Consider the following 72,089-nt stretch of genomic DNA (forward strand, 5'->3'; position numbering starts at 1 on the left):
TTGCTGAAATTTACATTTGTAGATGTTTAAAAATGAGGAGATGTCACATAAAAATCTGGGTTCCTGGGTTTTCTTTCAAAATGTGAAGATAGCTCAAGCAACTTCATTTGCCTACTTGGCAACAACAAGCTGGATCTGAACTTCAGCTGTTGCATTTAGGATGGCATAATAATTAGGATAATGTGAGCTGCTGTAACAAATCGCCTCTCATATTTCAGTGACATAGCACAAAAGAAGTTGATTTCTCACTTACATATGACAAGTCTGGTGCAGGTGATTCAGGGACCTGGGGCTCCCTCTTTGCTGTGTCTCCACTGTCCTTAGGGGCCAGGGAATTTTTTGTTTTCAGCCTGTGGAATGGGAACAAGGAAGTGGAGAAGCACACTCATTTCTCAACTGCCCTGGCCTGAAAGTGACACACATCCACTTGGCCCACATTCCACTGGGGGGACCCAGTCATGTGTCTCACCTAGATGCAAAGGGAGCTGAGAAACATGAAGCCGGTCTGAGCAGCCACTTCCTGCCACCAACCCTATCCCATGGATGGGGGAATCATAAATGTGCAGTGGCCGAGTGCACCTCTGCCACAAATGGACAGATGAACTCAATTTGCCACAGTTCCCACTACTTGTTTCATATCCCTGAGTGGCCCCTGGAGGCATTTGAGTTTGTGGCTCTGGTTTAAGGTGTTTGTGGGCACAGTGTGAGGAAGAAACATGGAAAAGACAGATTTTCTCTAGACTGAAAAGGAGATTGCCCAGGGGTGGGAGGAAGACAAACAGAGGTCCTGAGGCTGAGGGTATGTGTGACTTGTGTCCCTGAAATACCATCTTGGAAACTGCAGGATCCCCGGGAGGAATAGCTGCAGGGGATGTCTTAGCAGATGAGACAATAGCCACCGCCACCCCACCCCAAATTCCTGTGCCCCTAGTGGGATACAGAAGTAGTAGGGAACTCATCAACCCAAGCAGCCACATCAGCTTGGGCAGTGGAAACAACTCAGCCATATCTTTTGGGAACCGAGGACCAAACGGATGTGCCGTCCCTTCTCCCAACCCACTACATGGGACTGTGTATATCCCTGGTGTTAGGAACTAACTCCAGGAAGGATGAAGGCTGACTCCCTTAGTCTCCAGTAGATTAGCTGCTAGGGGCAGCTACTAATATATAATAACAGAGTTATTTACATAAAATAATGGATATGTGACGCTTCTTGCATGCCTGAGTTTCTAGGCTGAGATTTATTCTGTCTTCAATGTTGCGGTTTTCTTAATGAAGTTGCTGAGGAACGCAGGGGCCTTGTTCATTTTGCCTTTTTCTGGAAACTTTGTCCTCCAATTCCCAGATCCACAGCAGTGCCTCTGCTCTCAGCCCCACACCGCCCACATTCTCATTAGGAAAAGCAAACAAAAGCCAAAGCCCTGTCCAGTTACAAGCCTTCTCTAAACGGGGCAGTTGGACTGTATATATTCCTGGCGCATCAGTTTTACTCAGACAGGGAAAATATTTTTACATTAAAAGAAACTAGGTTAAATTATGGCAGAGAATGCAAAATTCACAGTTTAAAAATGATGAAATTCCAGACTTCAGAGGAACTTCTTTCTTGCAGGGTAGGGGGAGGGTTTTCTGTTTCAGAACCCCATGCGGGTCTCCACTGGAGTTCTTTTAAGAAGGACACTTCTGTGGAAAAGTTTGAGCAGCTCTGGCCCTGCGCCTGGCCTGGCTAGGGGCCACCTTCTTCTGGTTTGGGCTGCAGCGCCCTATGGGTATCGCGTTCTTGTTAATATCTCCTCACGTTTCTAAACTCACAGCTTGTCAGCGCGGGCGCAACCTGAGAGCTGTCGCAGGGTTCCAGCTCACTCGTTTCACAAAGGAGGAAATGGAGAATCAGCGACTTTAAAGGACTTGCCTGGGGGGCATCCACGCTTCCCAGGCTATCGCTCCTCCCTGCGTCCTCGGCCACCTCCGTTCTTTAATCCTGCAGGAACTCGGGACCCACGTGCAAATACAAAGAACCGTATCCACCCACCCCCGGCCCTTCTTCATCCTGCGCTTCCAACCTTGGGGGGTCCTCTCTCTCCACTGGGGTATCTGACGCCTGTGGGGGTGCTTAGAAAAGTTTGGTAGATTAGTGACAGCTGGTTCTGGAACAAATACATCACAGCCCAAACTGGGGGCTGGTGGTGGAGAGGTGGGTGGATGGGGGCTACAAATCTGCTCGGCAACTGCCCTTTCGGCCAAGAGAGAGGAGCTGAGGTCCTCTGGGGTTGGAGGACTGGAACCGGCCAGATTGAGGGCTCAAGGGGCAAAGGCAGGTTGGCAGGGGCAGCCTCTTCCCGCCGCCCACAATCCTCGGGCGGGCGCGCAGCCGAGCCGGCTCGGCTGGCTGGCGCAATCTCGCGCTCTCCTTGCATTGATCAAAAATGGGGGTTGAAACAGTAAACACGAGGAGGAGCAACTGCTCCGACTCGGCTCAGAAGCGCGACCAATGGGGATGCCAGCTCCTTCGCGCGAACCAATTAGCGCAGGGCCTGCGACAGCACGGGCCAATGGGGCGCCGACTCGGCGCTGTAACAAGGCGGGGGTTCGGAGCCGGCTGCAGACTCTCACCGCAGCGTCCAGGAACGCCAGCCGTTCACGCGTTCGGTCCTCCTTGGCTGACTCACCGCCCTCGCCGCCGCACCATGGACGCCCCCAGGCAGGTGGTCAACTTTGGGCCTGGTCCCGCCAAGCTGCCCCACTCAGTAAGTCCCCGCGAGCGGGCGCCGGGAGTGAGGTTCAGGCGGGAGCACGCACGCGGGTGGGTTTGCATCCCTGCGTGTGGCACTCGGATTCCCGCTCCCTGCCTTGAGTCCCGTAGGCGCTTTGCATCAGCGTGCACAGCGGGATCAGCAGCTCTGGCAAGCGGGCTTCGGGAAGAATGCAGTTGGTGAGGAAGCTCGGCGAGGCGTGCCCGTGCAGCTGCCCCTGGCCCTGACTGCTGGTGCGAGGCAGTGCACGACTCAGCTGGCCGGGGCCTGCTGTCCCGCCGGTGCCACGCACCTGCAGACGCCCGGGCTGTGCCGTCTCCTGGGCCGGTCCGGGGGCTGGGGCGGGGCGAAAAAGAAAAAGCTCTGATCTCTGCGTTCGCCTCGCGCAGCTGTGCGGCGAGCCCGGGCAGTGAGGAGCGGATGCATGAATGGACATAGTGTGAATGAGTGATGAATGGGAATGAACCGATGACAGGTTTTGCATATTGCAGTGGATCACGTTAGCTGAAAGGGATTGCAAACTTAAAGGTCCGCGTGTGGGTGCCCCCCTACGCCTTACACCAGTGTTTGCTTTAGCCAGCACTTAGGAACACTGCTTTTCAGAAATGTAAATTTGAACCTTCAGTCCAACTTTCCCCTCCTTGTCCCCTATAGAACCTACCCTTTCCTAAAGCCTTTCTCCCCACCCCCCTCCTTTTTTTAACCTGCTTGTCCCCTAAAGGCGTTCGAGTATTCGAACTCTGGTAGACTTTGGGCTGCTTAACCCAATTCCTTGTTCATTTCGTTCTGGAGTAAACCGAGTGATTGAATTCTCTCCCGGGCCACAATCAGATCTTGCTGGTGGAACTCACTCTCTGCCTTCCCAGGCCCCAGCCCGGCTCCTCCCCTCCGCCGCCAAACCCACCGTCCCCAGCCCCACCCGCAGTGAAGAAGGCAAAGTCTCCGATGTGCCTTGAGCCCATTGTCAGGCGGCTGCTGCTGCTGTTAAATTTTTATTTTTCTAACCAGGATAGAGCTGATAATACGTTGGAGCAGCATGAGGCATAGCCAAGTATTTTACAATTATCAATTGTTGAGCAGAGTAGAAATCTCCCTGGGACAGAGCCTCCTCTGTGTTGTGGTAAGAATAGAGAATCCAATTTTAAAGGGGAAAGGACTTCTTACTTTTCTAGGGGTAGCGCTCACAGTAGCTGAGAGGACAGGGCTTATTTTTTCTCAGTCGTTACAGTTCATTTTAGACGAGATTCCCTGCTCCAGCTGTGGAGATGTTTCCTGTAGCCTCCTCCTCCACCCTCCATGTTTTGGAGTGTTCCCAACGTTTGTTCCCTACGTAATTCTTTATTAATTTATTACTATAATTGTAATGGCAATTGTCATCAGTAATACAGTTATTTATTATTAATTTTTCTGGGAGGATTTTTGCCCTTGGATTGCATGTAACCTGGGGGGCAGGAGGGTGATGGGGCAGGCAGATGTTGCTTTTTATGTGTTTCCTTGATTTAGTTGAATTGTAAAGATAAGAGAAGCTTTCAAACTTCTTTTGACTGTAACCTACAGTGAAAAGCATGTTTACAAAATGACAAAGTATACACATTCAATTGTAACAAAAAGAAATGCCTTATGAAATGATGTGTAGCCTAATTACCTGTGACATACACTATTTTGTATTCTATCCTGCTCTAGTCTGTTCTGTTTCATTAAAAAAATTAGTCGTGAGCTGGGTGTGGTGGCGCACACCTGTAATCCAAGCAACTCAGGGGGCTAAGGTGGGAGGATCTCTTGAGCCCAGGAGTTTGAGGCTGTAGTGAACTGTGATTGTCCCACTGCATTCCAGGCTGGGTGACAGAGCAAGACCCTGTCTCTTAACAACAACAACAAAAAATTGGTTATGATCCACAAAAGCAATGCATTCTTCAACTGGAAAAAAAAAACCTACTGGATTAGGGAGGTGTGATTTTTCAGTAGGAGTCTTTAAAACTCTTTGTAATTATTTTGTTTATAAACTTTTATAGAACTATTTTCAACGAATGCTGTCTATAAGAAAGATACAGTCTCAGGAGCGAGTTCAAAGAGTATTCACAGATGAATGTTTCTCTTTACTAAAAGAAAAGATTCACCCTATTTTATTTGATCAGCTAGTGCTAACAAGCGTCCAACATTTCAGAAAACAATAACACATTCTTAGACCCAGTCGTCAAGGCAGTCTTTTTTTTAACCTAATTCTTTTTTTTTTTTTTTTTTTTTTTAAGAGGAGTCTTGCTCTGTCACGAGGCTGGAGTGCAGTGGCTTGATCTTGGCTCACTGAAACCTCTGCCTCCCGGGTTCCAGCAATTCTTCTGCCTCCACCTCCCGAGTAGCTGGGATTACAGGCACCCACCACCAAGCCCAGCTAATTTTTGTATTTTTAGTAGAGACGGGGTTTCACCATGTTGGCCAAGATGGTCTCAATCTCTTGACCTCATGATCTGCCCGCCTTGGCCTCCCAAAGTGCTGGGATTACAGGCGTGAGCCGCCGCGCCAGGCCTTGTCTAATTCTTTATTGTTAAAATACTGTTTTTTGAGACAAGTTGCAATCCAGTTTAGGTTATAGCTGTGTTTTAATGATGCCCTCCTTAGCAAGCACCTTAAAAAAAAGTGCCTCCTATTTGTAGACCTTCTCTGGCTGGTTGCTTTTGCACTTATTTTATGTTCATTTTTAAAGCCTTTCTTTTTCTCTTTATTTTTTATTATGGGAATCCTCACATACACAAAGATAAAAGTAGTGTAATGAACCTCCAAGGGCCCGTCTCCGAGACTCAACAACTATCAACATTGTGCCAGTCTTGTTGCAGCACCCCGGGATAAATCTTATTCACAGCAGGCTCTTCCTTCTTCCTGCTCACCCCACGCTTCCCAGTCTAGCACCTTAGACCAAAAGAGATCGGAAAATTGAGTTACCTGCATAATCTGGGCATAATTTTTTTATTGTTGTCCCTTTAACCCAGAACTTTATGCATTCTTTACTTTAGCTTTAGGAGAGTGGTGAATGAGATTTGTGAAGGGGACATTTTCTAGGGAATCGGTAAATTCAGGCCTTTGGAAAAAGTGTATCAACATCAGTCACATTGCCTAATTTCATGCTTACCTTGTGTGTAAGTTGCATAATCGCTGGCTTTGTGGACATGGGAAGGAAGGAGACTGGCTGTGGGTGGGGATGGATGCCTGGGGACCTCACTGTAGACCCTTCCTTGTCCTCTCGTCAGGTTTGTATGTGCGGACGGAAAGCAGTGCAGAGCATATTTAAATAACCCTATTTTCCTTTATTGTTTTCTAGGTGTTGTTAGAGATACAAAAGGAATTATTAGACTACAAAGGAGTTGGCATTAGTGTTCTTGGTAAGATTTACTTTTGAATTCTGTGAATGTCCATGTTTCAAAGGAAGCTTTTTTTTTTTTTTTAGAGGCAGGGTCCTGCTCTGTCACCCAGGCTGCAGTACAGTGGCATGATCATAGTTCACTGCAGCCTCCAACTCCTGGGCTCAAGTGACCCTCCTGCCTCAGCCTCCTGAGTAGCTAGGACTATAGGTACACATCACCACACCTGGCTAATTTTTTTTAAATGTTTAAAACATTTTTTAAAGATCCCATGAGATGGAATCTCACTTTGTTGCCCAGGCTGATCTGAAACTCGTGGCCTCAAGCCATCCTCCCACATTGGCCTCTCAAAGTTTTGGGATTACAGGCTTGAGCCACTGAGCCCTGGCCCAAAGGGAACTAATTTAAATGCATCAAATATAGAATTACAGGGCCTATAGGGTCTTCCTATAGGCCTTTATAGATACATTTTTAAACTTTAATAGCTTGGGTTGCATGTCTGATAGAAACCATTTTGAAAATAGCATAAATGCTGGTGAGAGGTTCTGACATCTCAGCTTACCCTGTCATAATTGGTTTTTGCTAATCATAGGATTTAGGATCAGAAGATACTATATATTTGCATAACAGTGCCTCCAAACATTTATAATATTGCTTTACATTCAATTTACAGTTTTTATTGTACTTAAATACAACCTCATTAAAGTTTAAAAGTACATAAGCCTTTTATGAAGACCTCGCACATTGATAATCTTATCAAGTTTCCCCTATATTTTTTGGGAAGAGGACCTCTGCATTCTAAAACTTATTTTCTTTTATTTTTGGTGGTTCTGAAGACTGCATGGTATTAAGAGACCATAAGGTTAACTGTATTGCTTATTTCTGTTAAATTTTGTTCCTGTTGGTTTGGGACATATACTTAGATTTCTGTGAAGTCAGATCACAGCATGGAATTTTGTGCTCTAGACCTAAAGGGCAACTGTTGCACATAGATTCCTGTTTGTGAGAAAGAGATGGTAAGAAGAATCACAGAGAGCATCACGGAGTGACGAATTAATAAATAGCTTGCTCAATGAATGTACCACTTGAAAAATCCTTCTGCCATGACTATAAAGCTAAAATGTTTGCAATTTGAAAATCAGTTTGGATGGTCCCCTAAACTAAGTGAGCCTTGGCCCACAATTTGAATGCAGAATAACTCAAAATTTCCCTGTATTATTGTTTACTTGCAAATTTCATAGGTATTTCCGTTCATTTGGTTCTGAGCTGGAATTTTTGTTATTGTTGTTTATCTTTCCTTTCACAGAAATGAGTCACAGGTCATCAGATTTTGCCAAGATTATTAACAATACAGAGAATCTTGTGCGGGAATTGCTGTAAGTTTAAAAAAGATCAAATCATGTTACTTTTGTTAGATACTTCCTAAACCTGGATGTCTTCCATTATTTTCTACACTCTATTGTTTGTTCAGAATATTTCATAATTTAAAATAATCCTTTTAAGATTCTCTCCAATTCACTATTAGTACCTAATGCTTTTTATTTGTTCCCCATCCTGTGTTTGTATGTTTTTGTTTTTATTTTATGTGATATTTCCAAAGATTTGAAATCATTGTATCTAGGAAAGATTTTTCAGCACTGTGGCAGTTAAACTGGCATGAAAGAGGTGTAAATGACAAAGAAATGGTCATCTTTGTCAGCATAATTGACTATAAACTGGTTCAGGTGTTCTCGAAGTTTGAGTCTCATACGATCTGTCAGAGTCACCTGGTTAGGGGGAATATTAAAAAATTCAAGTGGGGCCAGGCAAGGTGGCTCATGCCTGTAATCCCAGCACTTTGGGAGGCCGAGGCGGGTGAATCGTGAGATCAGGAGATCAAGACCATGCTGGCTACCACGATGAAACCCCATCTACTAAAAATACAAAAAAAGAAAAAATTAGCTGGGCATGGTGGCGCATACCTGTATTCCCAGCTATTCGGGAGGCTGAGGCAGGAGAATCGCTTGAACCAGGGAGGCGGAGTTTGCAGTGAGCCCAGACCGTGCCACTGCACTCCAGCTTAGGTGACAAAGCGATACTCCGTCTCAAAAAAAAAAAAAAAAATCAAGTGGCGGGCACCACTTAGTCCTGCTGAATCAGAATCTCTGGAGAGACTTTATTTTTAACAGGCTCTTTGGGTAATTGTAAGAGTTCTGAACTGTAGGAACTGCTGCTTAGACGAAATCTCGTGGGTTATCTGTACTGCCTTTCCTATCCAGAGAATACCTTATTCTTAAATAGATTGCTATTTAAAGGAGAGATTTTTATATATTATATAAACATGTTCACATAAACCTACGAATATAGCAAGTTTGAAAGCATACCATTTTTTTTTTCCTGCTCACAGAAATAATGCACATTTATGGTAGGAAAAACACTGTAACTCACAACTAAACTGAAATTAACTTTACCCCCACTAATCAGGGATAATCACTAATATGTTAGGACCCATTCTTGCATTATTACATTAACAAAATTGGAATTATACTGATTATTTCAAGTTTTCTTTTTCGAATTGCTTGATAAAATGATTCAGATGGGGCAGGCTTGGTGATATTTCTGTGAGGAGCCATAGACGCTAATTGCAATGTGAATGTTCAGAGCTGGTAGCCATCTGCTTGGCTTCTCTTGTTCATTGGCCTGCTGAGTATCATGTCACATTCATACGACAATCCTGTCCTTCATGGAGTGGGTATTTGGAACATTAGCCTGGGAGAGATGGCATTTGACCACATGGCTATGAACTTCCTCTGACTGGGGTCCCAGTTCAATTGAAGGGCCTATCTTTTCTTCTCCTAACCTGGTTCCTACCTTGTATACCTGTACCTAGACCTCGGCCTGGTTTCTTTCCATCTAATTCTTGGCCTTGTTAACTGCCCTGCATCTGAATAATGTGAACCTGGAACTCTGTCTTGGGTTATCAGTCTTCCCAGCTGCTAAGAACCTCATGGCTAGAGTCTCCTAAGACCTGCTGGTTGCTTGCTATCCTGCTAAGCACTGAATTTAGGTCATGCATCTTTCAGGACAAGATATTTACACTCCTACCACCCCATTCCCCAAGACTCTGCCACATTGCCCTGTCCTTTATTAATTTACCTCTATATCTTTGCTGGAGGTCTGTTCCCTGGCCATCTGCCTTCCGTACACCTATTCCCAGGCTCTGACCTTACTCAAAGGCTTGGGTCCAGTTTCCATGGCCTTGTCCTTTTGGAGCTGGGCTTATTTCTACCGCCTGTAGCCATTCTCATCATTATCTTAATTTTTCATCCTGGAGTCAAAGAGTTTTGCTTTTTATTTTGATGTATAATAGATACATGATTTCATGGGTAGGCCTAAAACATTATCAAAACCCCCTGCCCAACATCCACCTGGTTCATAGCATGGTGCATAACACAGGATTATTGGGTGCAAGTTATAGGACCCCCAACTCACTGGCTTAAGTGAAAAAGAAATGTATTATCTCACCTAACAGATAAATGCAGGAGAATTTAGGTGCTTCTAAATGATTGCAGGAAGGTGATTTTCCCCCATCTTCTGGCTCTGCTTTCTTATGTGTTCTCTTCACTGGGTGGCCACCATTGGTTGCAGGATTAGCTCCTACAAGTTTCTTCTTTCCCTCAATAGAAACAGCTTTCCTTACCTAGAAGTTTGAGTAAAGGTCTCAGTACCAAATTCCATTGGCTAGCCTGGGGCAGGTGCTCATCCCCTTGAGCCAGGGTTGACCACAGTTGAACCATGTCGACTGAGAGTGGCAGAGGGGTAATTTCCTAAAGGAACATCAGGCTGTTGTCACTAGGAAGAGGAGGAAGAGCTTCAGGTCAAACAGTAACCCTAGGCTTTCAACGCAGTCTCCAGTAAATAGTTGTCCAAGGATTGCATAAATAAATGAGTGAATTAGGGAAGACAAAGTAGTATTGGAACATTACCATATTTCTTGTAGTAAATCCACCCAAGGTAAAGCACTTGGTAGAGCATCAGTTGTTCTCAATCTTTGACCACATGAGTTTATGTATTTACTGTTACCTGTGCTTCTGCCCAGAGCTGTTCCAGACAACTATAAGGTGATTTTTTTGCAAGGAGGTGGGTCCGGCCAGTTCAGTGCTGTCCCCTTAAACCTGATTGGCTTGAAAGCAGGAAGGTGTGCGGACTATGTGGTGACAGGAGCTTGGTCAGCTAAGGCCGCAGAAGAAGCCAAGAAGTTTGGGACTATAAATATCGTTCACCCTAAACTTGGGAGTTATACAAGTAAGTTCTGGGAGCTGAGCTGGGTGGTGACATGCTGAATGGTGGCGACCCAGGGCAATCTGTAGTTTTCAATTATTTTCTTCCCTTGACAGTTGCTAGTTCATTACCATTTAGATTGGATGGCTGTACTAGCTAAGACTAGAGCCTATGCATACTCTTACTTTATTTTATTTTCTATTTTTTTCTAGACAGAGTTTTGCTCTGTCATCCAGGGCTGGAGTGCAGTGGCACAATCTCAGCTCACTGCAACCTCCGCCTCCCAGGTTCAGGTGATTCTCCTGCCTCAGCCTCCCGAGTAGCTGGGATTACAGGTGCCGGCCACCATGCCTGGCTAATTTTTGTATTTTTAGTAGAGACAGAGTTTAACCATGTTGGCCAGGCTGCTTTTGAACTCCTGACCTCAGGTGATCCGCCTGCCTCGGCCTCCCAGAGTGCTGGGATTACAGACAGAGCCACTGTGCCTGGCCTATGCATACTCTTCTTGCAGAAGCTAGTCAGTAGTTAGTAGTAGTTTTTCAGCTAATTAGCTGAAAAAGTCCAGGGGCTGCTTTGGCTTTAGATATGGCTTGATCAGGGGCCCCAACAATGTCTCCAGGACCTGGTGGCTCCACAGGCAGAAAAAGCTGTCTCTTTCTTGAAAGGTGGCTGCAGCTGCTCCTGACCTTATATTCTCCCAAGTTTCAATGCCTTTATGGAGCATTCCCAGTAACGGTCTCATGTCCTGTGCCCCATTCTGAATCAGTCCCTGTGGCCATGCCTGAGTTGCATTCTACCTCTGGGCTGTGGGTTTCATTGGCTCGCCTGGAACTACATGGGCTGAGAGTGGGTGAGGGCTGGGGTTCCAAGAAGAAGCTACTAGTCCATCAATGGATGTAGGATAGATGGATATTGGGTGCCAAGTAAAAACTCAGATATCTCCCATGCCTTTTGAAAAAATTTACTTTATTTTATTTTGTTGAGACAGAGTCTATGTTGCCCAGGTTGGAGTACAGTGGCTCTTCACAGGCAGGATCATAGCACATTGTAGCCTCCAGCTCGTGGGCTCAAGTGATCCTCCCACCTTAGCCTCCTAAATATCTGGGACTATGGGCATATGCCACCATGCCCACCTTCCCATGCCATTTTTGAAGATGATTTGTTCCCAGTAAAAGTCGAAAGGTTGGATCGCTCATCCTCTCAGGATGTTGGTAACGATGGTAACAAAGGATGAGGCTGGGAGGGTGCTTTCACCCGTGCAATGCTTTGGAGTCAGTTAGTCTTTCCCTGCTAGGGGAGGCCTGTCAGTCTCCTGGTTGACTCCCATCTATGTAAGGAAAGAGGAGAATGAAAAGTGCAAAGTCTCAAACTTGTCTTCTGTGATAGAAATTCCAGATCCAAGCACCTGGAACCTCAACCCAGATGCCTCCTACGTGTATTATTGCGCAAATGAGACGGTGCATGGTGTGGAGTTTGACTTTATACCCGATGTCAAGGGAGCAGTACTGGTTTGTGACATGTCCTCAAACTTCCTGTCCAAGCCAGTGGATGTTTCCAAGGTAGAGTATAAAAGGCAGGGTGGGGGGAACCCACTGACTCGGTTTCTGCAGGGACATTTTAATATATACAAGAGCGGGAAGAACCATGGGTGTCTGAGGCCTGCAGAACCCCTGAGCCAGTGCAGCTGCCAGTGAGCAGGCTGCCAGGTGCGAATTCCCAGCTGTTGCAGTGCCTGAGTCCTGCTGTTCCCAGCCTTGTGGTGATGTTTGCCTCACAGGGTCCCACTCGAATCCTTGGGGAACTACCTGCTTTTGAGAGTGGTTCTTAGAAACTTGTTTGGTCAACAGATGAGGAGAGACTTGTCTTCAAGAGCAGATGCAGATTATCCCGAGCCCAGGGGACCTATGAGAGGGAGCTTCCCCTTGCCTGGTACCCACCTCCAAAAGCATCAACAGGATACCGTTTTATGAGTGGCTCGCCAAGGCAGGGCAGTGGGACCGGCGCTCTAGGTAGATGCCCCAGGGGGCGATGCGGGTAAAGAATCTAAGAACAACAGTTGAACTGACTGAGTGGTATTCTGCCTTTTTAATTGGGATAAAATATACTTATAATAAATTTTACCATTTAATATAAAAAGTACCATTTTAACCATTTTTAAGTATACTGGTCAGTGGCATTGAGAGCATTCACATTGTTGTGCAGGCATCACCACCATCCATCTCCAGAACTTTTACATCTTCCCAAATGAAAGTCTGTACATTAAACACTAACCCCCTCTCTCCCGACCCTCCAGCCCCTGGCAGCCTCCATTCTAGTTTCTGTCTCTGTGAATTTGACTGCTCTAGGTACCTCCTAGAAGTGAATCATGTACTATTTGTCCTTTTGTGTCTGGCTTATTGCACTTAGCAGAATGTCTTCAAGGTTCATCCATGTTGTAGTGTGTGTCAGAACTTCCTTTCTTTTTAAAGGCTGAATAATAATTGTTTAGATATACCGTATTTGGTTTATGGTCTGCTTTTTATTATCGCCAGGCACTGGCAATTTTAAATAACTATAAATTACTTTCCCCCACCCCCAACTTCCTGCCAACGCTCAATTTTCCTAAGGGTTTCATGGAGAGAGGCATGGGAGAGGGTTCTGTATCTTGCGCAACAGAATTACCTAAAGTACCTTTAATCCTCTGTTTTCTATAATTTCTTCTCCCTCAGGCAGCTTGTCCCATCCCTTCTCTTTGTCATAGCAGTCCCTTTCTCAGCACCTTCTGACTGTTCTTTTATACAGATGTAAATAGATTAAAAAATCTGTTTTGGCCAGGCGCAGTGGCTCAGGCCTGTAATCCCAGCACTTTGGGAGGCCGAGGAGGGCGGATCATGAGATCAGGAGTTCAAGACCAGCCTGGCCAACATGGTGAAACCCCGTCTTTACTAAAAATACAAAGATTCGCTGGGCATGGTGGCACACGCTGTAATCCCAGCTACTCGGCAGGCTGAGGCAGGAAAATCGCTTGAACCCGGGAGGCAGAGGTTGCAGTGAGCCGAGATTGCGCCACTGCACTCCAGTCTGGGTGCCAGAGCAAGACTCCGTCTCAAAAAAAAAAAAAATAGTTCTTCTCTTGGTAACCAGGGAGAGTTAGAGGCCCCACTTTAAAGACTGATTTGGGGGTAGAAAGGAGGTGTGCAGAGCGAATGTGAGTATGTGCCAGGACTTTGCAGTGATGGGCTTGGGTTAGCCCCATCCAGGTGAGGACCAGGCTGACGGATCATCCTCAGGCTTTGGAACTCTGCGTATGGGTTTGCTGTCCACATGGAGATTGCTTTAGAGCATGAACTGCTCCCTACACAGGATAGAGTCATTTCCTTAAAAAAATTGTGCTTTGGGAAGAGTTGGGAAGTTTGCATACATGTATGAAAAATGGCCAAATCCTTCTTAAGCAGCATGTCTTTCTCTTTTTAAGTTTGGTGTGATTTTTGCTGGTGCCCAGAAGAATGTTGGCTCTGCTGGGGTCACCGTGGTGATTGTCCGTGATGACCTGCTGGGGTTTGCCCTCCGAGAGTGCCCCTCGGTCCTGGAATACAAGGTGCAGGCTGGAAACAGCTCCTTGTACAACACGCCTCCATGTTTCAGGTAACTCTGGGAGTCAGTCTTATGGACCCAGGGAGGGGTCTCACTATTTTTCATCAAAGCAGAGGTTACATTTTAAAATAAAACATGTAAGCCTGGGCGCAGTGGCTCACGCCTGTAATCTTAGCAATTTGGGAGGCCAAGGTGGATGGACCACTTGAGGTCAGGAGCTAGAGACCAGCCTGACCAACATGGTGAAACCCTGTCTCTACCAAAAATACAAAATTATCCAGGTGTGGTGGCACATGCCTATAATCCCAGCTACTAAGGATGCTGAGGCAGGAGAATCGCTTGAACCGGGGAGGCGGAGGTTGCAGTGAGCTGAGATGGCACCATTGCACTCCAGCCTGGGTGACAGAGGGAGACTCCATCTCAAAATAAATAAATAAAGCAAACAAACAAACAAATGATAACTAAAATAAAGTAAAGCATGTTTCCAGGAGCCAGTGACCAAATGCCCCAGATATCCTATCAGATTCTCTGCCCAGCTCACCTCTCCCTCTGCACCCTCTCTTTACCATTTGATCAGCTTTTCCTCTCGCTCTTTTCTGGGCACGTTGTTTTTTGTTTGGTCTTGGTAATCCAGGTTCCGGTGGTTCACCATTAACCCAAAAGCTCTCTATACATGAGGTGCTGTGGCCTGCATTTCAAACAGCCAGTGCAGCTTTGGAGAAGAACTTTCAAAGGCTGGGCCACCCCTGCCTTCATTTCTTTCTCTGTTGGGCCTGCGGGAAGCTGGCTGCCTGACAGAGAACATACTGGCTTAAATACCTTTCTGGGTTTTGTTGTTGTTGTTTTTTGAGACGGAGTCTCGCTCTGTTGCCAGGCTGGAGTGCAGTGGCACGATCACGGCTCACTGCAACCTCCACCTCCCAGGTTCAAGCGATTCTCCTGCCTCAGCCTCCTGAGTAGCTGGGATTACAGGTGCGTGCCACCACGCCCAACTAATTTTTGTATTTTTAGTAGAGACGGAGTTTCACCATGTTGGTCAGGCTGCTCTTGAACTCCTGACCTCAGGTGATCCGCCGGCTTTGGCCTCCTAAAGCGTTGGGATTACAGGCATGAGCCACCACAACCGGCCAACATCTTTCTGTATTTTAGCCTAATCTGAAGGGGTCCTTTTAGCCTGGCTCTCATTCACTGAGTGGGGGCTGCGTTGCATCACTTCAGGAAGAGCAAGGTTGCCCTGCCTCAGGATCCTATAACTCCCAAACTTGGGTATTTTGAGAAAATCTTCATGATTCCTAAGATTTGCAATTGCCTAAGAGAGTCTAGTATTTACTAGCTGTGTGACCTTAGGCAAGTCACTTAACATGTCTGTGTAGTAGGTTCTAGAAGTAATAATAGTACCCCTTTCATTGGGTTGCTGTGAAGATTAACATACATATAAATAAATATGTGTATATATATAAAAATTTTTAATTTTGCACTGAGTACCTGGCACTTGGTGATTGATAAATATTAGCTGCTATATTATTATTGTTATTGTGAGTTCTCAGAGCCTCAGCAGGAGCAGACACAAGGGAAGAGCTGGAGTTTGTAGATTTATCTTTCCAGGGCCACTGTGATGCAGAATGGTGATGCTTTATGTGTTTGACCGTTTAATCCTCCCAGCCACCCTAGTAGGTAGCCAGTGTTATGATCACGATTCCCATTTTGCAAGTGAGGAAGCCGAGGTCATATTTTAGGAAGTGGCCTGGCTGGGGTGTGAACCCAGGCCGTCTGACTCTAGATCCTGGGTATGTGCATTCTGCCATTAGTGCTTTCTCTTCACCAGCAAAAGGATGAGTGTGGATTTGCGTGTGTTTGCGGGATTCTGCCTTAGGAGAATAGGTCACTGTTGGAGTCCAGCTCTTCCCTCAACAGGATTTTCCTGTCTTGGTGCAAGTTTTCTTAAAGGAGCATAGGAAAGAGGGGGCTCAGGCTGGTGCAGTTAGTGGTTCCATCTGGGCCAGGATTTTGTCAGAGCTTCCCCTCCTCCAGGTGCTGCTTAGGGAAAATGTCTTCTACATAATTTACTACGGAAAAGAAAGATTTTTTTTTTTTTTTTTTTTTTTTTTTACAGAATCTAGCTCTGTTGCCCAGGCTGGAGTGAAGTGGCGTGATCTCGGCTCGCTGCAACCTCCGCCTCCCGGGTTCAAGCAATTCTGTCTCAGCCTCCCGAGTAGCTGGGACTACAGGTGCCCACCACCATGCCTGGCTACTTTTCATATTTTTAGTAGAGACGGGGTTCCACCATGTTGGCCAGGCTGCTCTCAAACTCCTGACCTCAGGTGATCCACCTGCCTCGGCCTCCCAGAGTGTTGGAATTACAGGCGTGAGCCACCGCCGGAATTTTTTTCAATGTTAGAATTCTGGTGAAAATTCCGCTGGGTTTCTGCTTGGTCATACGATGCAGAGCAGCAGCTCCTCACATTGTGTCTCCCACTTTCCTCAGGGGAGTGTTCTGGGATGCACTCTCCTGGTCACCTCTAAACCCTACTGTCTTTCACCTTGGTTGAAATGTTTCTAAAATGCATAGTAGGGATGGGAGTGGGGCTGAGTCTTACCTCCCACTTGCCCGTCTTACCTCTGGGGAAGCACCAGTGGTCACTGGCCAACTGGGACACAAGAACTGGGCAGGCTGAGCGGTGAGGATGCAGCTGGAGACCTCAAGTGCTGGCCTCCTGGAGAAGGGGCCGAGATGCCAGGCTGCACATGGCAGGTAGAGGTAGAGGAGGCTGTCCTTAGCTGTTTGGAGATGGGGCCAGGGCCTGCCTTGCAGCTAGAGGAGGCTTTCAGAGGAGCCCAAGACCATCACCCATTTCAGAAGTGAGAAGGTGGGAGGGAGCAGGGAAAGAGTACTGTTCCTGAACTGTCCCACAGCCTGTAGGCAGCAAGTTGTGATCAGGGTACAGCTTGGGGCAGGGCAGACAGTCACCCTCTGGTACCTTCTCCAAGAGTTACCTTGAAGAGCATTTTTTAAAAAAGGAATGAACACGGCCGGGCACGGTGGCTCACACCTGTAATCCCAGCACTTTGGGAGGCCGAGGCGGGTGGATCACAAGGTCAGGAAATCGAGACCAGCCGGACCAACATGGTGAAACCCCGTCTCTACTAAAAATATAAGAATTAGCTGGGCATGGTGGCGGGTGCCTGTAGTCCCAGCTACTCAGGAGGCTGAGGCAGGAGAATCCCTTGAACCTGGGGGGCAGAATTGCAGTGAGCCGAGATCACGCCAGTGCACTCCAGCCTGGGTGACAGAGTAAGACTCTGTCAAAACAAAACAAAACAAAACAAAACAAAAACCATGCAAGGTTAGAAAATCATTGCTCACCCAATGAGAACAAGCTGCAAATGGAGACATCAAGATGTGTGCAAAATCCCCTCCCCAGTCCGTGATGTGAGGCTGATGGGGTACCTGGAGCCCTTCAGAACTTTGTATCACATAGTAGAGTTCTTGAAAAGGCCTCACTTTTGAAAAGATGCCTTTTTTTTTTTTTTTTTTTTTCCCCACAGAGTCTAATGACCATAGGCCCTGGGAACTTTGATTTAATTGTGCTGGATAAAACTGCCTTCAAATCGTTGCTCCGTAGCCCTGAGTGATGAACTAGAGTGGAATAAAGAACACACTGCTGTTCTCTTTAACCCTTCAGTAGAACACACTAACCCCAATTAGTGGATAGAGAAAAAGATCCCTAAACTTCCCTTCTGACTGCACAAAATATTTTTTACTTACCATGACTAACTGAATACACAAGCATACATTTGTTTTAGCTGCAGTATGAGGTGAAGTAACTAATAAAAATACAAAACAAATAGACCATTAATCTTAGGCCATTTGTTAAAAGAATGGGAACAGGCTGGGCGCAGTGGCTCACGTCTGTAATCCCAGCACTTTGGGAGGTGGAGGTGGGTTGATCACCGGAGGTCGGGAGTTCGAGACCACCCTGACCAACATGGAGAAACCCTGTCTCTACTAAAAATACAAAAATTAGCCAGGCATGGTGGCACATGCCTGTAATCCAAGCTACTCAGGAGGCTGAGGCAGGAGAATCGCTTGAATCCAGGGGGCAGAAGTTGCAGTGAGCCAAGATTGTGCCATTGCACTCCAGCCTGGGCAACAAGAGCAAAACTCCATCTAAAAAAAAATAATAATAATAAATAAATAAAAGAATGGGAGCATGCAAATTAAGTCTGTGGGCCTGTTTGGAAGGCTTCACTGGTCCCAGATTACGTCTTCCAGTGGGATGGGGATGCCTGGAACCCTGGAATTCACAGAGGGGTGTGTAGTGGAGCCAGTTTTGGGAGCTTTCCTCTGGGAAAAGTGCTCAACTCTGGCTACATTCACCGATTCCTGAGAAAACTGTGCCATAACATCAACTTCAGAACCTCATCTGCAGGGCTGGAGTCTTAGAATAGCCAGGGAGAGTTTTCCAGGGGACTTTCTGGTGTCCTTTTCTAAGCCCTGGTGCACAGGGACTATTTTGTATTGCTTTAAAAAATTTGTAACAGTAATATACTCTTAGGCTGGGTGTGGTGGCTCACACCTGTAATCCCAGCACTTCAGGAGGCTGAGGCGGGCAGATCACCTGAGATCAGGAGTTCTAGACCAGCCTGGCCAACATGGTGAAACCCTGTGTCTACTAAAAATACAAAAATTAGCCGGGTGTGGTGGCGTGCACCTGTAATCCCAGCTACTCTGGAAGCTGAGGTGGGAGATCACTTGAACCTGGGAGGCGGAGGTTGCAGTGAGCTGAGATCATGCCACTGCACTCCAGCCGGGATGACAGCAAAACTCTGCCTCAAAAAACAAACAAACAAACAAAGAAACAAACAAACAGTAACATACTCTTAGCAAAGACTTGCAAATGGGCAGAGTCACCAGGGTAGCCACTGTTCACTGCTTGCTTTGTATCCTAACAGACCCTTAACTGGGCATATGCAAATATACAGAGTCATATATTTAATCATGCAAATGGAACTTGAACTTTACCATACAAATTGTTCTGTGAATTCTATTTTTCCACTCCACAATATACCATGGGCATTCTGCTATGTCAGCTCAAATGCCTATTTTTATTTTTTACTTTTAAATTTTATTTTTGTTAGAGACAGGGTCTTGCTCTGTTGCCCAGGCTGCAGTGCAGCAGTGTGATGATAGCTCTCAGAAACCGCAAACTCCTGGGCTCAAGTGATCCTCCCACCTCAGCCTCCTAAGTAGCTAGGACTACAGGCAAGTGCCACCATGCCTGGCTACATTAAAAAAAAAATTTATGGCGACAGGGTCTCAATATGTTGTCCAGGCTGGTCTCAAACTCCTGGCCTCAAGCTCTCCTCCCACACTGGCCTCCCAAAGTGTTGGGATTACAGGCATGAGCCACCACACCTGGCCCTTTTTTGTTTTAAAATATATATGGTGTCCTGTAGAATGGACATACCTCGATTTATTTAATCATTTAATAGGCAGAGTTAGGAACCCTATCCTGTGTGTTTGCAGGTGGCATTTTAGAAATGAAGGCATAAATCTGTTAAAAATGTCACACTGGTAGTGGGAAGAATTGAGACCACGCTATAAGCTGTGTAAGCATTTTAGAGCCCTTGTGTTTTCAAGATTTTAGGTGGTATGGGAGTTGAAACATGAGTTAATAAAGAACTGGAAGCCACGAGGGTCTTGTGTTAAGTAGAGTCACAGGGGCTAGACATCAGTGCTCTGCAGAGGGCTGGGTGGGAGGGGAGGCAGGACCTCCTACCCCAGGGATGTCTTCAGTCTTCAGGACAGCTTGCTTGCTTCTGAGTTGTCTGCCTCTTGTTGAGGCTTCATAGAGCCAAGTTATGGGTGCTGGCTCCAGGCAGCCCCTAAAAGTGGGTGAGCTTTCTGCTGGCCTTGCCTCCTCAGATCCCATTAAGAAAGCCAGAGAGCATGGGCGGCGAGTGTGAGCACAGTCAGCTAGGGGTTCAGGCGTTGGTACTGAGGTCTGGCTAGGACGGTGGACCTGACATGGGCCCTTGCTGCACTTTGGATTTAGAGAAACCAAATCTACAGTGCAGCAAGGGCCTATGTCAGCTTTGAAACCCTGGGCTAACACAGAGCTGCAGGCAAAAGGGAAGCTTGGTCACCTGGAAGTATTGTTGGTGACCTGGGCTCTGCTTGGATTCAGTCACATGGCAGGGTGTGTTTCTGTGGTTCTGTGTGGAGGTGGGGGGTGAGCAGGCTGCAGGTGTGGGAGAGGAGCAGTTGGAAGTGAAGTGGGAATTGCAGAGCATCGGATGAACAGAGGGCTGGGCAGCCTCGTGTCTGGAATGCACACCCACGTGCATGTGTGCTGTGTGCTGGACTTGGCCACTGTGACTGGTGTGTGGTGATAGCTCTGCAGTCCCACTCGCAGGGGAGCTAGTGGCTGGAGCCCTGCAGCCCCTGGCAAAGCAGAGGGCCTGGATACTTGTGGGAAGAGCTTGCATTCTTGGAGTCAGACAGGCTAGAGTTGGAGTCCTGGCTTTAAGCTGCTTGCCGGATGACTTGAGGCAAATTAAGCTCTTTGAGCCTCAGTTTCCTCATCTGGAAAATGGGATGATGGGGGCTCTAACCCGAGGATTATTGTGATCAATAAAGATAGGCTGAGGCCACAGTAGACTTCAGGAAGTACTCATTCCCTTCTCTTACTTTCTCTCTTCTTTCTCTTTTGTCCCTCTGACTTCTTGGACGTTAGCCAGAGAGCTACCGCTGAGGCTGTGGATTTCTCAGGGGCTGTTTCCTCTTCCTCCCTGCCTTCCCTTTCTGTCAGCAGCCATTCTTGCTCTTTCTTCCCAGTGCTGTCTGGGGAGGTAGGCTGGGGAAGCTTCAGGAGAGGTTGTTGGATGTTTGTGGGTGCTGGCTGCTCCCTGCCTAAGGCCCCTCTGGGCAGCCCGGTGTTGGCTTTTGCCAACATGAGCTGGCATAAGCCACTGCACCCAGGCCTTGGGTCCCACTTGGGACAGTGAATGAGCCAGTTGGTATAGGGGGCTTCCCTGTGACAAGCTGCTGGCTGTTAGCGCATTTTCCAGACCCCATAATGTCCCCTCCTGTTAATAAAGGAGGAAGCAGCTGGGTATCCCCACCCTAGATCTTAGCTGAGCATTGACTCCCAGTAAATTTTTGCACAATTCCCATAGGGGATCTTTGATTCACACCACTGGAGAGGGCATAGTTGGCAGCTGACCTCCAGACTCCCAGCTCAAAAGAGATGGTGTCTTCCCTGGGCGACCTCTCCTCCTGTGCCCTGGGCTTTTACTGAGTACACGTGGAGCCTTTAGCACCTTCTTAAGGAGAGGGGCTTTCAGACTGGGGAAAACCATGCACCGCTCCTCAGTGTTTCATATTTTCAGCTTAAGTTTGAAGGGACTACTGACTGCCATTTGTGTGGCCCACCTGCCACGTGCCAGGCCCTGTGCTAAGCATTGGTCTGGCAGGAAGAAGTTGAAATACTTGGTTCAGAAAGGGATGGTCCTGAGCTGCAGGAAGGGCCCAGTTGCAGCTGGACTTCCTGGAACCAGGGACACAAATCCTCCTCCATCTGCTCTCCACTTCTCATCCTGGCTTCTCTCAGCGGGAATGTTGGCTTCATTTTCAGATGGGCCTTCTTCAGATGTTTCCTAGAAACATGATCCCCTAGGGCTCTCATCTCCTGTCTCGCAGTTGCACTAATATTCTGCCTCTTTTTCTGCTCTCCCCACTCTTTCTCCCCACACCCAGTTCAGAAAATCTCAGGGAAGGCCCTGATTGGCCTAGTTAGGTCCTATGCCAAACTCTGAGACCAGGGAGCCTGGGGCCTTGCTGGACCTGCATACTGGCTGGAGGGTGGAGTTGGGAAGAGCAGGGTGGATAAAATGCCAGGTGTCTACCACAGGTAGGTGGATCTCCCGGTTCCAGATGGGAAGGCCGAGGTGACTAATTCTGGGTAGTCTGTTAGTGAGTGGCTGCCCTGCAATGGGAGTCAGGACTGGGAGGGGGAGCCCGTCCTTTTAACCACTCTGCCACAGTGCTCTCTGCTGGCTGGAAGGCACTGTGCTAAGGCTGTGGGTAGAAAAGATGAACAGTGTGGGCATCTAGCCTTCCAAGACCACAGAGGCCAAACCACAGGCACACAGAAACTTAAAATAAAACAGCAAGTGGAAAAAAACTGTGCAGGTAATATGGGCAAGGCGCTCTGGGAGTTCAGGAAGTGAAGAGCTCGCTCTGGGTAGGGGCGGGATTGGGGTCTGCTGATGCCTTCTGGTGGAGATAAGGAAGTGTGTTCTGGCTGTCAAGAAGAGTTTACATTAGGGCTTGAGCTGGACAAGGAGGGACTGATATGACGTTTAGTGAAAAATCTGATTAAACCTTTTTCTGAATGGCCCTCAGGGGTCTAGAATTGGATTGACCCTAGTTTTTGCTTGATGACATGCTCTTGTTCACATGGGCCCTGCTTTTGTTTTGTGAATTTTCTTCCTTTATTTTTTTTGGAGACAGGGTCTCGCTCTGTCACCCAGGCTAGAGTGCATTGGTGTGATCATAGCTCACTGCAGCCTCGAACCCCTCGGCTCAAGCATTCCTCCCTGCTCTGCCTCCCAAGTAGCTGGGACTATAGGCACATGCTATCACACCCGACTAATTTTTCAATTTTTATGGAAACGGGTCTTGCTATGTTGCCTAAGCTGGTTTCCAACTCCTGGCTTCAAGCGAGACTTCCGCCTCGGCCCTCCAAAGTGTTGGGATTACGGGCGTGAGCCACTGCACTTGACTATCTTGTCTGTTTCAAATAACGTTTTTAAGTCTGTTTTAATGCACCTTAAACAGCAGTTTGCTTGAATATAGTTCTACTTTTGCAAAGATGAGCTAAATGGATTTTTTAAAAATCTTCATTTTAGCATCTACGTCATGGGCTTGGTTCTGGAGTGGATTAAAAACAATGGAGGTGCCGCGGCCATGGAGAAGCTTAGCTCCACCAAATCTCAAACGATTTATGAGATTATTGATAATTCTCAAGGATTCTATGTGTAAGTCAATGGATTTTATCTCCTGTTTTGCCTCTTGTGAATTTAAAACTGTGTATATACTGTGTACCTTTGAAAAGTGGACATATTCACCTTTCTCTGAGACATTAAAATACTGGTGAGTGTGGGTGGTCCTGGGCCCCATGAGCAGGGGAGTGGGTGGTGAGTTCTTCCCTCCTGTACCCCACCCCGGGGCTCTCAGGCTTTGGGACCTGTGTCCCAGTGGGTGGTGATGTTTCTCACACCAAAGACATCGCCCTGGGGAAGAATCTCAGTTCACCCTCTGGAGTAGGTCCCGTCTACTCCCTCCTTTGTATATCTTCTGGGAAAAAAACAAATGTACTTTCTGAAATGTGTCAATTTAAGGACTCCTGTTAGTGATCTTTGGGATAAATACTCACTCCTGGACTCCTCTTCTGCGTTATTTCCCTTTTTAAGAAAATTCACTCCTTTCCTTATTATGAGACAGATGCTGTTATCTGGAGTCTGTGAATGGAATTGGCTTTGGCATGGGCTGACTCCAGTTTAAGTATTCCCATGAACAAATGATTAATGAGTACGTCTTAACCACTGCCCCTGCACCTGGGAATTCTGCAGAAAATGTCTGGGTCTTGTATTAGTTTCCTGGGGCTGGTGTAACAAAGTACTACAGACTTAGTGGCTCAAAACATCAGAAAACTTATTCTCACTCTTCTGGGGCCAGAAGTTCAAAATCAAAGTGTCAGCAGGGTTTTGCTCCCTCCAGAGAGCCATGCCTTGCCTCCTTCAGATTCTAGTGGCTCTGGGTGGTCCTTGGTTTGTGGCTGCCTCCTCCAGCCTCCACATCTGTCTTCACATGGCCTTCTCCTTTCTGCCGTGTCTTCCCTTCTGTCTCTTAAAAAGAGAGGTCTTTGGATTTAGGGCCTGTCCAGATAATCCAGGATCATTTCATCTCGAGATCCTTCACATAATGACATCTGCAAAGGCCTTTTTTTCCAAATAGGTCATATTCACAGATTCTGGGGGTTAGGACATGCGCATACCTTTTCAGGGTCACCATTCAATCCACAACAATAGGCCCTTCACCAAAATGCCAGATGGGAAGTACCTAGTGCGGTGCCTTGGATGCAGAGAAGTGTAACAGGTGGTATCTTCATTTGCTTTTTCCTTTCCCTTAAGGTGGATACAGGTATACAAAGACCAGACTTTCTGCTGTGTACACGTATGTGCACCTACACATATACATAAATGCTTAAACTCACCAAACTGAGAACCCCCTTCTTAGTGGCCATTGCTCTTTGGGGTTCAGTCTATTGCAACAAAAATATCTGCTTGATGGTAAGTTGGAAATTTGCCCTCTCTCAGATAATTCAGTGGCCACATGGGACCGACAAAACGATGCCTCAATCCTAACTTGGAATTGTACTTTTTAGCCAAGACTTAACTAACACATCTCCATAACCACTCATGGGCGGGCAGTGCTGGTGCACTTTTTGGATGGCATGCTGCTGCCACCTTTGTTCTTGCAATGCTTGTTGCCTGCTTCTGTGAGCTCTTGACATGCAGTGGCCCTCCTCTAGCTGCAAGCCCAGGGGGAGTTAGGCTTGGCAGGATGCCTTGGCCTTTGGGCTCCTTTCCCAGGCACCATCTCAGGGAAGGGGTACACACTCTGCATTACTGCCTGTTCTCTGCTTCTGTGCAACAGAGAAGCAAGTGCAGGCTGGGGGCTCAGTGCTGGGGAAGCTTCCACACTAGACCTTGATGTGTGAGTTGGGAGGCCAGGATACCCTGTCTGTGCTCACTGAAGCCATTTAACGTGCACGATTAGCAGTAGGTATCCAAAGATTTCATAGCCAAGGGCTAAAGAATGTGGCATGAGCCTGGAAAAGGGGGATGCTCTTTGGTTGGAGGTGAAGAGAGGGCTTTTGCATGAGCTTATTATGAGCCCTGGTCATGAGTGGAATTAGGCAGAGAAGAGGGCAGAAGTACTTTTAGAAAGGTTAGAATCATCCACACAAAGGCACAGAGGGAAGAGTGTACAGTGTGTTTGGGGAGCAGAGCATGGGCTGCTTGAAGGGGATGGTTTATGCTGGGATTGGGAAGAAGGTCTGTGGAAGTGTGTGAGGGCATGTTTAGTCCACTTGTTTATTCATTCATTCGTCTACTCACCCACCCATCCACCCACCTACCCATCTATCCATCCACTCATTCACTCATTCATTCATTCATCCGTCTACCCATTCACCTCTATATTCATCCACTCATCCACTCATCCATCCACCATTGACCCACCCTTCCATCTATTCATCTACCACCTGCCTACCTATCCATCCATCTACCCACCCACTCATCCATCTATCCATCCATTACCCACCTGTCCTTCCACGCACCTATTCACCCATCTACCCATTCACCCATCCACCCATCTATCCACCTGCCCATTCATTCACCCATCCACTCATCCATACATCCATCTGTCCACCCATTCATCCATCCATCCATTCATCCATCCACTCATCTACCCATCCACTCATCCATCAATCATCCATCCATTCATCTATGCATCTATCCATCCATCCATCCATCCATCTACCCACCCATCCATCCATTCACCAACCCATCCACACACCCACCTATCTATCCATCTACCTACCCACCCACCCATCCATCTATCCGTCCATCACCCACCCATCTATTCATTCACCCTTCCACCTATCTACCCATCTATCTATCCATCCATCCATCCATCCACCCACTCATTCATCCACCCACCCACCCACTCATCTGTCCATTCACCCTTCCACCTATCCGCCCATCTATCTACCCACTTGTCCATCCATCCATCCATCCATCCATCCATCCATCCATCCATCCATCCACTCATCCATTCTCCCACCCACCCATCCACCCACCCACCCATCCATCCATCCATCCATCCAACCGTCCATGCATCCATAAAATGGCTCCTGAGGAACTGCTCTGTAGACTAGCCCTGTTCTAGTCTAGGCTCCTGGAAGACCGAGAAGAATAAATCATCTTCCCTGGCTCCCTAAAAAGTGCTGAGAACCTGAATGTAAGTAAAAGCACTTGGTGGGTATAGTGGATGGGAGACCAATTTTTCTATTAACTTTTAGCTCTATATATTTCTCAGGAGATGTGTAGACATGATGTTAGAGGACAGAAAGAACGGTGATACCACTGGGAAAAAAATTAAGGGCATCAGGAACAAAATAAGAAAGCATAAAAGGAATTCTGGGATTCTCCTGAATCCCCCCCACCACCCCTAGGTCCTTTAACTCCAAGCACTAAACCTGGGCCTCTCTCAGAAGGCAGCCTGCCAAACTAATGTGGCAGACGGGTCATCTCCTGGGGAATCTGGTCACCCTTCACACCCAGAGCTCTTCAGTCACTTATGAACTGCCTTGACCCAGGACTTCCAGTCCTTTTAAGAATAAACCTCTTTCTAGGAACTCCCACCACCCCCTCGTTGCCTGCCTGGAAAGCGTCATCCCAGGTGCTTGGTGTCCTGTGGGACCTTGTTACTGGAGTAGAGAGGAGGCTGTACTCTGTCTCTCCTCTGTTTACAGCTGGAGACTCCCAGGCTGTGCCTGAACTCACTTAGATTTTCAGGAAATTCTTCTTTTCTTTGGAACTATGGAAATAGTTGAGCAACATGGCCCCATGGGAGGCGGGCACTTTTAAAGAGGAATACTTAGAATTAGAATTTGCAATTTACCACCACCTTTGCTCCTCATTTTTGTCTCTGAGAAGATGCACTCCCTCCCCACTTCCATGCCCCTGACTCGTAAGCCAGCTCCTTTACTTAACATAGTTTCCAGGCTGTTTGCTGGGGGTTTCACCAGCTCTGCCAGTGACCTTGGCAGGGAATTCTGGGACTAGATAAGACAACCATCGAAGCCTCTGAGTTGTTCCATAGCCCAGTCACCCACACTGTGCTAAGTGACCCCGTGTTGAGCCCACGTGGGCAGTTTAGCACCTTGGGCTTAGAAGCCCCATTTTGCCACTGTGGTGCGTGTGACCTCACGCAAATGACCTAACTGCTCTAAGCCACAGTTTTCTCATCTGTACAATGGAGGTAATGATACATACTTCTTAAAATTGTCAAGAGAATTAAAAGGAAATGCTTCTGAATCAAGAGTATATAATATAAGGATTGAGAGCATTTTTACATTAAGGATTGAGGACTCTTGTGCTGGTTAATTTGTATAAAGTGCTAGAAATAGTGGTTGGCGCATAGGAAGCATTCCTTGCATGTTAGCTCTTAATATCATTATTTGTGGTTATTGTTATATAAAGCAATTATGATATTCCTGACACACAGTGCTTATATAATATAAGCTTATGTAATATAATTAATTATATAAGTATATAATAGATATTAATTTTATTATATAAGGATGTCCAAGTGACAGAGTCCATGTCTGGATCTGAGGTCACCTTTATCACCTTTTGTGGGTACCAGGCCTTAGGAAAGAGAAGGAGGCACGTGATGGGTCTAGCGAAGACCCTAAAATAAAATGAAGCAGGCAGAGTCCTAGGCACCTTACACATGTGAATGCATTTTGTTGTCATCACAACCCTGTGAAGTAGACATTGAGCCTAGGCAGCAGAAGCACAGTTAGGACAAGGATGCAGCTGGGAAGTGGGACCAGCCAGGCTATGAACATAGGGGTGGAAGGCTCATTCCAGAACCTCTGCTGCTGTCTATGTCCAGGAGTGCAGAAGGCCTTAAAGACACCATACAACTCAAGCTATAAAGTAAAAGAATGACATATTTAATTACATGAAAATTTTAAAATTTTATATGGCTTAAGACATCATAAACAGGATTAAAAATGACAGAATGAGAAAGATTTTGTAGTATATTAAACATAAAGGTTACTATCCTTAAATTAGGCAAGAACCCACAGATGAATGAAAAGGATAAGGAAATAAAAGTGGGGGTGTGGTGGTTGCTAACAGTATGAGGTAACAACTCAGAAGAAATGCAAGCTGCCTCATAGACAAATGGAAAGATGCCACCTTCATTAGTTCCTTAGGAAATGCAGATTAAACCCATGAGATATGTTTTGCCTTTGATCTGCAGACATTAAAAGGATTGATAACATCTGGTGCCAGCAAGGGCATGCACTTTTGGTGAGAGTATGAATCTGGACAAATTTGGAGCAAAGATTGCAGCACTCATTATAATTCAAAACTTACATGGGCTTTGACCAAGGATTTTTGTGCCTACAGATTTACCCTTCCCCAGCACTCTGCCTGGGTACAGTGGTGTGTACAAAATTAGGGACCAACAAGTCCAATGTAAGATGTAATGGTGAAAATATGGAGATGTGCCCATCAGTAGGGGTCTGATGAAAAAAATTAGGATCTGTGGGTAATATGGAATAACTGCATTGAGAAGGATGAAGCGGGTCTCTTAGCAGACATGGGAAGATGACTGTGTTATGTCATCAGACCAAAAGGAGCAAGAGCAAGTGTAGAAAAAGACAAATCTATTAGTCTTTAAAAACTACAACAAGGCCAGGCACAGTGGCTGATGCTTGTAATCCTAGCACTTTGGGAGGCCAAGGTGGGAGAATCGTTTGGCCCCAAGGAGTTTGAGACCAGCCTGGGCAACATAGTGAGACCTCGTCTCTACAAATAATAATAAGAATAATAATAAATTAGCCAGGTGTGGTGGTGCGCACCTATAGTGCCAGCTACTTGGGAAGCTGAGGCGGGAGGATCGCTTGATCCCAGGAGGTCAAGGCTGCAGTAAGCTGAGATTGGACCACTGCACTCCAGCCTGTGTGACAGAGTGAGACCCTGTCTCAAACAAAAACAAAAACAAAAAACCTACAACAGTTACATATACATACATATATACACATAGACACACATACCTGTATACATGCATATACACACAGACGTACATGTGTATATCTAAAACGATCTTGAGGAATGCACAGCAGACCATTAGGGTAGCCACCTCTTGTGGGAAGAGGGGTGGCAGATCTTCACATTTTTATTCTAGATTTTCATAATCATGTACAAATTTAAAATTAATTTTTTGTTGACAAAACCAGGCAGTAAGGAGAGACCTACATACGGTTGCATTTGGTAGGCTTCTCTTCACGTAGACTTCTTTCGCGTTCCCTGTGTATCTGACACATCCTTTCAGAGGGTCCTGACCGTGGAGTGATGTTTCTTCACCGCCTGCTCATCTCCTGTGACTTTCTTGCGTTCCCTTCTGAGCCTTACCACCTTCGCGGGATGGGTGTCCCTGGCTGATGGTGTACCTCCGCCATGTTCCCCTCCTCCAGTACCTTGGGAAGTCCCGGTGTGTCCCTGAGCAGCGTGTCTCCCAGGGGACTGTCTGGAACTCTCATCCCCATAATAGGAAGGGTTTTTCAGTCATGGGGGAACACTGCGTTCCTGTCTGACCTCCTGGAGTTCCTCATTTACGTGGTCGGCGAGCTGTTGAGAGGCTTCAGGAAGTCAGGAATGAGGAGGCCTGCCTAGCTCCGTGAATGCAGCTTTCCTAAGTTTCTCTGGCCATGGAACCACTTTCCCAGAATGCCTGTTGACATCTTCTCCGTGCTCCACCAAGACGTTGGGAAGCGCGGCTCTTTCCCTGGTTCCCACTTGGACTTTCCCCTTAAATCTTTGCAGCCCTGGGATTACCAGCTGGTTGCATGCTCATCCATAGCCCACATAGCCTCTCAGTCTGCCTTGGCCCCTTCTCCTACCTCGCCCCTCAACCCATTCAAACAACAGACCTGGTCACCTCTGAAATTTGGTGTTAACTCCAGGGATTGATTGCTCACTGGGGAGCAGGGGCTAGATCCAGCCCACAGTGGTGCTTGACGGGGGTCGCCCATGTTTAAAAACACAGCTTGAGCCAATATTGGGCTCTTGGAAGATACTTAGAGATCTGGTTTCTTATTCCATAATCCATGTGCCTGTGAAAATGGGAAAAAGAAACTTTGACAGGGACAGCCATATGTTTTAGGAAAAAAAAAAAGGGAGAGCCTCTTTTTCAGACTAGTCCGCCACGTTTAAAATGTGAGAGAGCTTGTTTGCACCTTCCACACTGGCCCGTCCTACTCGTTTATGTGAGTGGTGCGCGGACCTGCTGGCTTAGAGTTTGCCGCCCATGCTTGAAGCTCCTCAGTGCCGGCACCTTGGTACAGGCCCTAGCTCTTTTGACCTAGAAAGTTTTTTGTTTGTTTGTTTCCAGCCATTTCCTTTTTTTAATTTACAGTTTGCGTGCAATGCAAACCCATAGCATGAGACGTTACTATGAATCAAAGTGTAAATACATGAACGCAATATACAATCTAAAATAGATGTGCAGCATTCAGGAATGAAGCAGAAGACAGGTTCATTCACATGCACAGTAGCTTCAGGGCTGTGTGATCTGGTTGTTCCCATGTAGCTTCCTAAAGATGGAAAAAAATGACTTTGGTCATCAACACTACTGTGGCCAATTAGATACTGGAACCCTAGAAAGTTCTTCATAAGAGCTTTCCAGCAGGTCGTGGGTTCCCAGTTTCTTCACCCCCAAGTCTCTCCTCTGTGTGCTGTAATTGTTTTTCCAAAACACAGACCACATTTTGTTGTACAAACTGGATTACTCCTCATTGCTCAAGGATCCAGTCCAGTTCCCAGCAGGGCACTCCACAGCCCCGGCCCTGTAGGTCTTCCAGCCACCCCAGCCAGGAAGCCAGTGTTCCAGTTAAGTCAGCAGACTTGCTGGAAGCCTTTGTGCCTTTGCAGATGCAGCTGTCTGCCAGATGCCCTTCCTTCTCATCTGTTGTAACCACGCCTCGTCCCCTCCCCTGAAACCTGTCAACCTTGCCTCTGCAGAATTCCTTATCTGGCTTCTCTGCCTTTGCAGCCCTTGGCTGTTACAGTACTTTTTACGAGTAATTATGATTCCCTCCGGAGCCATCTCTCTGTAGATTGGGAACAGTTAATTTCCCTTAATCTTTTTTTCTCCCCCCAGCCCCATACTAGAGACACTCTCCCATGGGTAGTGCATAAATATTTGTTGCATGACAATTTAGTCTTTAATTTCTCACTTTTATGACATTATTGCTTTGTGATATCTTCTACTTTCATGATAGGATGGGTAAATTGGAGGGAGAGGAACTGTAAATACAGATGCTTAATTCTTCCTGCTTTCAATTTTTTTCTCTTAAGTTAAATGTGCTTTTTGTTGCTCCACCTCTCTGATTGGAGCCTCACATTGGGAGCCTGAGGCAGTGGAATATCAAAAGAGGGTAGCCATTGAATGTTTAATTTCAATGTCAGCCATGAAACCTACCACTTCGAATAATGGGGCCTGGAATTCAGGCTCAAAGTCTTTTCCCCATATTTGTTTCCCCCTTTGGCCTCTCTTTTGCTTGAAGCTGTGTACTAGACTCTCATTAACTTTAACAAGAATTACGGATGTGCCCTCAAGGGGCCTCTCACACTGCCTTTATTTCCTGTAATTTTAATGAATTCCACCCTTAGAAGTGTAAGAATAAAAGAGGATATACTTGAGCGAAGGGAAAGAGAGGGTTATTACACATTGTACCTTTTTTAAAAAAAATTGCAGAGTAATGTCAGCTTTTCTTCCATTTGTCTCCTTTGGTTGCCAGTGAAAAATAATTTTGGCTGCTTATTTTCCAAAGCAGAAACTGAAGTCAAACACGAAACTTTCCTAGACAAAAATTCACTCATAATCATTTTTGAGAGTCGATATGTACCTTATGCAAGGTGCTGGGAGTAAAAAGATGAATTTATTCCCATAAATACATACACCTACTATGTACCCAGAAAAATTTAAAATAAAAATTTTTAAAAAGATAGATGTATTGACAGGTACTTATATAGCATTTAATATGTTGCAGACATAGTTTTAAATTGTGTCAGTTATTTATTTCTGCATCATAGAACACCTTAAAACTTAAGTGACTGAAACAACCACCATTCACTTGCTCGTAGTTTTTTGGGTCAGTAGGTTGGGCTGAGCTCAGCTAGGGGGTTCTTCTGCTGGTCTTGGGATGCCTCATTCTACTGAAGTCATCATCTGGTTATTCATTTGGAACCAGATGGTCTACAGTGGTTTCACATATCTGGCAGTTGGTGCTGGCTGTTGGCTGGGACACTTATCTCCAGTACTCTAGTTCAAACATGCTTAAGTGACAGCAATATATATATATATATATATATATATTTTTTTTTTTTTTTTTTTTTGAGACAGAGTCTTGCTCTGTTGCCCAGGCTAGAGTGCTATGGCACAGTCTTGGCTCACTGCAATCTCCGCCTCCCGAGTTCAAGCAATTCTCCTGCCTCAGCCTCCTGAGTAGCTGGGATTACAGGCGTGTGCCAGCACGCCCAGCTAATTTTTGTATTTTTTTTTCAGTCGAGATGGGGTTTCACCATGTTGGTCAGGCTGGTCTCAAACTCCTGACCTCGTGATCCACCTGCCTCGGCCTTCCAAAGTGCTGGGATTACAGGTGTGAGCCACCGCGCTTGGCCATGACAGCGATATTTTAAGAGAGCGGGAGGAGAGGCTGTAAGGTCTTTTGAGGCCTAGGCTTGGAAGGTGCAAAGAGTCTGTTGTAATCTCTTGGCCAAAGCCAGTCAAAAGGCCAGCCCAGATTCAAAAGATGGAAAACTAGATTCCACCTCTTCTTAGTTTTAAATGGGCCACAAAAATTCTCTATAAAGACTGACTTATTTAATGCTTACAACAACTTGAGGTGGTTGAGGTAGGTTCCTCTATTATTCCCACTGTTCAGATGAGGAAGGTGAGGCATAGCAGAGAGGTTAAGTAACTTGCTCAGGGTCACACAGCTTGGGGCAATACACCATGGTAAGTCCTTTGGAAGTTGCTGCTTGTTATTTTTGCCTTACAGCCACTATAGGACCAACTTATTATTTCTCTGCAGCCTTGCAGAGAAAGAGGTCAGTCACATTTGCCGTGCAGCTGCCATGTGTTGGAAGCTTCATATATGTAGTACCACTAAACCATCACAACTAGTCTGAAATGGAGATATTATTATTCCCAGTATTCAGGTGAGGAAACTGAGGCTGATGGAAATTAAGTACAAGTCATACAAGGGGATGATAACCCACTGCTCCATATGCAAGAGTTTGTTTTCCCTAAGTAAACAATAAATGGGCTGGGGCAGATTTTTTGTTTTTTTGTTTTTTAAAAAATCTTCTGCTTGCATCTAGGAAGTGTGAAGAAAAAAAATCTGTTGATTTGTTTATGACAACCCATACATTTCAGAAAAGTAGCTGGAATAACAAACATGTTTTTCAGATGTCCAGTGGAGCCCCAAAATAGAAGCAAGATGAATATTCCATTCCGCATTGGCAATGCCAAAGGAGATGATGCTTTAGAAAAAAGATTTCTTGATAAAGCTCTTGAACTCAATATGTTGTCCTTGAAAGGGCATAGGTGAGTACATCTGCAATGCACGAGCTTGGCAAAGAATTAGCTTAGTTTTTCAAATGCAGAATAAAACAAATCTATAGGAGCCTGCTTAGCTTGGAGTAGCAGTTATGTAATTTGTTGGGCCAACCCAGCTGTTATAAGGATGTGCCTTCTTCCTGTTGTTTATGGAACCCTTTGCATAATTCCCCAGCTGAGAATATAATGGAGCTCCATCTTCCATGAGGGTTTTGGCAAAATTACCTTTGAAAATCTCTTACACTGCTCATATAGCACAGAGGTTGCCATTCCATCTCTGATGAGGCCAGCACCACTCTGTTCTGGAGGTAGAGCATCATTATTATTCCAACGGAACATCAAATTAGTAGCTAGTCTTGCCTGCTCTATGAAAAATAAATGTCCTCACGTGAGAATAGCAGCAGGGAGATGCGCAGCCCGCATCTTGCTGGCACTGTCACGGCAGGCTCATGAATGTTGAACAGAATCACTATCTTCTTCCAACTTATCTTTTCTTCCCCACATCTTGTTTTTTCTTTGCCAAGAGTGAATAGTTCGAATGACTCTAAATGTGAGCATGGTGAACCTTCACAGCTTAAGGGAGAATTTTCTGATGACTGAGACGTGTGAAGCTGTGTGCCAGGTTTCGGGAGTTTTTAGGTAGGAGACTGGAAATGATGGTCTCAGGTGCTGCAACTCTCAGGAGCCAGTGGCTAGAAAAAGTTGTTTTGATGCGAAATTAGACGTGTTTGTTCTCAATGCCTGGATCTTTGGTCATTCTAGGTCTGTGGGAGGCATCCGGGCCTCTCTGTATAATGCTGTCACAATTGAAGATGTTCAGAAGCTGGCCGCCTTTATGAAAAAATTTTTGGAGATGCATCAGCTATGAACACATCCTAACCAGGATATACTCTGTTCTTGAACAACATACAAAGTTTAAAGTAACTTGGGGATGGCTACAAAAAGTTAACACAGTATTTTTCTCAAATGAACATGTTTATTGTAGATTCTTCTTTTTTGAAAGAACAACAGCAAAACATCTACAACTCTGTAAAGCTGGTGGGACCTAATGTCACCTTAATTCTGACTTGAACTGGAAGCATTTTAAGAAATCTTCTTGTTGCTTTTCTAACAAATTCCCGCTTATTTTGCCTTTGCTGCTACTTTTTCTAGTTAGATTTCAAACTTGCCTGTGGACTTAATAATGCAAGTTGCAATTAATTATTTCTGGAGTCATGGGAACACACAGCATAGAGGGTAGGTGGGGCCCTCTAGGTGCTGAATCTAGACATCTGTGGGGTCTCCTGGGTTCAGCGGCTGTTGATTCAAGGTCAGCATTGACCATTGGAGGAGTGGTTTAAGAGTGCCAGGCAAAGGGCAAACTGTAGATCGATCTTTATGCTGTTATTACAAGAGAAGTGACATACTTTATGTATGTTTATATTAGCAAGGTCTGTTTTTAATACCATATACTTTATATTTCTATACATTTATATTTCTAATAATACGGTTATCACTGATATATGTAGACACTTTTAGAATTTATTAAATCCTTGACCTTGTGCATTATAGCATTTCATTAGCAACAGTTGTACCCCCTCCCCAGTCTTCCCCTTCCTCTTTTTAAGCTGTTTTATGAAAAAGACCTGGAAGTTCTTGATTCATTTTTACCATTCTTTCCATAGGTAGAAGAGAAAGTTGATTGGTTGGTTGTTTTTCAATTACGCCATTAAACTAAACATTTCTGTTAAATTACCCTATCCTTTGTTCTCTTGACTGTTTTCTTTGTAATGTTTGATGATGAGAGTGATACTTTGCTGAAAAGTCTTTCCCCTATTGTTTATCTATTGTCAGTATTTTATGTTGAATATGTAAAGAACATTAAAGTCCTAAAACATCTAAGCCCTTGTCAGTGAATTTCTCTACCTGCTTTTTAGACAAATTGTTCTTTTTAAAACTTTATGATGGGAAAGCTTGAGGTCTAAAAATAGCACCTGCTAAGGGTAATTTAGTTCAACCAAAGATCTAAGACTTAATTCTTGTGCATCCATTTAAAAAAATTCAACACAGTGTGGGAGCTTTCCATTTGCTTTTGGAATGGGCGTTATCAGCAAACACCACCTTCCATTGCTGAAGGTGTAAAGTTCTTTTTTTTTTTTTTTTTTAGATGGAGTCTCACTGTCACCCAGGCTGGAGAGTACGGTGGCGCAATCTCAACTCACTGCAACCTCCCCTCCCAGGTTCAAGCAATTCTCCTGCCTCAGCCTCCCGTGTAGCTGGGACTACAGGTGCCGGCCACCATGCACGGCTAATTTTTGTATTTTTAGTAGAGACGGGGTTTCACCATGTTGGTCAGGCTGGTCTCGAACTCCCGACCTTATGTGATCCACCCGCCTCAGCCTCTCAAAGTGCTGGGATTACAGGTGTGAGCCACCGTGCCCGGCTCTGAAGGTGTAAAGTTCTATGAGCTCTGTCCCATTTGCCCCAGAAACATGCCACTAGGACTGTTTTGAGCTATCTTCCTGGTTTATTTGATTGCATAATGAGGACTCCACCAGTATCTTGTCCCATCTCTGCACTGGTTAGTTGGCTCCCCTATTCAGGTCACAGCCTCCAAGGCTTGGTTCTGTCATCTGTAACAGGAGGGTTGAAATAACTCCCCCACTTACCTTAAGGATGTTTAAAAGTTTAAAACAAGGGCTCGATACAGGATGTGAATAATAACCACAATGAAGTTTTAAGTAGCAAAACCAGGCAGTCCCTGGATTCCAACTAAGTGTTCACACATAAAAGTCATGCTCAGAGTCAGCCTCCCCTCCTTCCTCATCCTTTCATATGTGGTTGCACATCTCTGTCATCTGTATCAGACCTGTGCTTCTCAAATATCTGCTAATTTTCATTCCATTGCCATGTCAGCTCTGCTATGTCAGCCCTCAGTGGATTATTCAGCAGTCTCTTCTCTGTCCCCATATTCCCCTCCCACCACAGCCAGTTGAACTATGACTTCCCCTTGTGCTCTTTGTTGATGTATACAAAGTCCAGTACTCCTAGCCTGGCAGTCAGGACTTTGTAGCATGGGACATGGCCCCTTGCACCTCTCCTGTGTTTGTGATTCTTGGGAAGTGGCATGCATTTGCCCACACTATGACATAAGCCTGGAGTTTCTGTGCCCACTCAGGAAGACCAGATGACACCCGCGAACCTTTTCCTAAACTCATTTGTGTCCTTTCCACTGAGACAATGTTCTTTTCCTTTGTTCTCACCAGGGGGATCCTTTTCCCCCATTATACCATCTCTGTTTTGTTCTTTACTGTGCCGAGGTGGCTGCCTATGTGCCTTCCCCATAGAGCAGCATGGAAAGAACGATGGTTCTCTACCTCCAGCACCTAGTGTCCTGCCTTGCCCTTCGAGGTGCCCAGTGAAGTCTGTTCTTTTTAGAGACAGGATCTTGCTTTGTCACCCAGGCTGGAGTACAGTGGCGTGATACTAGCTCACTGCAGCTTCGACCTCCTAGGCTCAAGTGATCCTCCTGCCTCAGCCTCCCCAGGCTAGGACTACAGGTGTATGTCACTGTGCCTGGCTAACTTTTTAAATTTTTTCGTAGAGACAGGGTCTCACTATGTTGCCCAGACTAGTCTTGAATTCCTGGCTGCAAGTGATCCTTTTGTCTTGGCCTCCCAAGGTACTGGGATTGCAGGCAAGAGCCACTGCGTCTGGCTGAATGGAAAATCTTAATGTAGGTCATGTTGGTCTTTCTGAGTATTGTAAACTGAGCTTGGAGTAAAGGCAGAGAGGTATGACCTGTCACATAACATGGACCTTTTTTTTTTTTTTTGATGGAGTCTGTCTCTGTTGCGCAGGCTAGAGTACAGTGGTGTGATCTTGGCTCACTGCAACCTCTGCCTCCTGGGCTCAAGTGATTCTCCTGCCTCAGCCTCCCAAGTACCTAGGATTACAGGCACTTGCCACCACGCCTAGCTAACTTTTATATTTCTTGTAGAGACGGGGTTTTACCATGTTGGCCAGGCTGGTCTCAAACTCCTGACCTCAAGTGATCCACCTGCCTTGTCCTCCCAAAGTGCTGGGATTACAGGCATGAGCCACCACCATATACATGAACTTTTAATATATATATTTTTTCAAGAGCTTAGTATCCAATTTCATTTTCTACTAAAATGGTCAAATATGATTCTGCGGTTGAATGAGGAAATTTAGTATCTTGTGAGTTCCCCCAGAACCATCTTTATAAATCTGAAAGCTTTTGGAAAATGGTTAACTACCACATACCGACAAGGGGTAATCACTGGTGTCTGTCCAAACAGGGAGATTCTGGAATAGATATTGCTGGAAAATATTTATCAGAGCAAAAAACTTGACCTTTGTATGTCTCGAGGGAATGAACTGATGCCAACCTGCTGACCACGCAGAGAGCGGTGAAAAGGGGAGATAAAGATACAGGCTTCTGGGTCAGCAAGCTGCAGGAGCCAGAACTGGTTGGTCTTTCCTTGAAGATTAAAATGGAAAGCAAGGTAGATTGACAGGTGTCTTTGCAGCCTTGCAGAGGCTGGGAGAGGGGCTGCCTCGTGTTCCTTTGGAGCCTCTAAATTGTACTTCTTCCCCAAATGGAACTTGGAACTTTTTTTTCCTTTTAAAATTGGTTAAGGCCAGGTGCAGTGGCCCACGCCTGTAATTCCAGCACTTTGGGAGGCTGAGGTGGGCGGATCACCTGAGGTCAGGAGTTCGAGACCAGCCTGACCAACATGGTGAAACCCCGTCTCTACTAAAAATACAAAATTAGTTGGGTGTGGTGGCACATGCCTATAATCCCAGCTACTCAGGAGGCTGAGACAGGAGAATCACTTGAACTTGGGAGGCAGAGGTTGCAGTGAGCCAAGATTTTGCCATTACACTCTAGCCTGAGCAACAAGAGCGAAACTCTGTCTCAAAATAATTAATTAATTAATTAATTAAATAAAATACAATTATTTACAACATGTAATCATTATAATGCCATACAACCAAGAAAAACCAAATTTTTTTCTTGTGTTCCTTGTGTTTAACTCTATGCACTGGTTTGTCTCCAATACTGCAATTCTGTTCTTTGCATGAGAAATAAAATCATGTCCTGTCCCTAAGGCCTGAATCCCCTGCTAGAGCCCGTTGATTGAAATGCCTAATGCTGTCTCATCATAACTTACCCGAAGCTGGCAGGTTTGGCATGCACTTAAGTGAATTATGTGAGGTAACAAAGAAGTAGTCCCTCCTCCCTCCTTTTAGAGCTGAAGGGGCTCTACAAGCTGAAGACGCATAAAAATGGACAAAACATTAGATGTTGTCTAATTCTGCCAAAGGCATTACCAGGTCTGGCCTTGCCCTCCATGATTAATGTTTGTTGTATCACGTTCTTTGGAAGGAAAATAAAACGAGGAAGAATTTTTTCACATTTGATGGGAATGAGTATAATTAAAAAGTGAAATGCTACTCAGTCTGCTAAGAAATCAATCATTTTAATTGGAAGGAAGATTCCTGGTTTCTGTCAGTAATTGGGCTCTCGGTAATTTAAAGATGGAATTCCTGACAGTTTGTGATAAATTGGCTTCTTTTGGGCTAAAGAAGGTAAGAAGTTCTAATTACCCCTGGATTATTATTCCAGAGTGGACAGAATCTTGGTCTTGATCCTGATCAAAGAGATTGGAAGAGAGACAGAAAAGCTAGCAATGAGCAAAGGCTTATTGAATTTATTTTAAGAAGCTAAAGAATAAAATTGTTCATTTGATGTGACAGAAATAAGAGCTTGTGGTATCTGAAATCCTAGAGATGTTGATTGGATTTTCTAAGAAAATAGGAAATAGGGCATATTAGAAGTTTATGTTTGCAAAAGTTAGGTTATGCAGAAATCTCTGCTTATTTTTTAGCACACACAAGAATATTAACAAACTTAGACTTCACTTAGGGACAAGTATGGAATTTATGCTTTGAGTGTTTAAACATATAAGAAATCTGCATTAGGTTTAAGGAAGTGTAAAATGTTTTAGTCTAGTGACAAAATAAGTTAATAGGAATATAGGCAGGGCCCTGATTAATGTATCCACTGACCCTGTTTCTGTGGGTAGCCTGCCTTTGTTTCTATATATATTGCCTAAGAATACCTGAACCTGGGGAGTGTTCCAAGATGGCTGAATAGGAACAGCTCTGGTCTGCTGCTCCCAGTATGATTGACGCAGAAGACGGCTGATTTCTGCATTTCCAACTGAGGTACTTGGTTCATCTCATTGGGACTGGTTGGACAGTGGGTGCAGCCCATGGAGGGTGAGCTGAAGCAAGGCGGGGCATCACCTCACCTGGGAAGTGCAAGAGGTCAGGGGATTTCCCTTTCCTAGCCAAGGGAAGCCGTGACAGACTACCTGGGAAAATGAGACACTCCCCACCCAAATACTGCACTTTTCCCAAGGTCTTAGCAACCAGCAGACAAAGTGATTCTCTCCCATGCATGGCTCAGTGGGTCCCACGCCCACAGAGCCTTGCTCACTGCTAGTGCAGCAGTCAGTCTGAGATCAATCTGTGAGGCAGCAGCCTGGCTAGGGGAGAGGCGTCCACCATTGCTGAGGCTTGAGTAGGTTAAAAAAGTGGCCAGGAAGCTCAAACTGGGCGGAGACCACCGCAGCTCAACAAGGCCTACTGCCTCTAGACTCCACCTCCATGGGCAGGGCATAGCTGAACAAAAGGCAGCAGACAACTTCTGCAGACTTAAACATCCCTGTCTGACAAGCTCTAAAGAGAGCAGTGGCTCTCCCAGCACGCATTTGAGCTCTGAGAATAGGCAGACTGCCTCCTCAAGTGGGTCCCTGAACCCTGTGTAGCCTAACAGGGAGACACCTCCCAGTAGGGAACAACAGACACCTCATATAGGTGGCTGCCCCTCTGGGATGAAGCTTCCAGAGGAAGGATCAGGCAGCAATATTTGCTCTCTGCAATATTTGCTGTTCTGCAGCCTCTGCTGGTGATACCCAGGCAAACAGGGTCTGGAGTGGAACTCGAGCAAACTCCAACAGACCTGCAGCTGAGGGACCTGACTGTTAGAAGGAAAACTAACAAACAGAAAGGAATAGCATCAACATTAACAAAAAGGTCATCTGCACCAAAAACCCATCTGTAGGTCACCAACATCAAAGACCAAAGGTAGATAAAAATCACAAAGATGGGGAGAAATCAAGCAGAAAAGCTGAAAATTCCAAAAATCAGAGCACCACTTCTCCTCCAAAGGATCGCAGCTCCTCGCCAGCAACAGAACAAAGCTGGATGGAGAATGACTTTGACGAGTTGACAGAAGTAGGTCAGAAGGTCGGTAATTAGAAACTTCTCCGAGTTAAAGGAGGATGTTTGAACCCATTGCAAGGAAGCTAAAAACCTTGAAAAAAGATTAGATGAAATGGTTAACTGGAATAAACAGTGTAGAGAAGACTTTAAATGATCTGATGGAGCTGAAAACCATGGCATGAGAACTTGGTGACACATGCACAAGCTTCAATAGCTGATTGGATCAGGTGCAAGAAAGGATATCAGTGACTGAAGATCAAATTAATGAAATAAAGTGAGAAGACAAGGTTAGAGAAAAAAGAGTAAAAAGAAACGAATGAAGCCTCCAAGAAATATGGGACTATGTGAAAATACAAAATCTACGTTTGATTGGTGTACCTGAAATTGATGGGGAGAATGGAACCAAGTTGGAAAACACTCTTCAGGATATTATACAGGAAAACTTCCCCAAGCTAGCAAAGCAGGACAACATTCAAATTCAGGAAATACAGAGAATACCACAAAAAAATCAATGAATCCAGGAGCTGGTTTTTTGAAAAGATCAACAAAATTAATAGACAGCTAGCAAGACTAATAAAGAAGAAAAGAGAGAAGAATCAAATAGATGCAATAAAAAATGATACAGGGCATATCACCACCGATCCCACAGAAATACAAAGTACCATCAGAGAATACTATAAACACCTCTGCACAAATAAACTAGAAAATCTAAAAGAAATGGATACATTCCTGGACACATATACTCTCCCAAGACTAAACCAGGAAGAAGTTGAATCTCTGAATAGACGAATAACAGGCTCTGAAACTGAGGCAATAATTAATAGCCTACCAACCGAAAAAAGTCCTGGACCAGATGGATTCACAGCTGAATTCTACCAGAGGTACAAAGAGGAGCTGGTACCATTCCTTCTGAAACTATTCCAATCAAGAGTAAAAGAGGGAATCCTCCCTAACTCATTTTATGGGGCCAACATCATCCTGATACCAAAGCCTACCTAGAAACACAACAAAAAAAAGAGAGGGAATTTTAGACCAATATCCCTGATGATCATTGATGCAAAAATCCTCAATAAAATACTGGTAAACTGACTCCAGCAGCACATCAAAAGGCTTATCCATGACGATCAAGTTGGCTTCATCCCTGGAATGCAAGGCTGGTTCAACACATGCAAATCAATAAACGTAATCCATCACATAAACAGAACCAACGACAAAAACCACATGATTATCTCACTAGAGGCAGAAAAGGCCTTCACCAAAATTCAACAACCCTTCATGCTAAAAACTCTCAATAAATTAGGTATTGATGGAACATATCTCAAAATAATAACAGCTATTTATGACAAGCCCACGGCCAATATCATACTGAATGGGCAAAAACTGGAAGCATTCTTTTTGAAAACTGGCACAAGACAGGGATGCCCTCTCTCACCACTTCTATTCAATCTAGTGTTGGAAGTTCCGGTCAGGGCAATCAGGTAAGAGAAGGAAATAAAGGGTGTTCAATTAGGAAAAGAGGAAGTCAAATTGTCCCTGTTTGCAGATGACATGCTTGTATATCTAGAAAACCCCATTGTCTCAGCCCAAAATCTCCTTAAGCTGATAAGCAACTTCAGCAGTCTTAGGATATAAAATCAATGTGCAAAAATCACAAGCATTCCTATACACCACTAACAGACAGCCAAATCATGAGTGAACTCCCATTCACAATTACTACAAAGAGAATAAAATACCTAGGAATCTAACTTACAAGGGATGTGAAGGACCTCTTCAAGGAGAACTACAAACTACTGCTCAATGAAATAAAAGAGGACACAAACAAATGGAAGAATATTCCATGCTCATGAATAGGAAGAATCAATATCATGAAAATGGCCATACTGCTCAAGGTAATTTATAGATTCAATGCCATCCCCATCAAGATACCAATGACTTTCTTCATAGAATTGGAAAAAACTACTCTAAAGTTCATATGGAACCAAAAAAGAACCCGCATTGCCAAGACAATCCTAAGCAAAAAGAACAAAGCTGGAGGCATCATACTACCTGACTTCAAACTATACTACAAGGCTACAGTAACCAAAACAGCATGATACTGGTACCAAAACAGATATATAGACCAATGGAACAGAACAGAGGTCTCAGAAATAATGCCACATGTCTGCAATCATCTGATCTTTGACAAACCTGACAAAAACAAGAAATGGGGAAAGGATTCTCTATTTAATAAATGGTGCTGGGAAAACTGGCTAGCCATATGTAGAAAGCTGAAACTGGATCCCTTCATTACACCTTATACAAAAATTAATTCAAGATGGATTAAGGACTTAAATGTTAGACTTAAAACCGTAAAAACCCTAGAGGAAAACCTAGGCAATACCATTCAGGACATAGGCATGGGAAAAGACTTCATGACTAAAACACCAAAAGCGATGGCAACAAAAATCAAAATAGAGAAGTGGTATCTAATTAAACTAAAGAGTTTTTGCACAGCAAAAGAAACTACCATCAGAGTGAACAGGCAAGCTACAGAATGGGAGAAAATTTTTGCAATCTACTCATCTGACAAAGGGCTAATATCCAGAATCTACAAAGAACTCAGACAAATTTACAAGGAAAAAACCAAACAACCCCATCAAAAAGTGGGCAAAGGATATGAACAGACACTTTTCAAAAGAAGACATCTATGTAGCCAACAGACACATGAAAAAATGCTCATCATCACTGGTCATCAGAGAAATGCAAATCAAAACCACAATGAGATACCATCTCATGCCAGTAGAAAGGCAATCATTAAAAAGTCAGGAAACAACAGATGCTGGAGAGGATGTAGAGAAATAAGAATGCTTTTACACTATTGGTGGGAGTGTAAATTAGTTCAACCATTGTGGAAGACAGTGTGGCAATTCCTCAAGGATCTAGAACTAGAATTACGATTTGACCCAGGGATCCCATTACTGGGTATATACCCAAAGGACTATAAATCATGCTACTATAAAGACACATGCACATGTATGTTTACTGCAGCACTATTCACAATAGCAAAGACTTGGAACCAACCCAAATGTCCATCAATGATAGACTGGTTAAAGAAAATGTGGCACTTATACACCATAGATTACTATGTAGCCATAAAAAAGGATGAGTTCATGTACTTTGCAGGGACATGGATGAAGCTGGAAACTATCATTCTCAGCAATCTATCACAAGGACAGAAAACCAAATACCGCATGTTCTCACTCATAGGTGGGAACTGAACAATGAGATCACTTGGACACAGAGTGGGGAACATCACACACCAGGGCCTGTCGTGGGGTGGGAGGTTGGGGAGGGATAGCATTAGGAGAAATACCTAATGAAAATGATGAGTTGATGGGTGCAGGAAACCAACATGGCACATGTATACCTATGTATCAAAACTGCACGTTGTGCACATGTACCCTAGAACTTAAAGTATAATAATTTTAAAAAATTGTTTTTTAAAAAAGAATACCTTAACCTGAGGACTAGGTTGGATTTTAGGTTGATGCACTGGGTTATCAACTTATTTTGAATGGTGTGTATATTACATATTTGCAGCTATCTATCTGTATCTCTATATATCATACAGATAAAATTTCAAACTTAGAGAAAATTTGCAAGATTAGTGCAAATACCTCTTATTCTTTACTTCACCCATATTCAGCAATTATTAACATTTAGCTTCACTGCCTTTGGCATTTACTCTTTTCATACATACATATTTTTTTCCTGAACTGTTTAAGGATAAGTTGAAGACATTGTGCCCTTTTATATCTAAATAGTGTTTATTTCCTAAGAACAAGGACATTCTCCTACATAATTACAGCACAATTATATAAATCAGAAATTTAACATTGATACATTTAACTAATCTACAGTCCATATTCAAAATTAGCCAATTATCCCAGTAACATCTTTTGTAGCTATTTTGTAAGCTCAGTATGCAGTTCACAGTCATGCGTTGCACTTACCTCTCATGTCTCTTAATCTAAATATGAATTAGTTCATCAGCTTCTTCACTCTTCATTTTATTGACAATTTTTGAAAAGTATAGGCCAGGCTGGGCACAGTGGCTCATGCCTGTAATCCCAGCACTTTGGGAGGCCAAGGTGGGAGGATTCCTTAAGCCCAGGAGTTTGAGACGGGCTTGGGCAACATAATGAGATCCCATCTCTCCAAAAAAAAAAAAAAATTAGCTGGGCTTAGGGGTGGCGTGTGCCCGTAGTCCCAGCTACTCTGGAGGCTAAGGTTGGAGGATCACTTGAGCCCAGGAGGTTGGGGCTGCATATTGCTCCACTGCACTCCAGCCTGGGTGACAGAGTGAGACTATGTCTTAAAAAAAAAAAAAAAAAAGAAAGAAAGAAAAGAGAAAAAAAAGAAAAGAAGAAAAGAAAGTATAGGCAAGTTGTGGCATCTCTCAGTTTGGATTTGTTAAAATTTAGTTCTTCATGACTGTTTCAGGTTAAGCATTTTTGGCAGGGTTACCATGGAAGCGATACTATGTCCTCCTCAGTGCATCCTGGGAGGAGGCACCTGATAATTGGTTCGTCTTATTGGTGATACAGTCGCTGGTGTCTTGGTTCATGTGGTGTCCACGAGGTTTCTCCACTATCAAGCTATTACTTGTCTCTTTGTAATTAACAAGTGATTATAAGGAGATGTTTTAAGACTGTAAATATCCTGATAGTCACCAACCAAATTGCATAGACGTTCCACAAAAAGGATAATACAAGAGGAATTATTTGACGGGAAAGGTGAAGTGATTTATTACTGCTTTTCTACCAGTATTTCTTGCAACCTATTCTTCCTCCTTCCAAAAAAAACACCTTAAAGTATAAGCAAAAGTGTGCAAAAGATACACTGGGAAGTCAAAAATCAGTAGTTGTAGGATATATATTCCAGCAACCCTGAGAGTAACAAATGCATTTGAGAATGTAAATAGTCTGGGCAAGTGTGCTTTTTGGTGAATGAGGAAAGGAGGAAAAGAATTCCCTGATCAAAATATAGGGACTCAACTTGTAGAATTTTCATTCCCTGTCTGGTGAAGTTTGTTTGTCTCTCAGTATTTTCAGAAGTGCAGCCCTTTGGCAACACATACCTTTAATCGAATAGCCAGATCATGAGCCATACAGCCTGATTATACTTTGAAAGATATCATATAACAGCCTAAAGTTAAAGCTGCCTCTGATGGCTCTGGCTCAGCAGAATAGTCCCCAAGAGAATAATAAAATCTTGGCTTCCATCTAGCCGGGTAAAAAGCCCAAGGCATCTTAAATGTCTGAGAAATGAGACTTGAAGTTGAAATCTAAGAATTTACAGGTCATTTGGGGGGAGAAAAAAAAAGATTATCTTATCCAGCAGAGTGAACAGCAGATAGAGCCAAATCATTCCTTTCTGCTCCCTTCCCCAAGTTTAAAAGCCTAGTTTCTTGAGGTTGAAAGTCCACGGCTGAAGCAGAAATATATTCAGGAGTTATTGGGAAACGACAGGTAAGCAGGTTAATCTCAGGTAGCAAACATTCTGCTATAAAACACACAGGGACACACTTTAGGATTTCAGATGCATTTAAATCTAGGGCAATGTTACACACTTTCTAAGGAAATAGGTTCAAATTAAGGCTTCAGCTGTCACCCCCTCTATTAAGCCACCCCAAATTCTCCCAGCTGCACATTATACAACAGATACAGTAGTTACTCAGCATATTCCATGAGCAGGGTTCTTGTGGATACAGGGACAAACAAAACAATGAATGTTTTGTATCAATTAGGATTTGATGTTCACAATAAATAGAAAACTTGATCCAAACTACCTAAAGCCAAAAAAAGAAGAAGAAAAATTGCTGATTGATATAATCTGCTCTTGCAGTCAATGATCCAGTCCCACAAGAGCAAGAACTCACTCTCTAGAGAGACTGAATTAATCCCTCGTGAGGCGGGATCCTTCAAGACTCAAATGCCTCTTTTCCAGTTTGTCCCTGGATCTAAACAAACAAACAAACAAACAAACAAACAAAGAAACCAAAAAGATCCCACCACCTCTCAACATGTTTACATTGGCAATTAAATTTCAACATGAATTTTACAAAGACACACCATATCTAAATCAGAACTCAGGGCCAGCCCCAGGTATGGTTCGCTCCAAAGGGCCTGCTCTTTTAGGGCTCAGTGACTTTGCCCTTCTTCATGTCTTGTTTTATTCTAACCACAGGGCACAGACATTCCTGACATTGCCTCTTCATATGAGGTTGCCCAGGTGAAAAAAACGGGTCTCTCAGCCACCCCAGTGATGGTGTCAAGGGTCGTTCTGATTGGACCATCTGAGGTCAGGTTCTCATTTCTAAACCAATGAGGAAGGGCTATGCTAATTGGCAAGAATAAAAATCAGGGCCCACCTTGGAGCTGGGTGTGGAGTCAAGCACACCTAAACCACATGGAAGCCTGGGTAGTTTGCCAAATAAACTCTGCTTTCTTTTGCCCTCTTAGAGCTTACAGCCTAGTTGGGGAGCCAGACATTAACAAGTAAACAATTGGATGTAAAATATGAAGTAAAGCAACACAGAGCTGTGAGACTGTATGTCAGAGGGGCACCATCCAAACTGGGATGTGGGAGGTAACATCTGAGCTAAGATCTGAACGGTAGAACAGGAGTTAATTTTTTTGAAAAGCGATTAAGGAGAAATGAGCAATTTGGGCATCTTTGAAAGGACATTTTTCGTTTGACTTTCTCTTAAGAGAGTTGGTATGTGATACTCAAAATATACAAGCAATATGGTACCCTCCAGAGGCTGACGTTCTTGCAAGTGGCCACAGGAACAAGCACTCTCATATATTGTTGATGGGAATACAAAAAGGTATAACTCTGATGAAAGGCAATTTGGCAATATCTTTTTTTTAATTTTATTATTATTATACTTTAAGTTTTAGGGTACATGTGCACAACATGCGGGTTTGTTACATATGTATACATGTGCCATGTTGGTGTGCTGCACCAGTAACTCGTCATTTAGCATTAGGTATATCTCCTAATGCTATCCCTCTGCCCTCCCCCCACCCCACAACAGTCCCCAGTGTGTGATGTTCCCCTTCCTGTGTCCATGTGTTCTCATTGTTCAATTCCCACCTATGAGTGAGAACATGCGGTGTTTGGTTTTTTGTCCTTGCGATAGTTTGCTGAGAATGATGGTTTCCAGTTTCATCCATGTCCCTACAAAGGACATGAACTCATCATTTTTTATGGCTGCATAGTATTCCATGGTGTATATGTGCCACATTTTCTTAATCCAGTCTATCGTTGTTGGACATTTAGGTTGGTTCCAAGTCTTTGCTATTGTGAATAGTGCCACTATAAACATATGTGTGCATGTGTCTTTATAGCAGCATGATTTATAATCCTTTGGGTATATACCCAGTAATGGGATTGCTGGGTCAAATGGTATTTCTAGCTCAAGATCCCTGAGGAATCGCCACACTGACTTCCACAATGGTTGAACTAGTTTACAGTCCCACAGTGTCACAGGGGGCTGGCCCTGAAAATGTCACCTCCCAGAGCTCTTTGTCAACTCTTCCAGGTAGGTTCAGCCAACGGAAAGCATTGGCAGGAGGCTGGAGAACAGGAGCAAGAGAGAAGCCAGAGTGTTTCTTCCTCTCTGTCTACTCAGGCTGTTCCAGCAGCTGCAGCTGTGGCAGGGCTACTGGCTGCTCTGTCTCTGGAGTCCCTACCCTCACCGGGAAGCTCTGTGCTAGGGCTGTGGCCACACCATCTCCTTCATTCACCCCCAGCCATGGGGTGGCTGTGGCTTCCAGCTGTTGTGACTCTTTGGGCTGTCTTGACCTCCCATTTGGCCTTTTGGCTTTTCCATCATCAGGTGAAATATGCTTCGTTGAATGACCTTTCGTGGGCTGTTTTTCTGACCAAACATTGACTAATATGGGTGAGTTGAGTTTCAAGTGTCCGTATGAAACATTCAAAGGGAGATATTTCACAGGAAGTCATATATAGAGGTCTAAAGCTTTGGAGAGTGGTCTTGGAGGGAGACAGATTTCAGCCAGGGGAGTCGGAGGAGATCCTCCAGGGAGACAGCCAAGGAAGAGAGCAGAGGACTTGACACAGAGAAACACCAAAAGGAAAGAGAAGCTCAGAAGAAGACTGAGAGGGCATGGTGTGAGGGAGAAAACCATCAGGAGGGTGGCGGCACAGAAACCCAGGAAAGAGCTATTGTCAAGCTAGAGGCATCATTTAAGAGGTTCAACTCTGCTTGGAGGTCACAAAAGATAAGGATTGAGACATAGTGCTTTGGATTTGTCAAAAAACAAATCATCATGGGCTTCAAGGAGAGCAGTTCCTGTAGAATATTGCGGCAGAAACCAGACTGCAGTGGACTGAAGGGGAGAGGGGAGGGGAGCAACAGGAGGCAGGTGGAGAAACCCAGTGGTGGAGGGAAATACTAGAGGACTGGACGGAGGGACACCAAGGACAGAGAAGAGGGAGGGCGTTTCCCCCAGGGTAGAGCCTGTGGCTATTTCAATGTGGGCGGGAAGGAGTCAAGTCAGTAGAGAAGGAAAGTGTAGGATGTAGGAAGAGAAGATGGCCTGCTAAGCCCACGGGACACTGGGCTCATGTCTTCTCTAGGATGTCACTAAGTGGACATTCCCTTTCTCTAGTTTTCCACAGGCTCTCTGGAGGGTGCCCCTTGACTTCTTGGGTCAGCAGCCCTTGATTCATTTGCCTTTCTTTCTCTTCTCTTTCAGTACATCTAAGTCATGCTATGGGAAGGTTAGATTCTTTTGCAAAAAAATTAATTAGTATTATTATATTTTTTCAGAAACGGGGTTTTGCTATATTTTTCAAGCTGGTCTTGAACTTGTGAGCTCAAGAGACCCTCTTGCTTTGGCTTCCCGAGTAGCTGGGACTATAGGCATGTGCCACAGTGCCCAGTGATAAATTTTTTTTAATTGACAAATAATAATTGTACATATTCATGGGGTACATGGTGATATTTTGGTACATATGATGTACAGTGATCAGATCAGGGTAATTAGCATATCCATCATCTCAAACATTTATCATTTCTTTGTGCTGGGACCGTTCAATATTCTTCTGGCTATTTGAAACTATATATCATCCTTAACTGTAGTCATCCTACACTAGTATTGAATGTTAGGACTTATGCTTCCTGTCTAGCTGTAATTTTGTAGCCTTTAACAAATCTCTCCTTATCCTTCCCTTCCTACTATGGGAAGGTTAGGCTCTTGAATCAGTACATCAGACCAAAAAAATTCCATTGATAATGGTTAATTATTTTTGAAAAATTCCCTAGGCCTATACCATTTGGGAGACCTAAATGATTGTTTCTCAAAGAGCCGAAGTAGTCTATTTTTCTCCTCTCATTAGGAGAGATTGCTGTTTCTCTGAGAACCAGGTGAAGGGGTAGCTTGCCCTTAGGAATATTTTTGCTTGTGTAGAGCAGGCAAAACTCTACCTGTACACTCTTAGGTCATGGCTGGGCTTGAGAACTAAATTGACATAAGATAGATGAGCAGGAGAAAAGCATTTCAGTTTTATGTGACATGGGAGCCCTTACAAAGAAATGAGGCCCCAAAGAAGGGGCAAAACCCACATGCTTTTATATTAGGTTGAACAAAGAGAGGCAGTTGTAGAAAAGTAACTAAATTATATGGGGAGGCCAAAAGAAGATAAGAATTATTTGAACAAGGTCTGTGCGTACAGAAATCTCCTGGCCATGGCTCCCCATCGAAGAATGTTTCTTTTCCCCTGGCACGTCTTTCACACTTGAGTTTTTATCTTCTGTTTTTAGGAAGAAATGGGACGATTAGGATGTTCTTCTTGCATCTGCTATTTTTAAAGTACCTTTTGCTCAAAATAATTCTTATACCAAATTGGTATATTTTGGGATGCATATTCTGTCAACCTTCACTTGAAAAATGCAAAAAGCAAGATGCTTCTGGAATGAGAGGCTCCCGAGGACTGGGACTTCTTGAGAGAACAGCAGATTGACACTCCCCATTTCCCTCTGACTCTACGCTCTGAACTCATTGAGCAGATTGGTGAGTGAAATCATATACATGGTTTCAATGATCATTTTCTCTCTTTTTAATTCAGAACAAATTTAATTGAGTTTATATAAGATATATAAATTAAATATCCATATTATGGGGCTTGTCTGTATCCTCATGATCGCCCTTCCCTTGTTCTTTTCCTACATCCACCTCCTCTGGGCCTTCAGAACTCAACCCCATGTCATCAGTCCACCCAGCTGCTCCACTGAGCGTGTCTTCCTCCTTCTCATCTGGTTGTTAGTGACAACCTGTGTTTCTCCCTGACTTGTGGTGGTCTCATCCCTCCCTGATGGCTGTAGGCCCAGGGAGATGGACTTTGAGCAGGTGGCTGTCAACTCCATGGATAGGTGGAAGTGATGAGGACACCCAAGTGAGCCAACCCTGAGTCATTTATACTGATGGGCATCATGGAGGATGGAAAAATTAACAGCCACATAGAGCCTCAGAGGTGTAGAAACACATATGCTGGGATCCACGTGTTACACACCCAGTCTTGCCCTTTGTTGTTCTCTGTTTTGACTCCAGTCAGGTTTCTGTCCTTTCGTTTCTTAGGAAGGTCAGTACCAGCCCAGGGATAGTCCCCTGATTCTTCCTACTGCCAAGCCCTAGTTAAACTTCATATCCACTTCCTTGGGTTGCCCTGTCAATCAGTTTAACATGGGGAGTGACTTCCTGCCCTAGGCTACCTTTCTGGCATCCTTCTTTATTGATGATTTTAATGCTGTGTTTTCTTCCAAATATGTACAACTCATATAATGCATGTGTGATCAAAATTATACAAAGAACCAAACATATACTTCCCATTATACTCTAGAGGCAGCAGTTGGTGTTAAATTAACTTATTTCTTCACTGCTCTTATTCTTTGGACTGTTTTCTCATCCAAGTCTGTTTTTCTTCAGATGATTGTCTGAAGAAAATTTATATATATTTATATATTTATATAATATACATAATTACTATAAATATATAAAAGTATGTATTTATATAATATACATAATTACTATAAATATATAAAAGTATTTATATATTTATATAAATATAGAAAACATTTTGTGAGTTTGGATAGATCATTATATTTTACCCTCAATTTCAATTTACATAATTACTCTCTAATAATCATTGAAGTGTTATTTTTGATATGTTCATACAGGGATTCACAACATCAAAAATGCTTTTGAAAAATAGTCTGTTTGCAGAGGAGCTCATACAGCATATTCACATACAAGAGTGAATTCTTTTTGTTTCTTTTTTTTTTTTGAGACAGAGTCTCACTCTGTCGCCCAGGCTGGAGTGCAGTGGCGTGATCTCGGCTCACTGCAACCTCCGCCTCCCGGGTTCACGCCATTCTCCTGCCTCAGCCTCCCGAGTAGCTGGGACTACAGGTGCCCGCCACCACGCTGGGCTAATTTTTTGTATTTTTAGTAGAGACAGAGTTTCACCGTGTTAGCCAGGATGGTCTCGATCTCCTGACCTCGTGATCCGCCTGCCTCGGCCTCCCAAAGTGCTGGGATTACATGCGTAAGCCACCGCGCCCGGCCACAAGAGTGAATTCTTAATTCTTTCCCGAAACCTAGCTGATCCTGGCTGGAATTGCTTCTGCATCTGTGGGGTAAGCTAGGGGTTGGCTGTCAGCACAGCTCATGGGGCTGATGAGCCACATGTCTCTCATCATCCAGCAGGTCGCAGGGGCTTGTGCTTGTGGCTGCAGCAGGGCTCCAGGTGGGAGAGTAGAAGATGCACATCTTCCAAGGGCCTAGGCTCCCAAGTGGCCCACCATCATTTCTGCTACATTCTTTTTTCTTTTTTTCTTTTTTGAGACAGGATCTCGCTGTCAACCAGGCTAGAGTGAAATGGTGTGATCTCAGCTCACTGCAGCCTCGACCTCCCCGGCTCAAGCGATCCTTCCACCTCAGCATCCCAAGTAGCTGGGACTACAGGTGCATGCCACCATGACCTGTTATTTTTTTTTTTTTTGTATTTTTTCTAGATATGGGGTTTTGTCATGTTGCCCAGGCTGGTCTTGACCTCTTGGGCTCAAGCCAGCTGCCCACCTCAGCCTCCCAAAATGCTGGGACTACAGGTGTAAGCCACTGCACCTGGCCATTTCTGCTGCATTCTATTGGCCAAAGCAAATCAGAGTCAACCCAGATTCACAGGATGAGGAAACAGACTCCACCTCTTGATGGGAGAAGCTGTAAAGTCACATTGCTAAAGGGGAAGATATAAGGAGGAGACTAGTTGGAACCATTTTTGCAATTTTGGAAGATAACTGCTATCTTATTCAAGGAGGTCACACAACCTCTCACTTTTCAAACATCCCAGATTTCTATAAATTTCCATCTCTGGCTTGGTGGCCCCTATGAATTCTCAATCCATCTTGGTGAGGGGACATTTAGTGATGAGTGTTGTCTTGTGACATGAGTAGTTCTATTATTGGCATTCCCTTGCTACTCATCCATTATTTATAATGCTTTCCTGTATGTATGTGCAATTATATTTCTGTGTATATTTTGAGAAATAAATTGCACTGGTCCCTTTTCTTTCTCACCCCCTAGAGATGTTATAGAGACAGTAAAAATGTCCAAATTTGTGAGAAATTGGAATAATCAAGAGTTACCTGGATGGAATGCTATTAATGATAGCAATTCACGTTAGAGTCCCTTTCATCCAAGACACTCAGGGTCTGTTAACAGATTAAAAGTACTAAAAGACACCGATCTAGAGAATTTTCATTATCTTGTGCTCTGAAAACTCGGAATTTCATTGGTTTGAATGGGCCTGAAAATACGTTTTTATTACTAGGGGCATAGAAGCCTCTAGCAGCATTCTTAATAAAGCAAGGTGAGTTATAAGCAATCCTTGGATAAAGGGTAAATGTACCATACTCCATTTTAAGAAAAATACAATATAAAAGCCTTAGCATGGAAGAAAATCTTTATATGATCTTTTAAGAAAACTCAAGAAAAATAAAGACATGACACAATATTAAATTTAAAGCCAGGGACTTAGAAGCAAAGAAAAGCAAAGACAGTCTGATTAAGGTTGTTGCATTGTTCTGGCATTTTTTATGTCTCCCCCGTTTCTCTGGCCTTTTTAGATCATAAGCTTTTAGGGCACACAGAACAACTCCATCTTGATGTGGTACTGAGCAAACGCACCAAGAGGTTCTCAATAAATGGGCATTAAATCCTAAGTCCAGAAGGGACCTTGAGATGCCCTCTGTTCACTCCCTACTACACCTGGTGGTACTGTGTTTTAAGCAACCCAGAAAAACAGATTCCTTTTTCTTTAAGTCTCCAAATTCAGAGACTCCATAGTATGAATTCATTTCTCACCTTTGCCTTGTGCTCTTTTTTAATGTCAGTTTTTTTATTGCGGTAAAAAACACATAACAAAATTTACCATCGTAACTATTTTTAAGTGTCTAGAATGGTAGGGTTAACTATACACACAGTGCTGTACTACATATCTCTAGAACTTTTTCATCTCGCTAAACTGAAACTCTACGCCCATTGAACAACCACCATCCTTCTTCCCTTCCCTCCCAACCCCTGGCAACCACCACCTTACTTCCTGTTTCTAAGAGTTTGACTGTGTTAGGTACTTCATATGCAGTATTTGTTTTTTTATGATCTGCTTATTTCACTTAGCAAAATGTCCTCAAGATTCATCCATGTTGTTGCATGTGATAGAACCCATTTGGTTTATCCATTCATCCATCAATAACATTTGGGTTGCTTCCACATCTTGGCTATTATGAATAATGCTGCTGTGAACATGGGTGTACAACATTTCTTCAAAACCCTGTTTTTAACTCTTTTGGATATATTCCAGAAGTGGGATTTTTGGATCATATAGTAATTCTATTTTTAATTTTCCTAGGAACGTTCATACCGTTTTCTATATCAACTGCACCATTTTACATTCCCACTAATAGTTCACAAGGGTTCCAGTTTTTGTGCATCCTCTCCAACACTTGTTGTTTTCTGTTTTTCTGTTTCTTTTTTTTTTTTTTTTTTGTAGTGGTTTTACTAATTGGTGTGAAGTTATATCTCATTGTGGTTTACCTTTGCATTTCCTGGATTGTTAGGGATATTTAGCATTTTTTCAGATGCTTGCTGTTCATTTGTATATTTTATTTGGAAAAATATCTATGTAAGTTGTTTGTTCATTGTTAAATTGTTTTTTTTTTAATTTTTATTTTTGAGACAGAGTTTCATTCTTGTTGCTCAGGCTGGAGTGCAGTGGCATGATCTCAGCTCACTGCAACCTCCGCCTCCCAGGTTCAAGCAATTCTCCTGCCTCAGCCTCCCGAGTAGCTGGGATGACAGGCATGTGCCACCACATGCCCACCTAAGTTTTCTATTTTCAGTAGAGATGGGGTTTCACCATGTTGGCCAGGCTGGTCTCGAGCTCCTGACCTCAGGTGATCCACCTGCCTAGGCCTCCCAAAGTGTTGGGATTACAGGCGTGAACCACCACGCCCAGCCAGGTTATTTTTGTTGTCGTTGCTCAGTTATAGTTTAAATAATCTGGATATTAATCCAGTTATTTACCATATTATATGGTTTGCAAATATTTCTTACCATTTTGTACTGCCTTTTCACTGTTTATTTTGACGGGCAGAAGTTTTAAAGTTTATGTAATCACATTTATCTATTTTGTTTTTGTTGCCTGTGCTTTTGGTGTTGTATACAAAAAATTATGCCAAACCAAATCCAATGTCATGAATCCTTTCCCCTATGTTTTCTTCTAGAAGTTTTATAGTTTCACATCTTATACTTAGGACTTTAATTTTTTTTTTTTTTTTTTTTTTGAGACGGAATCTCACTCTGTCACCCAGGCTGGAGTGCAGTGGCACGATCTCAGCTCACTACAACCTCTGCCTCCCAGGGTTCAAGCGATTCTCCTGCCTCATCCTCCTGAGCAGCTAGGATTACAGCAGCCCGCCACCATGACTGGCTAATTTTTGTATTTTTAGTAGAGACAGGGCTTCACCATATTTGCCAGGCTGGTCTCGAACTCCTGACCTTGTGATCTGCCTGCCTCGACCTCCCAAAGTGCTGGGATTACAGGCATGAGCCACTGCGCCTGGCCAGGACTTTAATTTTGAGTTAATTTTTACATATGGTATAATATAAGGGTCCACTTTCATTCTTTTGCATGGGAATATTCCATTTTTACAGCACCATTTGTTAAAGAGACTATCCTTTCTGCGTTTTGTAGTTTGGCACCATGGTGGAAGATCATTTGACCATGTATGTGAGGGCTTATTTTTGAATTCTTTATTCTGTTCCATTGGTCTATGTGTTTGTCCTTATTCCAGTACCATACTGTTTTGATTACTGTAGATCTGTAATATGTTTTGAAATCATGAAATGTCTGGCCTCTAGGCTGTTTTTCTTTCTCAAGATTGTTTTGGTTATTCAGGGTTCTTTGGGATTCCATATGAATTTTAAAAATATTCCCCGTATTTCTGCCAAAAAAATGCCATTGAGGTTTTCTTAGGAGTTGTGTTAGATCTACAGGTTGCTTTGGGTAATATGGATATTTTAACAATATTAAGTCTTTCAATCCATGAACGTGGGATGTCTTTCCACTTATTTGTGTCTTCTTTAATTTCATTCAGCTTTGTTTTGTAGTTTTTAGAATACAAGTGTTTTGTCTCCTTGGTTAATCCTGGGTATTTTGTTCTTTTTGATATAATTATAGATGGCTTTATTTTCCTAATTTCCTTGTTCAGATTGTTCATTGTTAGTGTATAGAAATGCAACTGATTTTTGTGTGTTGATTTTGCATTCTGACCCCAGGAGTAGAAAATGTCTGCAATGTGAATACTATAATCCACTTGCTTCATGAGCATTGGCCTGTACCACAAAGTCAAGGTAAGCAGAAGAGCTCTGTAGGCCTTGACTCCAGCTCCAGGCTGCTAGAATTAGAGGTAGATGATCTGGGTTTAAAAACTGATTCTCCCAATTGCTAGCTGTGTGATCTTGGGTAAGTTATTTAACCTCTCTGTGCCTTTCTCTCCATCAGCAGCATGGGCATAATAATAGACCTTCTCCCAGGAGGCTGGATTATTGGAATTAAGTGAGATAATAGATGTATGCCTGTAGCAGCACCAGAACAAAGTAAGCATGCAGTGTATGTCATCTCAGCTCTTATTTTTATTAGGAGACAGGTATTGTTAGAAGATACAATGTAAACAGGACTAAATATACTCTAAAACAAAAGATCCTACAAAAATGTCAGTCTCCTTTCTTCCTGAAGCTTGCACAAACAGGAAGGGAATGGCTGGAGTAAATAACTCCACACTAGGGACCTCTTGCCTCCAGCAAACAGGGTCTAAGAATTGCTACAAGGGCAGGTATGTCAGTCCCTGTCACCCCAGGCCTTCCCTTTGATTTCTCTCCCTTATCCTCTGTGGGTGGATTTCCCTTTTATTGCAGGAAGAGAGAAGGAATTTATATTAAAACTAAATCTATGCTTACTTGGAAACTTCATGACTTTTTAAATTGAAAAAAATTCCTGACCAAGAGAAAGGAGCCAATTCAGGATAGGCTTTAATTGGCTATTAGAGCACTTACTGGGTGGTGGAAATCAGTCGGCCTTTGGCTTCAGGCCGTGCGGGGTACCCATGGCAGGCATTAATAGCCCATTAACACACACCCTGTCACTGCTTTATTTCCTAATTGATACTGCCTGCTTTAGGGATAGCAGAACACAGCTATAAAATTGTTTTATCTATTGCTTCAGCAATGAGGGAGAAAAAAATGTTATTAGCATCTCATGCCTGTCACACATTTGTGGCTGGACTAGAGAATCAGAAGGATCAGTATGAGATTTATTTTCTGAATCTTCACCCCAGAGTGGAGAAAGGTCAATCCCAAACCAAACCCCAAGGAGGCTTGAATTTTGATGGTATTGTCAGCTCTTGGGTTTCCTTTAGCATCTTAGAAATTTGTGAAGCAGAAAGAAATGATCAAAGGCAGGGCAGATTAGCCTTATTCTCCTTTCAGGCTTGAGGAGAGAGAGAAGGGGAGGACCGCCGCGTACAATTGGGCAGGTTGTGCACTGTGCAAGGGCCGGGGTTGGGGGGGTGCCTCTAAGACAGCCCAATTTATACCATAGATGTAGAATGTTTACATATCTTGCCAGGCGTGGTGGTTCATGCCTGTAATCCCAGCACTTTGGGAGGCCAAGGCAGGTGGATTGCTTGAGCTCAGGAGTTTGAGACCAGCCTGGGCAACATGAAGAAACCCTGTCTTTACAAAAAATACAAAAATTAGCCGGGCATGGTGGTGTGTGCCTGTGGTCCCAACTACTCTGGAGGCTGAGGTGGGAGGATCGCTTGAATCTGGGATGCAGAGGTTGCAGTGAGTGGAGATCGTGCCACTGCACTCCAGTCTGGGTGACAGAACAAGACCCTGTCTCAAAAAAACAACAAGGAATGTTCACAAATCTTATAGCTTTCTGACAGATGGAAATAAATGTCTTAAGTAGTATTTTTTCTTCCGTTTCTCTTATACTGTAGAAGAGTGTTTCTCAACAGGAGTTATTTTGTCCCCTAGGGGATATTTGGCCATGTCTAGAGACATTTTTGGTGTCACAAGTAGGCAATGTGTAGGGCAACCTCCCACGACAAAGAATTACCCAGCGCACAATGACACTAGTGCTGAGGTGGAGAAGCTCTGGTCCAGAGGACAAAGGCAAGGTTCTCTGTGTCTCAGTCTGACATCTCTTCTCTGCTTGTCCTGGATAAATGACTGCTGGAGAGGATGTGAACCATTTCTGACATTATGCCCTAGCATCCCATCGCGCACCCTAAGTGCCTGCAGGGGCCAACACGCTCAGAGGAACATAAGGCCACCTGACAGCAGGCCCATGTCCCTGGCAGGGCGGAGGATCAGTGTGGCGGCCATCCTGGGAAAAGCCTTCCTGTCCTGGGGAACCTCAGTTCATCAGGCTCAGCTGTCTCTTCTTTTCATCCTGTGGCCTCTGAGATGAACCGGCTTTCCTTGTCTTTCCAAACCTTCCCAACTTGTGATTCCTTGACTCTGAAGAGCGGGACAGAGTATCCTCAAATTTGCCTTCCACATTGCCTCCAAGACCCATTTTGGAAGGTTTTGTGGATGATCAATCGGGGGATAGGGGCAGTAATTTTGAGACACAACAGAGAATTCTCCGGCTGGTGACTGGGTTTCAATCCCAGCTTTTCCACTTGCCAGATGCATGGCCTGTTCACTGAATCTATCTGTGCCTCAGTTTTCTCATCTGTAAAATGGGGTTGATTACAATAGTGCCCATGTCATAGGGTTTTGGTGGGGATGGAGTTAATACATGTGATGCATGTATTAAACAGCTTTTGGCATGTAGCTTTTGGCATGTAGTAAACACCACATAGGTGTTAGCTAATCTAGGCCTCCTTTCACATTCATATTTTGGGTACTCTTGATGGCAGTGGCAAGCCATCCAGAGCGGCCACTACCATCACGCTGGCTGCAGCAGGGAGGCACAGGCAGTGATGGCAGGAGTGGCTGTGGGAGCAACATGGTCGAGCATGGAGGGGTGGGCAGAGAGGGGCCCCGAGGTGGAGCTGGGCCCAGAGCAGTGCTGCACTCCACCAAGCCGGTAAGAGCCAGGAGCAGGCAGGAGCCCCACTCTCCCAGGTGCAGCTTCAGCCACCCAAGTCGCGGCTGTGGGCCCAGGCATCTCTGCACTCTCGAGGGTCTGGAAAGGGCCCCCGTTTCCCCCAACAGGCTCGGAGTTGTCTGCTCCCCGTGCCTGGCACCTCCCCACTCCTGGTGCTTGCTCCAATCTCAGAGCAAGGCTGGGCCCAAGACTGGACACTGTCGCAGCCTGGCCGGGTGTGCATAGTATTGGGGCAGCGCTGACATGCCAGGCCCCTGCCACCTTGGCCCCCTCCAGACTTTGGGCACCAACTAGCATGGGAGGAAGGCCTAGCAAGGGCTGAGGGCAGTTTGGTGTGGGCCTGCAGGTGCCCCTTGGCACGAACAGCCTGGGTGGCATGAAAGGTGGCGGGAGGCAGATGGCTCCTGGGTGGAAGGGGGCGGGTCCCCAGGGAAGTCCCACCTTCAAGCTGGGGAGTGCCTGAAGCCTGGACGCCTGGCTGCTGGTCCCTCGGACAAGAGCGGGAACTTGTGGTGCTTTTCCCAGGCACGCCCATGGCCTCCCATGGACCAATCAGCACACACTTCCTCCCCTCTGAGGCCCATAAAAAGCTCCAGACTGAGTCACACCAGAAGAGACGCTGGGCCAACCAGCTGCAGAGAGGAACTATCTACCCCAGGGTCTTCTGTCTGTTGAGTGCTGAAGAGATGATGGGATGACCTGCCTGCGGAGAGGAGCTACCGTCTCTGTTGAGAACTGAATACTTGTCTGGACACCCTGGCTACAGAGAAGAACTACCCACTGCAGGTCTCCTCTGAGCTGCTCTATCATTCAATAAAGCTCCTTTTCGTCTTGCTCATCCCCACTTGTCTTTGTACCTCATTCTTCCTGGATGTAGGACAAGAACTTGGGACCCACCGAATGGCAGGGATGAAAGAGCTGTAACACAAACAAGGCTGAAATACACCCCTTGTTCACCACATTGAGGGTGACAAGGAGAGAAGAGAGAAGGAGAGAAGAGCTGCGGCTTTTCGAGGAGCCCAGACCTAGGAGCTCCTTGAGCCACGGATGTGACACCCTCTTTAAGGCTCTGTGGTTTCTGGAGTCTCCAAGCTTCTGGGTGCCACCATGTTCCCTGGTGTCAGCTATGGAAGCTGCTTGTGGTATGCCTGGTCCAACCGCAGCCTCGCAGGGAGCTGGCGCTTGTGCCAGTGCCTGGAGCTGCCCGCCCTGCTTTAGCCGGTATGCCTGGCTGTGCACAGTGGCCCAGACCCCACGCATGCTCACACACCCCTCGCCACTTTGCGTCCGGCTCACCTTTGGCAGGCATGGGATCCAGGCCAGTAGCGTGAGCTGAGTGCAGCCTACCAGGCTGAGTGGGCGGAACAAGCCCAGCAGGTCAGAGCAAAACTCGGGCAAAGGCACAACTGGCCACAGAGGTTACCAGCTGGCAAAGCAACACGGTAAGGATCCCATAACAATGTTTTCAGTTAGCTGTGACTGCCATAACAAAATATGGCAGAGCCCAGCAACCGGAGAGCTTAAACAACAGAAATTTATTTTCTCATGGTCTGGGTCTGGAAGTCCAAGATTAAGGTGCTAGCAGGTTTGCTTTCTTCTGAGGCCCCCCTTCTTGGCTTGCAGATGCCACCTTCTCACTGTGTGGACATCGTTGTCCCTCTGTGTGTGCCTGTGTCTGGTGTCTCTTGGTGTTTCCAAATTTCCTCTTCTTAGAAGGACACCAGTCAAACTGGATTAGGGCCCACCCTAGTGGCCTTGTTTTAACTTAATTACCTCTTTGAAGACCTTATCTCCAAACACACTCACATTCTAAGGTACTGGGAGTTAGGCCTTCAACATACGAATTTTGGCAAGGGGTAGAGCTACAATGGAGCCCATAACAGGAACCTACCACTAGGGGTGTCCAATCTTTTTCTTCCTTTGGTCACATTGGAAGAAGAATTGTCTTGAGCCATACATAAAATACACTAACAATAACTGATGTGCTAAAAAAAAAATCACTAACAAATATCATAATGTTTTAAGAAAGTTGGCTGGGTGCAGTGGCTCACACCTGTAATCCCAGCACTTTCGGAGGCCAAGGTGGGCAGATCACCTGAGGTCAGGAGTTTGAGATCAGCCTGGCCAACATGGTGAAACCCCATCTCTACTAAAAATACAGAAATAGCCAGGCATGGTGGCACATGCCTGTAGTCCCAGCTACTTGGGAGGCTGAAGCAGGAGAATAACTTGAATCCAGGAGGCAGAGGTTGCAGTGAGTCGAGATCATGCCATTATACTCCAGCCTGGATGACAAGAGTGAAACTCTGTCTCAGAAAAAAAGAGAAAGTTTACAAACTTGTGTTGGGCTGCATTCAAAGCCATCTTGGACCACATGTGGCCCATGGGCTGCTGGTTGGAGAAGCCCACTCTAGTCCCTGGACCATACAGCAGGAAAATGTTGAACAATACAAGCCTGATCTGCAAGAGCTTAGAGTCGGGGGATGGCAAGAGACAAATAAATAATTCTATCTTTGTATTTCTATGAGTAAGGCAGTGCCTGATGTTTGTGGTTCTCAAAGCGTGGTCCAGCATGGAGCAGCAGCAGGAGACTTACCTAGAGTCTTATTAGAAATGCACATTCTCAGGCCACATCCCTGATCCATTGAATCTAAAAGTCTGAGGCTGGGGAAGGGTCTGTGATCGTGTTTTAAGAAGCAGTGTAGGCTGTTCTGATGCTTGATGGAGTTTAAGAATGATTGCTGGAGATGAGAATGGGTGGGATGCGGTGTCTGGCAGGTAACAGATGGGTACGTGGGGTCAAGAGTTAGACAATTGTAGATTCCTGTCTCAAGCCAGAGAGACCTGAGTTCCAATCCCTGCTCCGTTCCTGATACCAACCTAAATAACAGGGAGAGCCTGTCTAAAAGAAAATGATGTCTATATGGGCGTCGAAAAATTAATTACAATTAGAAATTAATTTTTTCACAGTTCCAGAGGCTGGAAGTCCAAGATCAAAGTTTTGGCAGGTTTGGCTTCTCCTGGGGCCTCTCTCCTTGGCTTGCAGATGCCACCTTCTCACTGTGTCCCCACATGCCTTTTTCTCTGTGCTCACACATCCCGGGTGTCTCCTCTTCTTTATAAGGACACTAGTTGGATTGGATTAGAGCCCACCCTTTTGGCCTTATTTTCACTTAATTACCTCTTTAAAGGCCCCATCACCAATACAGTCACACTCTGAGGTGCTGGGAGTTAGGGCTTCAACAGATGAATTTTGGGGGGGACACAATTCAGTTTATAACACTGGGAAAGAATCTAACATAGGCTGGACGTGGTGGCTCACACCTGTAATCCCAGCACTTAGGGAGGCTGAGGCAGATGGATCACTTGAAGTTGGGAGTTCGAGACCAGCCTGGCCAATATGGCAAAACCCCCTCTCTATAAAAAAAATACAAAAATTAGCTAGGCGTGGTGGTGTGTGCCTATAATCTCAGCTACTCGGGAGGCTGAGGCAGGAGGTAGCTTGAACCTGGGAGGCAGAGGTTGCGGTGAGCTGAGATTGCACCTTTGCATTCGAGCCTGGATGGCAGAGCGAGACTCTGTCTCAAAAAAAAAATAAATAAATAAAAGAACCTAACATAGACTGTGTTTAACTGTGATACCAGATGAAATGAGAACCACAATCTCAGGTATAAAGCCTCCTCCCTTCTCCTTCCCCATCAGATTCAAGGTAAGAGCTCAGGCCCAGTTTTGCATCTACCTTATTTATGTTCCCATGTCAATAAACAGTAGGTGTTTCCCTTCCTTCACTTTCCTTTTCTAGCTATTTAGGGGCAGGTTAGAACCACACTCTGACAGTGATCATGTATCTTAGATTTTTGTGGACAATCATGATTTTAAACATTTTTGTCTGGTGGTCCCCCTAAGAACATGTCATTTTCATACAACAGGCTCCCAAATTAGGTTTAGAAATTATGGCCACAGTGCCTACTGCACATAAGATGCAACTTGGAGGGGTGGGGAGGGAGTGGCAGGTGACAGGAGGCAAAGCCAGCAGTCAGAGAAGGAGCAGAGAAAATCTGTAACTCTAGAACAAGTCCTGGGATAATAATAGTTTACTGTAGCAGCAAGCACTAGTCTCTAGTTTACCGATAACTCTATTCCTCAAAGAGTCTACTAGAAGGAACACTGAATTCACAATTTTCTAGCTGTAAAATGGACATTTTAATACCTGTTTGTTTTCTTTGAAGATTATTTCAAGAACTAATGCTAATACGAATAAAGCCCTTTATTTATTTAAAAATGAACTAAAGTAAGTTGGAAAGTATTACTTTTGCTCTCAACCACTCTTCATAGCTACCAAGCAGCAGCTCTATTTACATTGAATCCTGGAAGTATGAAATGATCCTCTTTATACCCACAAAATATTCCTGTGCAATGTGTGCAGATGATTAGGGTCCGGTGCTCAGGCCTGGTCTGGGAACCACTGCATGACAGGCTCAAATCGATACACATTACAGCATCCTCAAGGGTCTTTGGCAAAAGCCTATAGATTACTTTGCTGAAGGCATTTGTTAATTGGACAGCAGACCCTGAGTGGCAGGAACAATGCACTTGTGAGCTGGGAAAAGCCCCTCCGAAAATCAACAGATGTAAGCAAGCCAATCTCAACGGTGAGGGCTGATTATGATGTGGCTTGTATTTTGGACAATAAACTCTATTTATGATAGCCTCCCGGTCATTAAAAATCTCTGCTGTAAGAGAAAACTGAGGCTGGGTGCAGTGGCTCACGCCTGTAATCCCAGCACTTTGGGAGGCCGAGGCAGGCGGATCACGAGGTCAGGAGATCGAGACCATCCTGGCTAACACGGTGAAACCCCGTCTCTACTAAAAATACAAAAAAAAAAAAAAAAAAAAAAAAAATTAGCCAGTTGTGGTGGCGGGCACCTGTAGTCCTAGCTACTCGGGAGGCTGAGGCAGGAGAATGGCATAAACCGAGGAGGCGGAGCTTGCAGTAAGCCAAGATCACTCCACTGCACTCCAGCCTGGGAGACAGAGCAAAACTCTGTCTCAAAAAAAAAAAAAAAAAAAAAAAAGAGAAAACTGAGCTATTAACTTCTTCAGAAAAAACCGGGGGGAAGAGTGGTCATTTCTTTTATAAGCAGAAGGGAAAGTGCTGCTCAATAAAGATCAATTAAACATCTCTGTTAAAAGGCTGCTGGGGAGCCGGTGCCAATAGAAATTCCTCTATATTAAGCCCATGTTCCTACATTCCTCCAGCCTTCCCCATCTCTTTATTTTGCTCTGGGGAAAATTTTAAGGGGACACTGGCTATTGTAATTATATAAGGTGACAGTGGCTCTCACATCTATGGCTGAATGATCTTTGATGTTGAATGACTTCTCGTGCATTCAGTAGGGGCACACCCAGACAACAACAGGCAAATCAAATGCTTCTCTGGACTCAACTGAACATCAGCCACCTTCACGAGGGAGTTAAAAAAAAAAAAGCAGCCAGGCGCGGTGGCTCACGCCTGTGATCCCAGCACTTTGGGAGGCTGAGGCGGGTGGATCATGAGGTCAGGAGATTGAGACCATCCTGGCTAACACGGTGAAACCCTGTCTCTACTAAAAAATACAAAAAATTAGCCGGGTGTGGTGGCGGGCTCCTGTAGTCCCAGCTACTTGGGAGGCTGAGGCAGAAGAATGGCATGAACCCGGGAGGCGGAGCTTGCAGAGAGCCGAGATCGTGCCACTGTACTCCAGCCTGGGCGACAGAGCGAGACTCTGTCTCAAAAACAAACAAACAAACAAACAAAAAACAGAAAAAACACAATAATACGTACCCCAAAAGATTACATGGTGGTCAGAGCTACTAAATCCTGGGATGCAGGAAGAGCTTGAGGGGCCCTGGGTGGTTCATTGTGTAAAGAGCATAGTTCAAAGCTCCCTGTAATCCCCACCATTTTCCGCTTGAAGCCTCATCCTAGTCCTTTAAAATACTGTATGTTTCTATTCTTATGTTTATACGTGTCCTTATCATGTAAGCTCGAACTCTTGTTCAGAATTAACTGCCCTGTTTTCTGAGCTCTGGTATAGTCTTCTTATATTTCAATTATCGTACTTGCCTAAAAGTTAATTTTTCAAATATCTGTATCTTGTCCAAGATGTAAACTCCTTTTTTATCTTTTCATACCCTCTCATCCATTCTTCCCGAGATTTGGTTTGAGGCTTTGCATATCACAATTGTATTGAAATAAGCTTGCAAGTATCACAGTCTGCATCTTGACAGTCACATTCCTAAGAGGAGGGCTTGCACTCCGGCTGGAGTTATGTGAGAATCCACGTCCAACGAATGAATATGGCTTTAAAGGGGACACTTCCATTTTCATTTAAAACCAGAAATTGTTGAACTTAATTATCACCAGCAGTAATTCAGACATCAAAGCTCTAGGCCTCTCTGTATTAGTTTTCCATTGCTACGTATCAGAAATGTAGCGGTTTACTGTAATAAAAATTTATGAGCTTACAATTTTTATAGGTCAGAAGAATAGGCATGGTGTGGCTGAATTTTCTGCACTGCTCAGTGACTCACTGGGCTGATGTCAAGGTATTGGCCAGGGCTCTGGATCTCATCTGGGGCTTGGAATCTTCTTCCAAGCTCAGTAGCTATTGGCAGAACTCATTTCCTTATGGTTGCATGACTAGAAGCCGTTTCTTGCTGGCTGTCAGCTGGGGTGCTCTCATTTCCTAGAAGCCACCCACCTTCCTTGCCCCACAGCCCCCTTCATCTCTAAGCCAGCAATGGACACTCTCCCTCTACTTCGGCTCCTCCTTCCACTGTTATTCTCTCTGGTGGCCTGTCTCTGACCCCTAACTCAGGTTTCAAGGGCTCCGTTGATTCCATCAAGCCTATCAGGATAATTGCTCTACCTTAAGGTCAACTGATTTGGGACCTTAATTACATCTGTAAAATCCTTTCAGAGTAGCACCTAAATCAGTGTGATTAAATAATTGGAAGAAGTGTGTCTACACCAGGATATGCCAATCTTGGAGGCCATCTTAGAATTCTGCCTAACACACTCACCAGTATGACAAGTGGCAAGCTTTGTTTATCTGTCTGTACTGGACCTACCAAGTCTTCTGTCTACGTCATGTAGTTATGTAGACGGAGGAGATCAGCAACCTCCATCTGACATTAAAAGTGCTGCTTCTTGAAGAGTGAGGGAAGATATAGCCCTGACTTTATCCTTCAATATGAGTGATGTTTCATGGCGTTTGGAAGATGCCCTTGTAAATCAGTTGCCTGTTAAGACACAACCTTAGTGAGATGACCACTAGCAAGCATTAAAGTCTTTTTAAAAATGGTATTATGGGCCGGGCGTGGTGGCTCATGCCTGTAATCCTAGCACTTTGGGAGGCCGAGGTGGACGGATCACTTGAAGTCAGGAGTTTGAAACCAGCCCAGCTAACATGGTGAAACCCCTCCTCTACTAAATATATATATATATATGTATCTAAAATTAGCCAGGCGTGGTCGCGGGCACCTATAATCCCAGCTACTTGGGAGGCTGAGACAGGAGAATCGCTTGAACCCGGGAGGCAAAGGTTGCAGTGAGCCAAGATCGTACCACTGCACTCCAGCCTGGGCAACAAGAGCAAAACTCTGTCTCAAAAAAAAAAAAAAGGTATTAAAAAGGTATTATGAATGGTCTAAGATAGGGGTCAGCAAACTACAGCCAGCCACCTGGTGTTTTGTTTGTTTTTTTTTTTTTAGACGGAGTCTCGCCTCACTCTGTCACCAGGCTGGTGTGCAGTGCGACCTCGGCTCACTGCAGCCTCTGACTCCCTGGTTCAAGCGATTCTCCTGCCTCAGCCTCCTGAGTAGCTGGGAGTACAGGCGTGTGCCACCACACCCAGCTAATTTTTGTACTTTTAGTAGAGACAAAGTTTCCCCATGTTAGCCAGGATGGTCTCAATCTCCTGACCTCGTGACCCGCCTGCCTCGGCCTCCCAAAGTGTTGGGATTACAGGCGTAAACCACCGCGCCTGGCAGCCACCTGTTTTTATAAGTAAAATATTGGATAACAATCATGCCTATTCATTTGCAAATGATCTCTGCCTGCTCGTGTGGCACTACTACCAAGTTGAGTACTCAACTCAACTCTCTGACAACACAAAAATACTCTCTGGCCCTTTACGCTGGTGACTTGTGGTCTAAGACCATTCCCATAGTTGCCTGATGATAAGTATCACCTGGATCATTTGTTAACGAGACAATTTCTGGGCCCAGCGTAGACCCACTGAGTCACAATCTCTGGGGCTAGGGAGAGGGGTGGGGGTGGGAGGCTGTGCTGAGCAAGCTTCGCAGGTGATTCTCATCACCACGGAAGGAGTGGTCTCAGGTGTGCCCTCCTGCCAGGTGAGGGAGAGCCTTTAAAAGAGGAGTAGCCATCAAGAGCACAGATTTTTTTTTTTTTTTTTCTTCCCCCCCTTCCTCTTACTGTGTGGGTCTGCTTCTCAGCACTGCCTTGTGAACTATCACCATCTCAGGTAAGTTACATTTAATCCTCAGTTTATTTACCTCAGAAATGAGGATAATGATTTTTAATTGTTAGCATGCACGTATATGCAGAGGGCCTAATACAAGGTCAGTGCTTAATATTGGCAACCCTCAGTAAGAGGAGAAGCACAGTATACACATCAGATGATCCAAAGGCAGCAACCACTCATGGATAAGATGAGCCAGGCAAGGCTTTACAACAATACTCCATGGTGCATAAGCAGCTCTGTCAGAAAGAAAAACTTCCTGTGAAGCAATCTTATTACAGAGTGCTTCCAGGACAGCAGAAAGCCCCTTAGAAACTCAAAATTCCCTGCAGACCACTGAATATTGCAAGAGGTCATAACTGATTAGGATATAACTGAGTTTGCAAAGGAATACTTAATTTTGTGATTGAGCACCCTGGTACTTAGCAGGAAACCTTTTTCCCCCCTATTTCTGAGATTAATGCTTTTAAAAATCACTGCCTGATGAGATCATGCAAATTCAGCCATCTGTATAGCTGTTGAAAGAAAGTTTTTAGATAAATTGCTATGCCTTTGCCACATAAATCCTCATAAGATACAGGACTCCAATAATACTTCAAGTTACAAGGGAGTTTCATATTTTACTAAAAGGGAGAAAAATCAATCTTGAATCTCTTAGTCCAGTGACCAAAGAATCACTTCATTGATTTTGTTCAGCTACTCAGGTGGGTGTGCAATTTATCCTGATCTGATCTTATCTGATTTAAAGTTTTTTTCTGGGAAGTATTAATTTGAGTGTTATATGGATAGTACTGTAATACCAGACCCTCTTTAAGGCCACTTTGTACAGCTTATATAAACATCCCAGGATAGAGTTTCCTTTTAATGTTTTCTCAAATTTAGAATTTGTGTTGGCTGCAAGTTATTCCTCTTTTCAACAGAAGAGGGAGGCAAAGGCTTGTCTAATAACTAAATAAATAAAATACAATAAAAAATAGTGTACCTAAGAACCAGGCTAGAGGGAAAGGAATCTGTACTCTTTTTAGGTGATCAGGTAAACAAGAACAGGATGAATTCTGCCAAGCATGATTTAGATTTTAAGAAAAAAAAATTGGAAATTGAGTGTTTTGCTGATTTAATATTTCAATTTCAGTTTCTAAAAAAGTACCAGCTGGTATTATGCTCACTGCCTGGGCAACAGATCATTAGAAGCCCAAACCTCAGTATCATGCAATATACCCACGTAACAAACCTGCACATGTACCCCATAAATCTAAAATAAAAACCGAAATATGTAGTGTGAATCCTGTTTAGTGAAAAGCAAAACATAGACGATAACACAGTGATATGTTAACAGCAATTATTTCTGTGTAGTTGTATTTTTGGTTAAGTATTTTCTATACAATTTTCAATAGTTTCCAAATCTATGAGAATAAGCATGTATTCTTTTACAACCAAAATAAACTCTGCAGAGGGCAGGGGGAGGGATATTCACTTTTATGAAATGCAATGTTGGGATCTTGCTAATACCCTAAAACATAGTGGGATGGACACAGGGTACTTCAGGGTCTGATAACTCCTTAAGCAAACTGCTGGGGCAGCAGGCCACCTGGCTGATTCTGCGCTAGCGGCTACAGTATTTCTTTGCTCTTACTCCAGGGAAAAAGCTGGAGATGCTGACTGCGATTAGCTGCATGAGTTCCTGCTGGGATTGTCTGACTCTAGGAGATTCTCTTAGACTAATGTCTCCTGGGCAGATGCCCCACCCCAGCTCCCAAGGAGTTCCGATGGTTCACACCTGGTGCCATTCAGCTGCCAGGTCCTGCTTAGTAAGCCCCCTAGAAAGGCTGCAGTTAATAAAAAATTCGGAGGGGCTGCGCCTACCTAGCCTACCTAGTGAGGCAGCCGTTGGGGCTAGAACTTTATCACCTGTGGGCTTCTGTATCCTATAGTTTCCAAGGGGAGGGTGGGGAGGGAAGATGCAGGTCCTTAGTTGGTGGGAGAGGTGAATATTTGGGTTTCGGGTTTTTTTCACTTCAGAGATTCATTCAGACACATAAGAGAATATAAGTTTTATTTTTTATGTTTTGTCCCTGGTGTCAGAAAACTCTGGAGATAGAGGCATTGGAGTCAGCTGAACTGGGCTGAGTTCGATGCCACTTGCCAGCAGTGTGATCTTGGGATTTCTGGTCTTTCATCTGTAGAATGGAAAGTATAATACCAGTCTTGTCATCCTCAGAGATTATTGTGAAGAGCCAGTGAATTATGCCTATGAAAGGGCTTTTGAAAGGACAAAGTACTGTATATAATGTGTGTAGGGGACGGTATCCCAGATTGAAGTTAAATGAGATCCAGGACTATAATAGGTCACAAGAAGAGGGGAGGCAGGGCCAGGACTACCGTGGAGCAAGCAGGGTGGCCAGGGTGAAAAATTTGAGGAGGCACTTCATTACAGTGGCGTTCATATGCCTCCTCTGAGTGGGCAAGACCCCGAGAGTGAGGGCCTTGTTAAATTTATCTCGCCCACCCTACTCCTGGTCCTGAGTGTAAGTAAAATATATGCCTATTAAAATTACAAATGCAATATATGTTCATTGTAGCAAAGCCCACTAGTACCTAATTTTACAGAGGTGTAATCACTTGGGCAGTATCTTAGGCCTCCTTCCTTGCATTTTGTTTTGTTTTGTTCTGAGACCGAGTCTTGCTCTGTCACCCAGGCTGGAGTGCAGTAGCGCAATCTTGGTTTACTGCAACCTTTGCCTCCCGGGTTCAAGCGATTCTCCTGCCTCAGCCTCCTAAGTAGCTGGGATTACAGGCATGTACCACCACGCCCGGCAAATTTTGTATTTTTAGTAGGGATGGGGTTTCACCATGCTGGTCAGGCTGGTCTTGAACTCTTGACCTCAGATGATCAACCCACCTCAGCCTCCCAAAGTGCTGAGATTATAGGCATGAGCCACCACGCCCAGCCTTCCTTGCATTTTTTATCCATTTGCAATGTTAAGCTAGGCTTCTTGCTCTCACTGCATGGGCAGCACAGAAACATGCAAAAGAAACACAAATCTGATCACAAGACCTCCTTGGGTGTTCTAGATCTTTGTTATAGATTTACTTGAAGAGTAAATAGATTTGTTATAGATTTACTCTGAAAGGATCACACGGTGCATGACACAGCAAAACTTACTTAAACCCTGCTTTACCCAGCTTTCTCTTCCCTGGTCGGAGTCTTGTGGCAATTGCTCCAAGATCTCCATTTCCTCTCCTTCTAAATGCTCTTAGGTACCTCTTTTTCTCTACCTCCTAGCTAGATGCTACCCTTCATCCACTAGCTCCTCTTTCATGTTGTTACATGTAAAACCATCTGGCCAGTCCAGGACTCTAACACTTGTTATTATTATCTCTCAAATCACTTCTTGAGGGATCCAAGTGGTAAGGAAACACTTCTCTTTAGGGATGGGGAAGAAAGGAGAAAGGTTGTCAATACTTCGGTAGGTTTTGTTCTGGACATGAACACGTAGCTATGTATATCTACCTCACTGATTTTTAAAAATGGGGCCACACTAGGCCAGGTGCAGTGGCTCACGCCTGTAATCCCAGCACTTTGGGAGGCCAAGGTGGGCAGATCACCTGAGGTCAGGAGTTCAAGACCAGCCTGGTCAACATGGGGTAACCCCATCTCTACTAAAAATAACACAAATAATCTGGGCATGGTGGTGCGTGCCTGTAATCCCAGCTACTTGGGAGGCTGAGGCAGGAGAATCACTGGAACCTGGGAGGCGGAGGTTGCAGGGAGCTGAGATTTCACCACTGCAGTCCAGCCTGGGTGACAGAGTGAGGCTGCATCTCAAAAAAAAAAAAAAAAAAAAAAAATGGGCCACACTGAACCTAATGTCTTCTGATTTGCTTGTTCCATTTAACAATGCATCTTAGAGATCTTCTGTAGCAATATTTACAAGCCACCCTCATTGTTCTTAACAGCTGCCTATATTCTGGAGTTATTTTAACCATTTCTGTACTAGGAGATGTTTCTGTTGTTTCTTGTTTTTCACTCTTGCAAATAATCTGCAGTGAAGATCTTCCTACACTTTGTTTCCTTGCTCACTTAGTT

General features: G+C 44.5%; 1 protein-coding gene and 1 long non-coding RNA gene across 2 annotated transcripts; both read left to right on the top strand.

Annotated features, from left to right (window-relative positions):
* Positions 1 to 1,796: 1,796 nt before the first annotated feature.
* Positions 1,797 to 35,309, top strand: PSAT1 (phosphoserine aminotransferase 1). Its single transcript, XM_054502019.2, has 9 exons — positions 1,797 to 2,744; positions 6,064 to 6,124; positions 7,410 to 7,479; positions 10,182 to 10,387; positions 11,750 to 11,922; positions 13,818 to 13,987; positions 22,850 to 22,978; positions 33,279 to 33,416; positions 34,191 to 35,309. The coding sequence occupies exons 1-9, from the start codon at positions 2,424 to 2,426 to the stop codon at positions 34,294 to 34,296; spliced, it is 1,374 nt and encodes a 457-aa protein (XP_054357994.2). The 5' UTR covers positions 1,797 to 2,423; the 3' UTR covers positions 34,297 to 35,309.
* On the top strand, positions 22,987 to 32,139 carry LOC134737904 (uncharacterized). The gene is made up of 2 exons (XR_010123320.1): positions 22,987 to 24,292; positions 25,956 to 32,139. It is a non-coding gene; the product is annotated as an uncharacterized LOC134737904 (long non-coding RNA).
* Positions 35,310 to 72,089: the final 36,780 nt, after the last annotated feature.

This window comes from Pongo pygmaeus, chromosome 13, assembly GCF_028885625.2.
Source record: "Pongo pygmaeus isolate AG05252 chromosome 13, NHGRI_mPonPyg2-v2.0_pri, whole genome shotgun sequence".
NCBI classification, from domain to species: domain Eukaryota; kingdom Metazoa; phylum Chordata; class Mammalia; order Primates; family Hominidae; genus Pongo; species Pongo pygmaeus.

Excerpts from the sequence above, each read along its gene's own strand:
- PSAT1 (XM_054502019.2), top strand. The coding sequence starts at position 2,424 with ATGGGGGTTGAAACAGTAAACACGAGGAGGAGCAACTGCTCCGACTCG. Across the intron at positions 2,745-6,063 it reads CCGCCAAGCTGCCCCACTCA|GTGTTGTTAGAGATACAAAA; the intron begins GTAAGTCCCCGC and ends ATTGTTTTCTAG. Across the intron at positions 13,988-22,849 it reads AACACGCCTCCATGTTTCAG|CATCTACGTCATGGGCTTGG; the intron begins GTAACTCTGGGA and ends TCTTCATTTTAG.